We start from the raw sequence: 69,851 nt of genomic DNA on the forward strand, positions 1-69,851 counted from the left end.
TAAGTGTTGTCCGAGATTTTAGGTTTCCCCCTCCAACTCCCCCCAATGTCACCGGATCTGGTGGGGATTTAAAAAGGGCTCTGAGATACGAGATCCTTCTCAATATCGGATTTTATTCAGATCTGACAACCATTTTTTGAGTTGAAAAAACCTCATTTTTTTTTATTTTTTTGTTTTCTGATTTTTCCTTGGTAAATATCAAGTGCCATAAAAACCTTGTAAATTCTACTTTTGTTTGACTTTTGAGAAGAAAACAAAAAGGGAGGTAAAACTCAATGAAAAGAGAAAACAAGAGCTAAGAGCTCATATAGCATTTGTGACGAGGCGAGAAGAGCTAAGAGCCAAGAGATCATATGGTATGAGCTCTAACAAAATTTTATGAATCAATAGATTGATTTAAAAAGGAAAATAAGAGGCTTAATGCCGGTCAGGATTTAAAATAAGACCTCTGAGTCACGATAAATATTTACGATAAAAACAAATAATCACGATAAAGTTCATTAAGATCCGATTCGTAACTTATAAATACCTAATTTTTTCTAATTTTTCCTCTCCCTTTAGCCCCCCAGATGGTCGAATCTGGGAAAACGACTTTATCAAGTCAAATTGTGCAGCTCCCTGACACGCCTATCAATTTTCATCGTCCTATCACGTCCAGAAGCATCAAACTCGCCAAATAACTGAACCCCTCCGCCCAACTCCCCCAAAGAGAGTAAATCCAGTACGATTCTGTCAATCACGTATCAAGGACATTTGTTTATTCTATCCACCAAGCTTCATCCCGATTCCAAGTGTTTTTCCAAGATTTCTCCCTCCAACTAACCCAATGTCAAACGATCTGGTCGGGATTTGAAATAAGAGTTCTGAGACATGAATTCTTTCTAAAAACCAAATTTCATTAAGATCCGATCATCTATTCGTAAGATGAAAATACCCCAATTTTCACGTTTTCCAATAATTCTGGTTTCCCCCTCCAACTCCCCCCAACGTCAGAGGATCTGGTCGGAATTTAAATAAGAACTTTAAAGCACAAGATCCTTCTAAATATCAAATTTCATTAAGATCTGGTCACCCTTTCGTAAGTTACAAATACCTCAATTTTCAAAATTACCCCCCCTCCAATTCCACCAAAGAGAGCAGATCCGGTCCGGTTATGTCAGTCACGTATCTTAGACAAGTTTCTATTCTTCCCATCCAGTTTCATCCTGATCTCACCGCTTTAAGTATTTTCTAAGATTTCCAGTCCTCCCCCCAACTGCCCCCACCCCAATTACGCTTGATCCGGTTGAGATTTAAAATCAGAGATCTGAGTTACGAGGTCCTTCTAAATATTAAGTTTCATGAAGATCTGATCACTCCTTCGTAAGTAAAAAATACGTCATTTTTTCTTATTTTTCAGAATTAACCCCCCTCCCCCCAATAGATCGGATCCGTTCCAATTATGTAAATCACGTATGTAAGACTTCTGCTTATTTTTCCCACCAAGCTTCATCCCGAACCCTCCAATCTAAGCGTTTTCCACGATTTTAGGTTCCCCCACCCCAAACTTCCCCAAACGTCACCAGATCCAGTCAGGATTTAAAATAAGAGCTTTGAGACACGATATCCTTCTAAATATCAAATTTCATTGAGATCCGATAACCCGTTTGTAAGTTAAAAATACCTCATTTTTTCTAATTTTTCAGAATCAACCCCTCCCCCAAATACCCCAAAGAGAACAGATCCGTTCCGGTTATATCAATCATGTATCTAGGACTCGTGATTATTTTTCCACCAAGTTTAATCCCGATCCCTCCATTCTAAGTGTTTTTCAAGTTTTAGGTTTCCCCCTCCCAACTCCCCCCCCCCAATGTCACCAGATCTGGTCGGGTTTAAAATAAGAGCTCTGAGCCACGATATCCTTCTAAATATCAAATTTCATTGAGATCCGATCACCAGTTCGTAAGTTAAAAATACCTCATTTTTTCTAATTTTTCAGAAATAACCCCCCCCCCACTATCCCATAGAGAGCGGATCCGTTCCGTTTATGTCAATCATGTATCTAGCACTTGTGTTTATTTTTCCCACCAAGTTTCATCCCGATCCCTCCACTCTAAGTGTTTTCAAAGTTTTAGGTTTCCCCCCTCCCAACTCCCCCCCCCCTAATGTCATCAGATCCAGTAGGGATTTAAAATAAGAGCTCTAAGACACGATATCCTTCTAAACATCAAATTTCATTGAGATCCGATCACCCGCTCGTAAGTTAAAAATACCATACCTCATTTTTTCTAATTTTTCAGAATTACCCCCCCCCCCAACTACCCCAAAGAGAGCGTATCCGTTTCGATTATGTCAATCATGTATCTGGGACTTGTGCTTGTTTTTCCCATCAAGTTTCATCCCGATCCCTCCACTCTAAGTGCTTTCCAAGATTTTAGGTTTCCCCCCTCCAACTCCCCCCAATATCATCAAATCCGGTCGGGATTTAAAATAAAAGCTCTGGAACACAATATCATTCCAAACATCAAATTTCAATAAGATCCCATCACCAATTCATAAGTTAAAAATACTTCATATTTTCTATTTTTTCCGAATTAACCGGCCCCCTTCTCCCCCCCCCAGATGGTCAAATTGGGAAAGAGACTATTTCTAATTTAAGCTGGTCCTGTTCCTGATACGCCTGCCAAATTTCATCGTCCTGGCTTACCTGGAAGTGCCTAAAGTAGCAAAACCGGGACCGACAGACAGACAGACCGACAGACTGACAGAATTGGCGATCGCTATATGTCACTTGGTTAATACCAAGTGCCATAAAAACAGACTGCAACCAGTAAAGGAAAAAGATGTGACTAAAACAACGCGCATATTTTGCCTGTATGTGAATTAGGCTTCCTCGGCACAAGAGAAATAAAGATAAAAAGGCACTTAATGAAAAGCAAATAAAACCACCACCAATGTTAATAACTAAAATTGTTGCAACTAATATACGGAGGGAAAAGAAGCTTTTAGAGTTATTTCAATGCGAACATCAAAGCAACTGAGAAAAAAAATTAAAAAATTTAAACTAAGTTAATTATTATGTTGCGAAATAATCCTCTTGTTAGCTATTATTGAAGCTACTCTTTTTGGTCTAGTAGGTAATCTTGTCCTCTGGTGATTTTGTAAAATTTTAACTCCCCTTTTGAATATTGGTTTGTTTTTCAGAATACAATTATAAACTGGGTTAACATTTAAATTTCCCGTGTCGCTATTAATTGAAAGATTAGGAAACATATGTTTTTAAATTTATATAGCCTCCCTCACCCACTGGGAAAACCCCTATCATTAGAAATAGGCATGACACCATCAAATTGTATAAAATGTTCAGGATGAAAGAATGTATGTTTAGCCAGAGCCGAAACGAAAGTTTCAGGTGGCTTGCTTAATTGTAGGGTTATTTTTACTGAGTTGCAATGCTCAATAAATCTTTCAAATCCTCCCCGGGATTTAGGAAACTACCTATTGGTCTCACCGATTGGGAACATGTATTAATATTATGTTTACGCAAAATATGTTTAAATATCCCCCCCCCCCAAAAAAAAAATAGGTACAAAAGGCAAAGAAATTAAACTTTTAGACACATTTAATCCTCAAAACTGCGAAACTGCAATAACCCTATTGTTATGTTTAATAAGCCTATTTTCTATTAATTTATCAATGCATTTAATCGGGTAGCTATTACAAAATAAAATATCCCTCAATTACAACAATTCAGAATGTAACAACCCTGGGAACAAATTCTGAAAGCTTTATCCACCAGTGAAATCACAACCCCTTGTTTCACTGAAATAGGGTGGCACAAATCCAAATACCTATCACTACGTGAAATAGGGTGGCACAAATCCAAACACCTATCACTGCGTGTTCAGTGATAGGCTAGGGGGGCATCCCTCTCTTCTTCTAGGTGGGACATACTCTTTCTCGTCAGTGATAGCGTGTTCAGTTTTCTACATATTCAAAACAGTAAATGAAGATCAAATTTAATTAATAAGATATCAAGAAAAGATAATTCGTCATTTTCTTCAAGCTCAATTGTAAATTTAATTTTTATCAATACTATTTAAATATTTATGGAAAATGTCTAAGGAAATCTAACGTGTGTTTCCAAATGCAAACTAAACCGTCCATGAATCTGCTCCAGAAACAAGGGGAAAGTCTGAAACTATGTATAGCGGAGGTTTCAATAGAGTCAATAAAAAAATTTGCCAAAAAAGAAGAGAGGGATGCCCCCCTAGCCAAATGAAACACCTGTTTGTAAAATTCATCTCTAAAACCAAAATGAAGAGAATATTCATTTACAAGGATATCCAACTTCACAATGACTTAATTATCTAAACTAGCCATATTCACATCTTGCATCAAATCAAAGTACTTTTCGCACTTTTTCAAATTACAATTCAAGTACATTGGAAACCACATTAAAACTACAGAGAATAGAATTCTCCTCAAATGTGAAAATTTTTCAACTTTTTGTAAGTTCAGTTGAATTTCTTAAATATAATTTTTGTAGTCCTTAGAGAGGACACAATTCTACTTACAGGTGACGAGAAAGTTGTTATAATAGGACGGAGGGGGACTCCTGTCTTATGGATTTTAGGTAGACCCAAAGTCTTGGGCGTGGAACAATTTCTTGTAAAATATTTACTACAAAATTGTGGGGTAGTGTGTAAAATATCTTTCAGAGACTCCAATTCCTTTCTTTTCGACTTTAAATATTTATCTGTAGGATCAAAATCCTAGTTTTTTGTAAGTAGTGATATCAAAAGCAATTGTGTTCATTTTACGATCAAAATCATCAGTATCCATAATTACAATAATTTTGCCTTTATCTGTATTAGTGATAGTAGGCACCCTGGCATGTACACAAGGGGGGGGGGCCTTCGAAGGTTTCACCCACCCCCCAAAAAAAAATTCCTGCGTAGTGCCTGTAGGCACCTTGTCCTTTTTCAAATCAGAAAGTATTTTAATGTCATATTTGTGATTTTATTTTTTAATTTTGCTTAAATTAAAAGTGTTTAGTTTCCTTACGACTTTGACTCCAAGCTCCTGAGGAGCCTCGACATTATCGATACCAGCCATAATTCCTGACTCCACCTTTGAAATTATTTTTGAATAAGAAATTGGTGTTGGAAAAAAAAGTTTCAAACCCTTCAATAAAATTGCCTCTTGTTGACTACTAAGAGGTTTTGATGACAAATTCTTAATGGCAGGATCCAGACAAAAACAAAGATAAAAACATCCAAATCCTGGAACTTCTCAAACAAACGTCCATTGAACTTGTCGACCAAACGATCCTTTGACAAAATGGAAATCGTTGTGAAAAGATCTAACGGCCATTTCCCTAATTCTCCTTAAAAGCTTCTTTATTTTTGCTCAAATGTCACGTGATTTAAAGCCAAGAGGCTTAATTGGTTTTTGAATTTTGATTCATCTTCAATGCCACAATGGGAATGATTCTAAAATATTTAGCAATCACTGATTCCTTCTTGCAATTTTATAAGAAAATTTGTTGATTTAACAGATTTGTATGTTTTTTAACCAAAGACAAATAATAATTGACAGATGTGGTTAATTGTTGCCCGTACAATTGACCAATGAAAGTTTTTAAGCTGAACTGATTAGCCATGACAAAAAACAGCAAAGAGAGGTAAAACTCAATGAAAAACAAAAAACGAGATTATGGCCAGTCGTGAGGAAAAAGGAAAGACAACGTGGATATTTCGCCAGTATGCAAACTAGGCGTCCTCCGCACAAGAAAAACACAGATAAAACGAAAAGAACACTAAATTAAAAAAAAATAAAACCACCAAAAATAATAAATACAATTGTCTCAGCTGATCCACGTATATAACAGAAGCTATTGGAGTTACTTCAATGAGAATATCAAAGCAACTGAGGAAAAAATTCCACAAATTGAAACTAAGATGATTATTTTGTTACAAAATAATCCTCTTGTTAGATATTATTGAAGCAAAAGTATAACTGTTCAAAATAGGGATGAAACCTTTTAATTGACACTGAACAGATATAAAATTTTTAACTGGATATTTCGGACCCATGTACAGTGTTCATCATCAGCAGTAAAACTAAAAGACATCAATAAAAACAAACAAAATTTATACCCAATAAACTAATTACATATTGTTTATTGCTCTTTTTTTTCAATACAACAGCGGAAGCCAATCTCCTTGACCTTTTCGGTTGCGGTTCACTGACATATCAGGTGGACATAGGTCATAGCTCTTAGGTGACGTAATATTTACTTTATTTGACCTCAGTAAATTATCATAAATTGAGTTCAATCCAAATTCATCTCTATCTCTATTTATGAAATTATTCTTGAATTTTTTTTTAATTTCGATTGTTTCCCTGAAAATTCGTTTTAAACCTTGGTCCCTAGAAATCAAAGAAACATTTTCAAACAAAATAAAATGATTTAGATAATTATAAAAATGTTCCGGTAGAGCCGACGTGAAATCTTCAGGTTTGCAATTTTGCTTAAAAGACGATGAAATAGAATCATGATGTTGTAGTAGTCTCATTTTTGAATTCTGGTTAGTATATCCTACATAAGAGCTTCCACAAGTACATGGGATTTTATAAACTCGACTTTGTTGTTCTACGGAAGTTCGATCCTTTTCAGAATTTAAAAAAAAAACTAGCCAAATTATTACTACCTCTTAAAGCTACCTTTAAACCATTATTTTGTAAAATTCTTTTAAGTTTTTTACTCAGCCCTGGAACATATGATAAAGAACAAAAAATATCTTTCTTTTCTGTTGTTTCCAGAATATCGTTAGAAAATTCTAGAAATTGTTTTCTTCTTTACGAAAAAGTCTGGTCAATTAACCAATGTGGATAATGGTTACTTATTAAAATTTCTTTTGACAATAATAATTCTTTTTCAATGAATTTCGGTGAACAAATTCTAAGAATACGGTCAGTTAAGGATATGATCAAGCCAATTCTTACTTGGCGAGTATGACTGGAGAAGAACGGCAAAAATCTATTATTGTTAGTAGGTTTTATGTAAATTTTTAAATCCAGACTATTTCCATTTTTTAAAAGAAAAATATCTAAAAGGGAAGTTTCTTATCCTCTTCTAATTCTATTTTTAATTTTAAATCACCTCTCCAAAAATTAAGATGTTCTAAAAAACCTTTTAATTCCTTCTCCCCATAATTCCATACTGAAATTATGTCATCCATATATATCTCCCAAAATTTGTGTTTTAAAAAATATGAATCTAACGCTATTGTTTCAACATCTTCTACGAAACAATTTGCTAATAAAGGACTTAAAGGGACCCCATGGATAAACCATTTACTTTTATTTTTTGTTACAAGGTCTGAAGAATTCTTAATGTAAGAAATTTGTGTCGACATGAGTGGTTTACATAATGACACTAACTACTTACTCAGTGCACTTGTTGGCGACTTTGTACTTGCAACAATTGGTCGTAATGGCAGATTTGGTTTATGTTAAGAACCTTAACATCACAAGAGAAGTCCGTATTAGAAAAAGATCAAAATTTTCCTTTAAAACTAATAAAGTCCCAGTAGAAGAAATTATCTTTTCGATAGAAACATCTTTACATAGAAACCCCATCTTAATCAAAGATGTTAGCCCAGTAAGAGCCTCTACAGTTAAAACCCTGTAATATCTTGCTTTAAAACCAGAAATCCTTAACAATTCTTTCAAAGACATAAAGATTCCTAATAATTTGAGAAGGGATGAATCTATTATTATTACAAAAGCAAACAAGGGTAACACTTTAGTGGTAATGCACACTAAGGACTACGATTCAAAATTAAACACTTTATTGAAAGATGAAAAAACGTATAAAAAACTTTCTTTTGACACGACAGACTCGTACGTACACAAAGAAGTTTAAGAACGAGTTAAAGAGTTTGAAGGAAGAAGGGAAGATTACACCTCAACTTTACTACTAATTCTTACCAAGAAGTTCTTTGTGCCTTAAGATATATGTTCTCTGAGTAAGTGGTTAGTGTCATTATGTAAACCACTCATGTCGACATAGTATTAATGTATACGAGTATTGATGTAAAAGCCGCAGAAATTCTTCTTGAAAGTAATATATCAAGAAATTTGGACTTAATTAGTGGTGAAACAGTTTTGGAAGTCGGTGTGATTATGAATTTAGTTAGGTTGTCCAACATGTTCTCTTATTTTTTTCAATTCAGGATGGATTTTTTCGAACAAGTAAATGGTTTACTCATGGGGGCCCCTTTAAGTCCTTTATTAGCAAATTGTTTTGTAGAAAATATTGAAACACTAGCGTTAGATTCATACTTTTTAAAACATAAATTCCGGGGGAAATAAATGGATGGCATAATTTCAATATGGAATTATGGGGAGGAGGAATTAAAGGGTTTTTTAGAACATCTTAATTTTTGGGGAGGTACTTTAAAATTTACAATAGAATTAGAAGAGGATAAGAAAATTTCTTTTTTAGATGTTCCTCTTATAAAAAATGGAAATGGTCTGGATTTTAAAATTTACAGAAAACCTTCTAACAATAATATATTTTTGTCGTTCTTCTCTGGTCATGCTCGCCGAGTAAAAATTGGCTTAATAATATCCTAAACTGACCGCATTTTTAGGATCTGTTCTCCAAAATTCATTGAGGAGGAATTATTATTGTTAAAATAAATTTCAATAATTAGCCATGTTCCAGTTTGGTTAATTGACCAGACTTTTTCGAAAAGATGAAAAAATTTCTAGAATTTTCTAACGATATTCTGGAAATAACAGAAAAGAAAGATATTTTTTGTTCTTTATCATATGTTCCAGGACTGAGTAAAAAACTTAAAAGAATTTTACAAAATAATGGTTTAAAGGTAGCTTTAAGAGGTAGTAATACTTTGGCTGGTTTTTGAAAATCTGGAAAGGATCAAACTTCCGAAGAACAACAAAGTGGGGTTTATAAAATCCCATGTACTTGTGGAAGCTCTTATGTAGGACGTTCTAACCAGAATTTAAAAATGAGATTACTACAATATCATAATTCTATTTAATCGTCTTTTAAGCAAAATTCCAACCTGAAGATTTCATTTAGGCTCTATCAGAACATTTATAATTATCCAAATCATTTATTTTGTTTGAAAATGTTTCTTTGATTTCTAGGGACCAAGGTTTAAAAATTTTCAGGGAAAAAATCGAAATAAAAAAAATTTATTCAAGAATAATTCCATAAATAGAGATACAGGTAAATTTTGATTGAACTCAATTTGTGATAATTTACTGAGGTCAAATAAAGTAAATATTAATTCACCTAAGAGCTACGACCTATGTACGCCTGATTCGTCAGATAAATCTAATGAACCGGAACCGAAAAGTTCAAGGAGATTTGACCGAAAAGGTCAAGGAGATATTGGGTACAAATTTTGTTTGTTTTTATTGATGTCTTTTAGTTTTACTGCTGATGATGAACACTGAATATGTGTTCGAAATATCCATTTAAAAATTTTATATCTGTTCACTGTCTATTAAAAGATTTCATCCCTATTTTGTACTATTATACTTTTGTCATGGAAAGGCAGTGTGGTCTTCGAAGTTATTTATTATTGAAGCAACTTTTTTGGTCTAGTAGGTAATCCTTTCCCATGGTGATTATGTAAAATCTTAATTCCCTTATTGACTAATGGCTTATTTTTTAAAAGATAATCATAAATTGGTTCAATACTTAAATTTTCTGTGTCCCTACTTATTAAAAGATTAGAAAACATATGATTATTTCTAAGGATAGGGGTTTTTGCCAGTGGCCAAGGGAGGCTATAGAAATTGAAAAATATATGTTTGTAAATCTTTCAATAAATAGGGACATGGAAAATTTAAATATTGACACAGTTTTTAATATTGGTGGTGGTTTTATTTGTTTTTAATTTAGTGTTTTATTATTTTTATCTTTGTTTCTTTCGTGCTGAGGACGCCTAGTTTACATGTAAGCGAGGACACCTAGTTTACAGAAAAGCGAAATACCTAAGTTGTTTTAGTCTTTCATCTTCTTACTCTACATTCCGCAGTCTTGTTTGTTGTCTTTTCCTTGAGTTTTACTTTTCTTTGCTGTTTTTTTGTCATGGCTGGCCAGTTCGGCTTAAGAACTTTCACTTTAGAGAAAAAATTCACCTTCTTCTGAATCTTGATAAATACCAATTAACATCTCTCTAACTCTAAAAGGAATATGGTTTGCACTTTTCTGTCTTTTGAGAAATCCAATTCACGCGTGTTCGATTGTTGGAAAACTTTGTTGATGTGTCTCTAGCTTGTAAATATCCTATTGACATGTCATTGACTTTGAGTGTCCTGAAGAAATTCTGTTGTGTATATTTTTGACGTTTCGAAAAAAAAAGTTTGAATGTTTATCACTTTTGAAAAATGTTTTTCACGTGTTTCTGAATTTGGTAAAATAAACCCATTTTTATGGATTTTATAAGGGGGTAAAATACCCCCTTTTTATGTGTATGAAAGTTGAAAATAAAAACCATTCACCTGCCTCTTACTTGAAAGAATAAATCAAAATTCATAAGTCTCTAACTTTAAAATAATGGTTTGCAAATTTCCGACTTGGGAGCAAATTCAAGTAACGTGTATCTGATTGCTGAAAAATCTTGTTGATGTGTCTCTAGCTTTTGAAAATTTCATTCATATGTCTTTGAAATTTGAATGTCATAAAGAAATTCTTTCTGTATTTTTTAGACTCTTCGCAAAAATTCTGGTTTGAATGTTTCTGTTTTGGAAAAAATGTTGCTCACTTGTCTCTGAATTGAAAAATTGAAAATAGCATTCAGTTTCCTTTTGAAAAAATATCAATCTGTGAGTGTTGTTTCAACCTCTGAAACAAAGGTTCGCATCTTTCTTCTTTTGGAATAATTCCCATTCAAAATTTTCTGATTTTGGAAAAATTTCGTTCGCCTGTCTCTTACATTGAAAAAAAAACATCATTCATGTGCCTTTGACATTTGAAAACAAAATCTGTTTTATATGCTTCTTTTAAATTATAAATTAATTCCCGTTCTTTTTTCTCTGACATTGGTAAAACCCTAAATATTCTGTTTGTCTGTCCAATTTTTGAAAAATTCTTCTTTCATCGGCCTCAGAATCTTCATAAAACCAAATTCGTATGCTTCTAACTCCTAAAAAAAACAACATCAATCTATGAGTGTTGTTTTAACTTTTGAAACCAAGATCAGGTTCGCATCTTTCTTCTTTTGGAATAATTCCCATTCACAATTTTCCGGCTTTGGAAAAGTTTCGTTCACCTGTCTCTTACATTAAAAAAAAGCATCATTCATGTGTCTTTGACAATTGGAAACAAAATGTGTTTTATATGTTTCTTTTAAATTATGAATTAATTCCCGTTTTTTTCTCTGACATTGGTAAAATCCAAAATATTCTGTTTATCTGTCCGATTTTTGAAAAGATTTTCATTCACCGGCCTCTGAATCTTCATAAAACCAAATTTGTATGCCTCTAACTCCTAAAACACAAGAGCCAGGAGCTCATATGGCACTTGTGACGAGGACGGAAGATCCAAGAGCTTCTTCTAACCAAGTTTCACTACGATCTCTCCACTCTAAGTGTTTTCTGCTTAGAGAATAGGGGAAGTGACTATTATCAATTGAATCTGGTTGGGTTCCTGGTACGCCTGCCAACTGTCATTGATCGCTATATCGATGACGTATTTAGTTACGGATCTTCCTCTCGTTTTAGATTTTGGAGGGCGAAAATCATACCCATAGACCGCAAGCCATATTTAATAAGAACAATCATTTGTTTTATCGGCAAATAAAATTTTTCTCAACTATCTTGTTCGTTTGCTTCCCCCCCTCCCAGATGGTCAAATGGGGGAAGAAACTATTTAATATTTAATTTAGTCTAGTCCTTGATACGCCTACCATCTTTCATCTTCCTACCTTATCTGGAAGTGCAAAAACTAGCAAATCCCCCCAAACTCCCCCAAAGATACGTTATGTCAACAACCTTATGTGAATAACATATATAGGATATGTGCTTAATCTTCCCACAAAGTTTCAGCCCGATCTCTACACTCTAAACGTTTTCAAAGATATCCGGTTTCCCCTTCCAAATCCCCCCAAGGCCACCAAATCTGGGCGGAATTCTCCATTTTAAGCGTTTTCCAAGATTTCTGGTTTCCTCCTCCAGCTCCCCCTCAGCGTCATTGGATCCAGCCAGGATTTAAATAAGAGCTTTGAGACACGAGTTCTTTCTAAGTATCAAAAAGATTCAATCACCCGTTCATAAGTTTAAAACATCATTTTTACTAATTTTTCCAAATTACTGAATCACGTCCCCCCTACTCCCTCAAAGAGAGCGGATCCGGTCAAGGTATTTCAATCACGTATCTAGGACTTATGCTTATTCTTCCCACCAAAGTATCATCACGATCTCTCCACTCTAAGCGTTTTCGAAGATTTTAGGTTTCCTTCTCCATCCCCCCCCTTTGATACTGGTTCCAGACGGGATTTAAAATAAAAGGTCTGAGTTACAAGGTCCTCGTAAATATTAAATTTCATTAAGATTTAATCACTCGTTCGTAATTTTTATTTTTTCCGAATCAAGCCCCCTCCCAACTCCCCAAAGAGAGCAGATCCGTTCCAGTTATGTAAAAAACGTATCTACGACTTGTGCTTTTTTCCCCACTAGGTTTAATTCCGATCTCTCCAATCTAAGCGTTTTCTAAAATTTCAGGTCTCCCCTTCTAACTCCCGCCAATGTCACCGGATCCAGTCAGGATTCGAAATAAAAGTTTTGAGAAATAATATCCTTCTATATATCAAATTTTATTAAGATGGGATCACCCATTCGTAAGTTAAAAATACCTCATTTTTTCTGACTTTTCCGAATCAACCATCCTCTCACTCTCCCCCAGATGGTCGAATCAGGGCAACGACTCTTTCAAACTTAATTTGGTCGGGTTTCTGATACGCCTGTCAAATTTCATCGTCCTAACTTATCTGGAAGTGCTCAAACTAGCAAAAACGGGACCGGCAGACCGACAGAAATTGCGATCGCTATATGTCACTTGATAAATACCAAGTGCCATAAAATCTGGTTCGCATGTTTCTCTTTGGAGAAAATCCAAGTCATATTTTTCCGATTGTTAAAACAACTTGTGGATAGGTCTTTGTTATTGAAAATCTCATTGACATGTCATTAAGTTTTGAGATGCCTGAAGAAAATTCCGTTTTTGATTTTCAACTTTTGGAAAAAAATCTGGTACACCTGCCTATGATTTGAAAAAAAAAACTGAAAATAAATTCATCTGGCTTAAAAACAAGAGCTAAGAGCTCATATGGCACTTGTGACGGGGCCAGAAGAGCTAAGAGCCAAGAGCTCATAGGGTAAGAGCTCTAACAAAATTATAAGAATCAATCGATTGATTTAAAAGGAAAATCAGAGGCTTAATGCCGGTCGGGATTTAAAATAAAAGCTCTGAGTCACGATGTCCTTCTAAATATCAAAATTCATTAAGATCCGATCACCCACTCGTAAGTTATAAATACTTCATTTTTTTCAAATTTTTCCTCTCCCTGTAGCCCCCCAGATGGTCGAATCTGGGAAAACGACTTTATCAAGTCAATTTGGGCATCTCCCTGACACGCCTACCAATTTTCCTCGTCCTGGCACGTCCAGAAGCACCAAACTCACCAAAGCATTGAACCCCTCCCCCCAACTCCCCCAAAGAGAGCGAATGCAGTACGGTTACGTCAATCACGTATCTATGAAATTTGTTTATTCTATCCCCCAAGCTTCATCCCAATTCCTCCACTCTAAGCGTTTTCCAAAATTTCCAATGTCCCCTCCAACTCCCTCAATGTCAACAGATCTGGTCGGGATTTGAAATAAGAGCTCTGAGACCTGAATTTCTTCTAAATATCAAATTTCATTCAGATCCGGTCACTCATTCTTAAGTTAAAAATACCTCAATTTTTCCAAATTAACATCTCCAGCTCGTCCATGGAGATTGGATCCGTTCCAATTATATCAATCACGTATCTAGAACTTGCGCTTATTCTTCCCATCAAGTTTCATCCCGATCTCTCCACTCTAAGCGTTTTCCAAGATTTCTGTTTCCCTCCTTCAGAAATGAAGGAGGGAAACCTCCTTCCTCCATTTCTGTTTCCAACCCCCTACGTCCCCGGATCCAATTCGAGTCGAAAATCTAGCATCTGAGACATAAGATCCTTCTATATATCAAGTTTCATTAAGATCTGATCACCTATTCGTAAGATAAAAATATCCCAATTTTCACGTTTTCCAAGAATTCCGGTTTTCCCCTCCAACTCCCCCCAATGTCACAGGTTCTGCTCGGAATTTCAAATAAGAGCTTTAAAGCACAAGATCCTTCTAAATATCAAATTTCATTAAGATCTGATCACCCGTCCGTAAGCTACAAATACCTCAGTTTTCCTTTTCCGAATTACCCCCCCCCCCCCAAACTCCACCAGAGAGGGTGGATCCAGTCGGTTATGTCAGTCACGTATCTTAGACTTGTTTTTATTCTTCCCATCCAGTTTCATCCTGATCTCTCCGCTTTAAGTATTTTCTAAAATTCTCGATCCCTCCCCCAACTGCCCCCCGCCCAACGACGCTGGATCCGATTGAGATTTAAAATAAGAGATCTGAGTTACGAGATCCTTTAAATATGAAGGTTCATGAAGATTCGATCACTCTTTCGTAAGTTAGAAATACGTCATTTTTTCTAATTTTTCAGAATTAACCCTCCCCCCCAATTCCCCCAAATAGTATGGATCCGTTCCAATTATGCCAAGTTTCATCCCGATCCTTCGACTCTAAGCGTTTTCCATGATTTTAGGTCCCCCCAAACTCCCCCTAATGTCACCAGATCCGGTCTGGATTTAAAATAAGAGCTTTGAGATATAATACCCTTCTAAATATCAAATTTCATTGAGATCCGATCACCCATTCGTAAGTTAAAAATACCTAATTTTTCCTAATTTTTCAGAATTAGCCCTCCCCCCAACTAATTCACAGAGAGCGGATCCGATAAGTGTTTTACAAGATTTTAGGTTTCCCCCTCCCAACTCCCCCCAATGTCACCAGATCCGGTCGAGATTTAAAATAAGAGTTCTGAGACACGATATCCTTCTAAACATCAAATTTCAGTAAGATCCAACCGTTCGTAAGTTAAAAATACTTCATTTTTCTATTTTTCCCGAATTAACCGGCCCCCCACTCCCCCCAGATGGTCAAATCGGTAAAATGACTGTTTCTAATTTAATCTGGTCCGGTCCCTGATGCGCCTGCCAAATTTCGTCTTCCTAGCTTACCTGGAAGTGCCTAAAGTAGCAAAACCAGGACCGACAGACATGAAGACCGACAGACAGACCGACAGAATTTGTGATTGCTATATGTCACTTGGTTAATACCAAGTGCCATAACAACTTGAAAACACATAAAAAAATTGTTTATTTGTATTTTCGTTACGTTTTTCTGAATCAGAGAGAGAAATTAGGGGGAGCGGGTCAAACCCAGTAACCCATTTTCTGGATTCTGCCTTGTACACAAGTAATAAAAATAGGTTAGCAGAAAATAAATTCAAACTCCATGGCGAACATTTGGTACTTGACTCACACAGTCTGGAAATACCTGACCCAGCGTTCAATCCTGGCTGCAATAGGAAAGATACAACAATCTTCGCCATTCAAAGAATTCACGAAAAATGAAGGAATTGATGGATGAGAACATTCCCAGCTTTAAGGAAAAGTAGGGTGTACTCAAATGGTGTTTACCTTGAAAATATAGTGAATTCAAACCGTGACTTATCCAGGGGTGGAATTTCTTATGGGGCTAGGGGGCAACTGCCCCTCTCATACCTCAGTTGGCCTCAAAGACTCCAGTTCTTCCCCCTAGCTGAAATTTAGTTTCTTCAAAAACTTATCAAAACTAAGATAAGTCTGCATAATTCAAGCATCTAGAAAGGAACCTGTTTTTATGGCACTTGGTATTAACCAAGTAACATATAGCGATCGCTAATTCTGTCGGTCTGTATGTCTGTCTGTCCCGGTTTTGCTACTTTAGGCACTTCCAGGTAAGCTAGGACGATGAAATTCAGACCATTAAATTAAATTAACCACATTAAATTAGATCACATTAAATTAGAAATAGTCGCTATCCCGATTTGACCATAAGGGGGGGAGTGGGGGCCAATTAATTCGGAAAAAATAGAAAAAATAAAGTATTTTTGACTTACGAACGGGTGATGGAATCTTAATGAAATTTGATATTTGGAAGAATGTTGTGTCTCAGTGTATATCACTTAGTGTACATCCCAAGTACATCCCAAGTGTACATCATCGTTATATAACACCCACGTGTGTGTCCTCCTCAGTTAAAACAGGATATCCCCCACGGGGCTTGAAGAAACAAGTCACGTGTGAATGCGTCATCCTTAATATAAGTTAACATTCCCGTATTACGGAAGAACTAAAGAAACCATGGAGAAAAAAAGCCTTGAAGAAAAAATGTCTTGGAAAATTTCTTGGGATGTCTTGAAAAGCTTTGGAAAAACGTCTTGAAGAAAAATGTCTTAGAAAACGTCTTGGGATGCCTTGAGTTGTCTTGAAGAGAAATTTCGTGAAAAACGTCTTGGGGCGTCTTGAAGAGAAATATTTTAGAAAATGAGTTGGGATGTCTTGAAACCTCTTGAAGAGAAATGTCTTAAAAAACGTATCGGGATGTCTTTAAACGTCTTGAAGAAAAGTGTCTTTAAAAAACTTCCTGCTTCACAAGTGGAATCTAACATATCTTATTACGGAATAGCCAAGGCTTTATTATGTAACAACCAAAAGTAAACAAACCCTATTACATACAAACCAAAGTAAACCCTCCCTATTACGGAACATACGCCTGCATCTCCTGGAAAAATTCCCAATTACGTAACAAGCACCCGCGTCTTTTAAAAAATATTCCCTATGATGCAACAGGCCCCTGTGTCTCTTGAAAAACTTTCCATATGACGTAACATGCACCTGCTGGCTGTCGTGGAATCCGGGGATCGGGCTATCGTGGAAGGTATTATGGCAACACTACTGTCATGTTTCATACGAACATCGATAGATACTTCTAATGGAAATATTTCATTGTGTCTTTGCTTACCAGGCACAACATTGTGTCAGTTTTGTCAGATCGGTGCTTTGACACATTTTCGATGATTTTTCAAGGTGTTTCCTTTACCGTACATATTCTTCAAATGGTAAGTTTTTTCTGTCACGATTACAAATTCGGTGCATTTTCAATTGGAAAAATGTGCCTTTGGCGTTTTTACACTTATATGGTTGCGCTATCATATCCTAGGTATCTGGTTACCCTGGCCTGTATCGAATAGAATACTCAAAAAAGGAAGGATAGAACTTTATCATTTCATTTTCATGGCAGAATTATTGGCTATCAATGTTGAATTTGCCAACCTTTTTTTTGGAAGACAACCTTTTAAAGTACCATTTTGAAAAATGCTCTCGGTTACTTTTTACTTGTTCTTGAACAAAAACCCCATAGAAAAGCTTTATACAATTAACTTGCAATAAGGGGGGGGGGGGTAAGTAAATGCAATGTTAAGCGGACAAAGTTACATAGGGGTAAAGGTTTCAGAACAATACTATAACCATTCTTGTGGCTATTCGTTCTGTCTAATTTTAATCATAGAAAAAAAAGAAGAGAATAATAAAGTCACTTACCCTAATTTTGTCTGTCGCAGTATCATGTCGTCGAAATCTAGAAAATAAATTTATAAAAAAAAAGTCAGCTATAAAGATCAAATAAAAAAACAAACAAATTTAACCAGTCATGTGACAGCCATGAACCTTTTCTCAGAATAATATTTTAAATTCATAAAATGAATAAGAGGGATCTTTAATAATAAAAAAATTCAAAACGTAATTTACAAAATAGAAAATTCAAGCTCAATGACCCCATGAAATGTGTCCATGGATCCCTGGTCAAAAACCACTGTTTTTGAAGAATAAGTGAAATTTATGAACCCCAGAGATTATAGCAAGTGTTTGGATTTCGTGATCTCTCACTGAAATAAGGGAGAAATAGAATAAATTAAATCTAGTCGGAGACTCAGGCCAACAAGGCCGAACATTTCAACATTTCGTTTAAAATAAAAATAATCACTTTTCTTGAAGTAAATCCCAGAAAATGACAATAAAGCAATTCAATGTTGAGCTATGCCTGGAAACTTGCTCATAAGAACTATATATGGGAAACAGCTTTAGTGTGTTTCCAAATCTAGATATTACTTTCAACTGACGGTAAGAATAATACTAACATAAAACAAATGGAGCTCTTGAATATAGAGAATGCAGTCAAGTGTATTTGAAAAGTGAATTCCATTTGACAGGGAGTATTGCAACAACAATAAGATCAGGATGTATTCCCAAATTTGGATGAAAGGATTTTTTCTTTCTTTAGTATCTATGGGTGGTCTCTAGTATCCAACTGACACAAAACGAGATTTTCTATAGTGAATGGACGAAAATATACACAATTATTTGGATATTTCACAAATGATATATGAGGTTGTCTAAGAAGGTTTTTTTCGTGATTCTGTGACCTACAACTTAACATTATTCACTGGATTTTGATATAGCCTGATAATAAATATCAGAATCTACATTGGTCATACTGATATTTCAATCAATTATTTGTTAGGTCTTCTGACGACAGAGCAACAGCAACATAAAGTTTGACGCTTGAGGCCTAAATCGAAAGGACGTATCTTGTAAATTTTCTGAAAATGAATCACTCCCATTAGCCTCAATTAGGAGGAGGAGCATATGACCTCACATTTTATTCCTCCCTATATTTTTAAGGTCGCTCCCTCTCCTTCTAAAAAAGGAAACGTGGATTCGACGCCTCATGTACCAGCACTGGCTCTGGAGGACCTTTATCTCTTTTTTATTTGCAAAAACACCCTTGGAAGGGGCAGAATATTTTATTGTTTTTTTTTTTGTATTTTCATTGAAAAAATTAAAAAAAAAGGCTCAAAGGATCAAATGTAACCCCCCCCCTAAAATTTAATATGTAAATTTGAAATGTTTGGGAGGTACCCATAAAAGTTAGACTCTTCTGCCAATAATTTTTGACACTTCGACCCTGTGATTAGTAAATTTTTGACCTTCTGGGGAGGGAGCCTTGCTCCCGAGACTACCTTCGGGATCTGCCCCTGACTATAGGCTACACAAATATCTTATAGGCTTTTTTGGATCTATTAAAAACATTGCACCAAAAATATTTAGATCGTACTAAGAAAAAAGAAAATACTCTAACTATTGTACAGGTCTTGAGATTCTGAGGAGAGTCCTAAAGCTCCTCATGTGCGTAGTCTACACGCCAACTCAACAGAGTGATGCTATAGAACTGCTAAAGAAGTTACCATTACAACGAATCTCAATGACTTATAAAACATTGAAATGACAACTAAATGTAAATATAATGTTTTCGTGTGGTCCGTATACAGAATTTTTCAATGTCGTCCTAAAGGAAAACACAAAGGGGGAAATTTAAAAAGGGAATTCAGTTGCTGATTTTGATTCTAATTGCTTTAACAGATGGTAAAATGATACTACTATAAAATTAATGAAGATTTTAAAGCAGGGACGTATCCAGGGAGAGGGGGTTACAGAGTTTGATCCCCCTCCCCTAAATTTTTGTCCAAACCGTAAAAACATAAGAAAATGCATACAAACAATTTTTTACTCATTTTTAAAGTATTTGGCCCCCTTTGTTTTTTTTTCAGGGGTGATCATATCGATCGAGTGGTCCTAAAATATCGCAAGAAGGCTCATTATAACGGAAATTAAAGGTTTTAGTGCCCTTTTTAAGTGATCAAAAAAATTGGAGGGCACCTAGGCCCCCTCCCACGCCAATTGTTTCCTAAGGTCAACGGGTCAAAATTTTGAGATAGCCATTTTGTTCCACATAGTCGAAAAACATAATAACTATTTCTTTGGGGCTGACGTACTCCCCGACAGTCCACGAGGGAGGGACTGCAAGTTACAAACTTTGACCAGTGTTTACATACAGTAATGGTTACTGGGGAATGTACAAACTTTTTCAGGGGTATTTTTTGGTTGGGGTATAGGGGAGGGGGCTACGTGGGAGGATCTTCCCTTTGAGGAATTTGTCACGGGGGAAGATAAATTCCATGAAGGGGGCGCAGGGTTATTTTAAAACAAACAATGAAAAAATAATCATGAAAAAGTGTTTTCAACTGAAAGTAAGGAGCAGCATTGAAACTTAAAACGAACAGAGATTATTACGCATAAGAGGGGTTCATCTCCTCTAAATACCTCGCTCATCACGCTAAAGTATTTTTAGTAATTTCAACTATTTATTCTATGCCCTTTGTGATTCAGGGAGCATTCTTAAAGAATTGGGACAAAATTAAAGCTTTAGTGTAAATAGCGAGGCATTAACGAGGGGGCAAACCCCCTCATATACATAATAAAAGTATACGAATATAGAAGTTCGTTACGTAAAATATATCGTAAGTTAGGTATATTTTTTACTAATAAAAACGTTCGCTAAAAATTAAAAGTTCTAGGTGCCTTTTTAAGTAACCGAAAAATTGAGGGCAACTAGGCCTCCCCCCACCCCTTTTCTCAAAATCTTCCGATCAACTAAGAGAAAGCCATTTAGCAAGAAAAAATAAATATGCAAATTTCATTTTAATTATTCATGTGCGGAGAGCCAAAATCAAACATGCATTAATTAAAAAACGCTCAGAAATTAAATAAAAAAAAAACAAGTTTTTTTTAACTGGAAGTAAGAAGCGACATTAAACTTAAAACGAACAGAAATTACTCTGTGCACGAAAGGGACTATTCCTCCCTCAACGCCCCGGACTTTACGCTAAATTTGTTTAACGTTTTATAAAGTAGAATTGAGAGAATGAGTCAAACTTTAGCGTAAAGAGCGGGGGGAGGAAACATAAACCTTAACAGCAGTGTCAGAAGTACAAAACTAATATACACAAGGTTCAAAAAAAGATCATTAAACAATCTGTCAGAAAAGATGTATCGATAGACTAGAAAAAATTCTGACCATATCTTTATTTAGCTTTTTCTCATAATCACTAAACCGACTATCGGCTCTTAAAAAGTTCAAAACACTAGGTTATAATTTTTTACTTCTGAAGTGATGTCGAATGTTAAGTTCTGACTTCTGAGCCTAAAACTCACATATAAGGACTTATAATTCCAAACAAAAAGTCCAAAATGGCAATTGAAAAAGATTTAAAAAAAAAATATCACACGAGATAATTCAAAGTCATTAAAGCTAGTAATAGATCACTGGGAATGGCTACCTTGCATGTACACCTATGTCTGAGAGTCTCCTACAGCGCCTTTTATGTCAGCTTTACAACAACAAGAGCTAAGAGCTCATATGGCACTTGTGACGAGGTCGGAAGAGCCAAGAGCTCATTTGGACGAGGTCGGAAGAGCCGAGAGCTCATATGGTACGAGGTCGGAAGAGCCAAGAGCCAAGAGCTCATTTGGCACTTGTGAGAAGGTCAGAACCTAAAGTTAAACTTTATAGCACAAGATCCTTCTAAATATCAAATTTCATTAAGATCTGGTCACCCTTTCGTAAGTTACAAATACCTCAATTTTCAAAATTACCTCCCCCCTCCCAATTCCACCAAAGAGAGCAGATCCGGTCCAGTTATGTCAGTCACGTATCTTAGACAGGTTTCTATTCTTCCCATCCAGTTTCATCCTGATCTCACCGCTTTAAGTATTTTCTAAGATTTCCGGTCCCCCCAACTGCCCCCCCCCAATTACGTTTGATCCGGTTGAGATTTAAAATAAGATATCAGAGTTACGAGGTCCTTCTAAATATGAAGTTTCATGAAGATCCGATCACTCCTTCGTAAGTTAAAAATACGTTATTTTTCTTATTTTTCAGAATTACCCCCCCCCCCCGCAATTGAGCGGATCCGTTCCAATTATGTAAATTACGTATGCAAGACTTTTGCTTATTTTTCCAACCAAGTTTCATCCCAATCCCTCCAATCTAAGCGTTTCCCATCATTTTAGGTCTCCCCACCCCAAACTTCCCCCAATGTCACCAGATCCGGTCAGGATTTAAAATAAGAGCTTTGAGTCACGATATCCTTCTAAAAATCAAATTTCATGGAGATCCAATCACCCGTTCGTAAGTTAAAAATACCTCATTTTTTCTAATTTTTCAGAATTAACCCCCCCCCCCCAACTACCCAAAAGAGAGCGGATCCGTTCCGTTTATGTCAATCATCTATCTAGGACTTGTGTTTATTTTTCTCACCATGTTTCATCCCGATCCCTCCACTCTAAGTGTTTTCCAAGTTTTAGGTTCCCCCTCCCAACTCCCCGCCCCCATCACAAGATCTGGTCGGGATTTAAAATAAGAGCTCTAAGACACGATATCCTTCTAAACATCAAATTTAATTGAGATCCGATCACCCGTTCGCAAGTTGAAAATACCTCATTTTCCTAATTTTTAAGACTTACTCCCCCCCCCCGACTACCCCAAAGAGAACAAATAAGTTCCGATTATGTCAATCATGTATCTAGGACTTGCGCTTATTTTTCCCATCAAGTTTCATCCCGATCCCTCTACTCTAAGTGTTTTCCAAGATTTTAGGTTTCCCCCCTCCAACTCCCCCCAATGTCATCAGACCCAGTCGGGATTTAAAATAAGAGCTCTGAGACACAATATCATTCCAAACATCAAATTTCATTAAGATCCAATCACCCGCTCATAAGTTAAAAATACTTCATTTTTTCTATTTTTCCGAATTAACCGGCCCCTACTCTCCCCCCCCAGATGGTCAAATCGGGAAAACGACTATTTCTAATTTAATCTGGTCCGGTCTCTGATACGCTTGCCAAATTTCATCGTCCTAGCTTACCTGGAAGTGCCTAAAGTAGCAAAACCGGGACAGACAGACCGACAGACCGACAGACAGACAGACCGACAGAATTGGCGACTGCTATATGTCACATGGTTAATACCAAGTGCCATAAAAAATTACTGTCACATTTTCAAGATTGCTATGTTTCTTTTTTCTAAGACTAGGTGATAATCTCTTTTTCTCCAAAGTTTGTTTTCTGACAAACAAATGTTTCAATTTCGTATTAAGACCCAATCCTTAACTCGAATTTGAAAACTTTTTTCTATTTTATACACGTCTAGGGTCCGTTTTGAGTAAGGGCATCTTTTATTTTTCTATATTTTAAGATTTTATATTTTTAAGGAGAAATGTCTATACCCTTTCTGGAGTCCTTAGGGGTTTTGGGGGCGATATACACTTCGATTTCTGTAGTATATTGTCCGCTTTTTTAACAGTCCTAACCATATTTTTAACTTTGTTTATACTCCTACACGGACCGCTGGGCCTTCCCATTCATTTCAGAGATTTTACCTTTCGGGATATTTCCTTTGAAAGCCTACTTTCTTTTGGTATGGAGCCTAAGCATATGTCACTTTTTTTCGTAATTTTCGGTTAATTGTATGAAATTTAAGGACATTTCAGTATTTCTTGAAGGTTTTATTTATGCCCTAGGGCTACAAAAAACTTTCTATCTTATTAAATTCAATCTAACTTCTTTTGTCGCAGTGACATGAGTCTAGGGGATAGACGCTAGGGGTTCGTGGCACTAGTGTCGATATAAAGACAGGAATTTTACTTACCAAGACTACCTACTACTACTACTACTACTACTACTACTACTACTACTACTACTACTACTACTACTACTACTACTACTACTACTACTACTAACTCACTACAGCACCAAGCCGCCTAAGGCCAACGCAGCTATGCACACTTCTCCTCCAAACTAATCTATTCAAGGTCCCCCTCTTTAAACCTTTATTTACGACATCCTTCCAGCCCAGACGAGGACAACCTGCCTTCCGTGTAGCCCCAGACGGTTGGCTATAAAGGAAAATCTTCGGCAATCTGTCATTCTTCAGCCGCAGAACGTGGCCTAGCCATCTCCACCTATCGCTATGGATTTATGGTGCTAATATAGATATACTAGGCCGTTCCAAGGAGATTTCAGACTTTTAATTTCAACTTCCTTTAAATTAGGTCTTTTTGTTTATATTTTCCTTTACGGCACCTGCCAGGTAGAGAAATTCCCCAAAAAGCTACCAATTGAATTCTTTAACTCGCATATTGTATTCGTTATGAGAAAACATACAGACATTTTTCACAGAAGTTTTCTTTGAGGGGGGTGGGAAATGTCGGGGGAATTTTTCAGTGGAAAGGAAAATTTTTGGAAGGAATCACCATGGTTTTTCTTCAGAATTCCTTTAATTTTTTCTTCCTCTTTGAATGCACAATTTTGCATATGAAGATAATGTTATAGTGAAATAGTTCAGGAGAAATTTTCAGGTGGGATCAAATCGTCTGTAAAGATTTTTCGTGAAAAAATGTAGACAATGCCCACAAAAGTGCTGCAAGGTAACTCCTCTCTTCGTATTACGGAAAATATTCTTTTCATTTATTTTATTTCTTTATTTGGGAAGCGACACCTTACAGCACCCTTGACAACAATATCCATAATTTCTATGGAAAATTTTTGCTAGATAACTTGATCCCTGCTGAAAGAAAATTCTTATCAGGAAACTTTCTCTCCACTGAAAGAACCCTCTGGACCAACTCCCTCTCGTGTGTGGGCGATTACCATTAACAAATACTATTTGTAAGCAACTGAAAAATCGCAAAACTTACAGCCCTTACCTAGTGACTTTTTCTGACTTTTTCTTTGACTTATTAATTGTGATGAACCAAATGGCTATCTCAGGATTTCATTTGGATTACTTTGGGGAAAAAGGAAAAGGAGGAGGTGGTTAGTTTCCCTCAATTCTGTTTGGTCACTTTATAAGTCCCATCCGTGTCTACATGGGTCGATTTTTTTTCCTCTCTCACTCTCTCTCTCTCTCTCTCTCTCTCTCTCTCTCTCTCTCTCTCTCTCTCTCTCTCTCTCTCTCTCTCTTCTCTCCTTTTTATGTACTCTGTGTGAGTTATTGAGGTGTAATTCCTTTTTCTTTTTTCTCTCTATTGTTAAAGGAGACAAAACGAGTTGCATCCCTGTGTCCTTTGTATAAGATGTATGTATATCGTTTCTTGTTTAATAAAGTCAAGCCAAGTCAACTTGAAAAGCCACTTAAAATTGTTTTTTTTTTTTTTGAATAAGCCCTTTCCTGATCTTCTAGGATGCTTGGTTTGATACGACCATCCCTGGGGGAAACAAAATAACAACAACAGACAGCGCACACCCATGACCCTGACATGACGGTAAAGAAGTCCTTTTCATCATAAGAGTAGCACTGCTCGGACTTGGAACTGTATAACACTAGAACTTACGATCGTGTAATTTTTTCAATTTCAGTTTTTAAAATCTCATTATATTGTAAGTATCATTTATTATATATACTTATCTTGTCATTTTGGGCTCTTAGAGCCCTCCATAGAGCCGAAATATTTTCGAGGTCTAAACAAATATCACTGACTTAGGTAAATTCCCTGTTGCTTTAGAACTCTAAACATGTGACTAAAAGGGCTTTAAAACTCTACCACAGATTTTTCTGATTTTCTTGTGGTTATAGAGGGAGAAAGATGAATACAAGGGTGTTATTTAATGCCAAAATATCCCAATTCTCATTGAGGGTTAAGATAAATACGAAATTAGCTCTAAGGTAGAAACAAGGGGAGAGTGGAGCTATAATATAATATATACTCCCTAAGGCCTTATGGATTTCTTTTTCTTTTCTTGAGGGGAGGGGAATTGTGTTTTGAGAGGGTGCAGATGTTTTTTTTTTAATGTATCAAAATGTGTCACTGATTTATAATTTTTCTTGATTTTTGGGAATATATCTGGTCTGTGCGAATATTATATAAGTGAGAAACATCATACAAACTTAAAATGAACAAATTCAGTTTCGTAAGGGAGCGGTACTGCCTCTTTCTCATCCCTGCCTCAACCTCAAGGTCGCAAAACTTTGGGGGGGGGTGCTCACTATATCCGAAATTGAGATTTAGTCCTTTTTTCATAAGTCGACAGTGATTGGAGGCCAACCAGCTATGGGAGGATGTGTTTTCCGTTGGGGGGACTTTTTGGCAGAGTGGGGGGACATATACCGTCTCCCCTTTTTACTTAGGCAACTGCAATATTATTCATTTAATTATTCATTAGGAAACCGATATCAGTTACCCCATAAAACTAACGAGAGATATTTTGATTTTAATCTTTTTATTTGGAGTTTTATAGGTATCTATATTTTGTTAAACAAATTCGATCGTGAAGATTGTGAAAATTCCTGTTTTTAATCTCAAACTTTGACAGCAGTGTTTTCCGTCCACTCGTATCTGATTTAAGACATTTCATCGTTTTAGAAACGTTCCGCCTATGTTGTAAATATTGCTTAAAGATTATTTTTTAGATTTTACAAGGGGAATATATATGGAGCCGAACATACATTGTTGAATCTTGTGTGTAGTGAGATTAGAAGTTCTTTCCTTTTCTGTTTGTATATTTTTTTTTATATTTACTGTCTCTGTCATCTTTTATCAGAGGCTATATTGTAGTGTTGACTATAGCAGAGGCCATAAGACTCCGATGTTTTATTCTTTTTTTTCCCGAAGGCGCTTCTTATCGGAGGGGATGGTTTAGTAACTTCAGAGGGGGCTCGTTCGATTGGAAATCAAAGTTTTAGTGACCTTTTTAAGATTCAAAAGTTGTCAGAGGAGATCTATCCCTGGTAAAATTCTAGTTTATTGACTTTGGGCTATCTTGGAAAGGGGTTAAGTTAGGAAAATGAAACTTTCAAGGATGGGTCTACCGGCTAAAGTATATCCTGGGAAGGTTTTTTGAAGTACCCATCTCTACTCTTTCTCCCTCGAGAGGGCCCTGAAATTTGCCTACATGATAGGGCTATACCTATTGAAATTTTGACAAAACAATATTTTACCTCAATTTTCATTTACCAGTTGCTTTTTCTCTGCCTTTAGTTCTGAAAATGCAATTCCTGTTATTTGAATAGAATTCTGAGCCATATCAATGTTTTTTCTTCAAAATTTAGCAAATGTGTTTGCATATCTTTAAAACCTTATAAATTGGGATTGAGCAAAGTTGTGAAGCTGAAAATAATTTTGTTGTACTTCGTTCAAGCAGAAGACCTATTTTGCAAGGTTTCACTTTTATAACACATATTTTTAAAGGTCATCAAAGGTCAGGACCCTCTAGAGGGAGAGGGAGTGGAGGTAGATACTTCAAATACCTTCCCAGGACATACTTTAGCCTGTAGACCAATCCTTGAAAGTTTCATTGTCCTAACCTAACCCCTTTCTGAGATAGCAAGAATTAATAACATTAGAATTTTACCAAATTTTGAGATAGTGTTTTTGTTAAAAATAGTTAAAAAATCAGACCACAAAAACACCAGGGTCGACACGACCCAGCAGGGCCCGGGGCCATGCTTCATAAGTTATGGGGGCATATATCGCTATAGAGAAAGTGAACCTCATATAAACTTCACACGGGGGTCATTTGATTAGTAACTGAAAGTTGTTGTTCATTTCTTAAGAGTCAGAAGACATTAGAAGGCAACTAGATCCCCCTCCCCACGCCCTTTTTTCTCCAAACCCGTCAGACACAAATTCTGAGATAGCCATTTTATTAAAAATATTTCAAACATCATATAAAAAAAAAACACTAGGGTTTACACAATCTCCAGAGCCAAGGAGGAATGTTTAAGGATTATGCCCTGAGGGCATATATGGTTTTTTTGTTAGGAGCGGTCACATAAACTTCGGAAATGGCTAATTTGATTTACAATTGAAAGTTCTCGTTACCTTTTTATGAGTCAAAAGTGATCAGATGACATCTATGCCCCCCCCCTACACAAACACCCTTTTATCCCAAAATATATCCGATAAAAATTTTGAGATAGCCCGTCAGTTCGAAATAGCCTGATAATCAGATAATAAAACACTCATGATCAACATAACCCTGTCCCGACCCAGGGTAAGGGTTGTCAATTTCGGCCAAGGGGCATATAAGGTTTATACGGACAAGGTGGTTGTATCAACTGCAGAAGGGACTCAAGTGAATAGAAAATAAAAAGTCTTATTCTCTTTTCGTGGGCAGCGCAATACCACCTGCGTAAAGAGCGATGTTGACACAATGTGTTGTTTTTTTGTTTATTAAGCATTTAGAAACTTATTAGAAATTTCGTAGAAACTTCAAATAGAGCGCATTCAATTGGAAATTGAAAGAGTAAGTTCCCTTTTTTATACTTGAAAGCGATTGGCGGGCAAATAGCCATCCCACTCATCATTAGCCTAATTCATCCAATCAAAGTTTTGAAATAGCCATTTTGTTCAGCGTAGTTGAAAAATTTAGAAATCATTGCTTTGTGGGTGACACCCCCTTCATAGCCATTAGGGCTAGGGTTTTAAGTTATGCCCCGGGGCATTTAAGGTTTTTATAGAAAGGGTCGTCGTTTAAACTTCAAAGAGGGCCTATTTGATTGGTTATCAGAAGTTCTAGAACCATTTTTAAGAGTCAAATTGATCAGAGGGTAGATACCCCCCTCCCCTCACACATCGTGTTTTTCTTAAATGCATCCAATATAAACTTTGAGATATCCAGCCGTTTTAATGAAAATAGTCCAAAGATCATGTAAAAGGCTTTAGGAGTTGATACAAACCGGAAGAGCCTAGGGGTAAGGACTGTAAGCTATGCCCCGGGTAGTGTATGATTTTGATAACACTTGGACAGCTTATCAATTGAGAGATAACAGAATATTAGCTTCTTATGAGCAAAAGAAACATTTCGGTCATTCTATCTATTTTTTTCGATTTTATACAATGATTTCAAAGCGGGGGGGGGGGCAGCCACCCAAGTTCCTCTCCTAATTTCTGTACGAGGAGTACAGGAATTATTAAATTACATCCACCATGGATTGTAGAAAAACGTACAGAAATAATATGAAAAAAACTTCGTTTTCTTAAAGAGTTAAAGAGGCTGCGTCCCAAAGTCGAACCTTAAAACGTACAGGAATTAGAAGAGGCAGTTGGGGGGCTGCCGCCCCCCAAAACCCCAGCTTTTAAAGACTCTTTTGTACAGGGTTTTTGTTTTTTTTGCTAACCCCCCGCTCTTGGCTTCGGAAAGGCCCTCTTTTAATTAACAAAAAATTGAAATGAATGAATAATGGAATAACTTCGAAAAATGTTAAATACAAGAGGACGGGAGAACCATTGCGCCGAAACTAGTAATTAGTAACAATGAAGTCCCCCCACAAAAAAAAACTGTACAAAAGAGTCTTTAAAAGCTGGGGGTTTGGGGGGGCGGCAGCCCCCCAAATGGCTCTTCTAATTCCTGTACGTTTTAAGGTTCGACTTTGGGACGCAGCCTCTTTAACTCTTTAAGAAAACGAAATTTTTTTCATATTATCTCTTAAAGGAGCCAAATGTTCGTGACTGCCGGATCTCAGCGGGAACCAAGTTCCAAGCACGTCCCACAATCACAGCCAGGCCGAAGTCTGAACGAACCGAGGGACTAGCTGGAATCATCGCATCCTCCCGGTTACGAACGATATACAAATTTACTTCCCCTACTAGTTTAAGCAGTTTCGAAAAACAACATGGGAGATCTTCCTGGAAGTATTAATATGCCAACGAAGATAGAGATAAAACATAAATATGTTTAATTTTGAGGAGGTTAAGAGGAGTGTGTGTAGCCGACTGGAGAATTCTTGCCGCTTTCTCCTAAAGATTGTGAATAGGAGAAAGTACCGAGGGAAATGTGGACATCCACACAGATGAACAGTAACATATATAAGGGTAAATCAGAGAAAAGTATAAAAGACGGAGGATAGGGAAAGGGATTAAACGCTTTAATTTTCGGATGATCCCAAGTCCACGGGAAATTTTTACTCTTATTATTTGAACATGCCACTTAAATGATAAATTTTCATCCAAAAGAACTCCCAGGAATCGCACATATCGATCTGGGGGACGACTTATGGCGCCTCTTGGTGTATGAAGCTCAGTAACTGTAGGGCAGCTCACACCTTTACGAGAAAAAATAAGAAGGTAGGACTCTTTTACATTTTAAGTTAGTTGATTTATGTCAAACCAAAATAGTATTTTCTCAGTCATTGCTTGAAGCTTTAGAATAAGGGATGATTCATCCGGAGCTGCAGCACCTAAAGTAGTGTCATCTGCAAATGCTATTAATTCTTCTTGACTATCAGGTGTGAACACCAACGTACTCTGAGAGTAAGATTTTGACACAATCCACAGCAAACATTGTTAATTGGGGGGAATACAAATATGTCTCGAGGGAATACAAGGTTTATGTGGAAGACGTAGTAGTATAAACTACAGACGGGACTCAAATGATTAGAAATTGCAAGTTCTAATTCTCTCTTTTAGAGTAAAAAGTGGTCCTATGGCAACTAGCCCCCCCCCCCATCCCTTTTCCCCCATATGTATCTAATTAGATTTTGTTCAAAATAAACCAATCATCATATAGCAAAAATACCTGGCATAACAAAGCTTCCCAGAACTCGGGGGAAGTTAATTGAATTATACTGAGGGGGCACATAAAGTTCTTATTAAAGCAACAATCATGTAAACTTCGGAGAGAGCCCATTCGATAATAAACTGGAATATTTGGAGTTTTAGACCCCCTCTTCCTTGTGCCTTTTCCCCCTAAATGAATCTCATAATAAATTTTAAGTGACCATTTTGTTTAAAATAGTTTAAAGTTTAAATTGCTAGAAATTAGGGGTTGAGAAATCCTTCAAAACCCCAAGGGAAAGGACTGTAGCTTGTGTAAGTTACCAATTATTAGAACTTGAGTTTTTTTGTGGAAGGGGTGGTCGTATTAACTTTGAAGGGGGCTCATTTGATCGGAAGTTGAAACTTTTAGTTCGTAATCTTAAGAATCAAATGAGACCAATAGCAAATTAGCCTACGCCCCACTTTCCTAACGGGCATCCGGTCCAAATTTTGATATAGCTATTTTGTTCAAAAGAGTTCAAAGGCCAAGTAAATATATTTTCAGTATAAAAAGTATAAAGCGGGACTACTGTAATAGTTATGGTACAAAACCCTTAAATGAAGATTTGCAAGAACACCTCTCTTATACTTCCACTCAAAATCTTTAGTAGGTTATGCAATTATGGTCCAACAAATACCAATAGATTAATTCGGATCAATAAAGACGTGACAAATTATGTCTCAGGTCAGAATATCAAGCGTTCAATGACCTAATTGGGCATGATTTTTTTCAGTCATGGTTTTCTCCCTTCTATGTGATTATCATTCCGATAATTCACTATTTTTGCAAGTTGCTCATTAAGATAAGGATAAATTATTGTTATGTTTACCTATTCAAAATGTTTACCTATTTTTATTATTTAATAGACAAGGTAATGCGTTTTGTAACATATTGCATATGGTAAAATCATAGTAACAAAAACCTATATGTATTTTTTTTATGTCACTTAGTAATAACCAAGTGACATATAGCAATCACAAGTTCTGTCGGTCTGTCTGCCTGTCGGTCTGTCTGTCTGTCGGGCTGTCTGTCTGTCGGTCTGTCTGTCCCGGTTTTGCTACTTTAGGTACTTCCAGATAAGCTAGGACATTGAAATTTGGCGTGGGTATCAGGGACCAGATCAGATTAAATAAGAAATAGTCTTTTTCCCGATTTGACCATCTGGGTGGAAATGGGGGCCGATTAATTCGCAAAAACAGAAAAAATTAAGTATTTTTAACTTACGAATGGGTGATATGATCGTAATGAAATTTGATGTTTGGAAGGATATTGTGTCTCAGAGCTCTTATTTTAAATTCCGACTAGATCCGGTGACATTGGGGGGAGTTGGAAGGGGGAAACCTAAAATCTTGGAAAACGCTTAGAGTGGAGGGATCGGGATGACACTTGTTATGAAAAATAAGCAGAAGTCATAGGTACGTAATTGACATAACCGGAATGAATCTGCTCTGTTTGGAGGAGTTGGGAGGGGGGTTAATTCTGAAAAATTAGAAAAAATGAGGTACTTTTAACTTACAAGAAGTGATCGGATCTGAATGAAATTTGAAGTTTGGGAGGATATCATATCTCAGAGCTCTTATTTAAAATTCAAACTGGATCCGGTGACATTGGGGGGAATTGAGGGGGGAACCTAAAATCTTGGAAAACGCTTAGAGTGGAGGGATCGGGATGAAAATTGGTAGGGAAAATAAGTACAAGTCCTAGATACGTGATTGACATAACCGGAACGGATCTGCTCTCTTCGGGGGAGTTGGAGGGAGGGTAAATTCTGAAAAATTAGAAAAAATGAGATATTTTGTAACTTACGAAGGAGTGATCGGATCTTAATAAAATTTGATGTTTGGGAGGATATCATGTTTCAGAGCTCTTATTTTAAATTCTAACCGGATTCGGTGAAGGGGAAGTTAGGGGGGGGGGGGTGGAACCTAAAATCTTTGAAAACGCTTAGAGTGGAGGGATCGGGATTAAACTTGGTAAGAAAAAAAGTACAAGTCCTAGATACGGGAATGGCATAACTGGAACGGATCTGCTCTCTTTGGGGGAGTTGGGGGGAGGGTTAATTCTAAAAAATAGAAAAAATGAAGTATTTTTAACTTACGAAAGAGTGATCGTATCTTAATGAAATTTCATATTTAGAAGGAACTCGAAACTCAGATTTTTTGTTTTAAATCCCGACAGGATCTAGTGTCATTAGGGGGGGGGGAATCTTGGAAAACGCTTAAAGTACAGAGATCAGGATGAAACTTGGTGAAAAGAATTAGCACAAGTCCAAGATAAGTAACTGACATATCCAGACTGGATCCGCTCTCTTTGGTGGAGTTGGGGAGGGGAGTAATTAGGAAAATTAGAAAAAATCAGGTATTTGTAACTTAAGAACGGATGATCAGATCTTAATGAAATTTGATATTTAGAAGGATCTTGTGCTTTAAAGCTCCAATTTTAAATCCAGACCAGATCTTGTGACATATATGGGAGTTGGAGGGGGAAACCGGAATTCTTGGAAAACGTGAAAAATGAGATATCTTTTTTCGAGTGACGAATGATCGGATCTTAATGAATTTTGATATTTAGAAGGACCCCGTGACTCAGAGTTTTTATTTTAAATTCGACCGGCATTAAGCCTCTAATTGTGTTGCGGAGCAACACTACTGCTTTCGTAGTTTTTTTTTACCGTGATCAGCGACCTGTAGCTCCGAAGTGGTAAGAGTTAAAAATTCGAAATTTTTCAGAGGGAAGGGAAACGTGAAACAGAGTAAAAAAGTTCCAGAGAAGTTCCTAAAATTTCTAACAGTTTAACATAAAAAAAAATAAAACCGTTTTTTTCTTAGAAACTCTGCGTTCGATGTTTGGCGTCAAGTTAAGACGACCCTAGCTTCGGAAATAAACTTGTTAGAAATACAGTCATGCTGAACTCATGTAGAACTTTCATTTGTCTCTTCGAGAATCCCAGCACAAAATTCCGTAGCTCTTACAGATTTCCCGGAAATAATTCCGGAAAAGTCCATCTCGTTCCGATTTTTTTTTGGAATTTTCTCAAATTTTCGATTTTGATGTTTCTTATATTTTTATCGAGTAGTGCTATGAAAAGTATGCAAGAAGAAGTGAAGTGTTCTATATACCTAGTTGCTTCGTTCTCTAAGAAATAATTTCCGAAGTTTCGACGTTCTAGAGGTAACTTCTGTTCTGGACCAGCTAGAATTTTTTTTCCAACGCGGTTCGACAGGTCTCGATCTCCTAACAACTGGAGCTTACAATAATTTCTCCAAAATAAAATTCCTTCTGTGGGTTTTTCTATTTGGAAGTTTTGTCATGCCCTCGGGGCAATTTAAATTTTTTGGTGAATGTGGTTTGTTTTATATTTTCCTAGCTTAGACCACCAAAAGTTAAGCAGAAAACTAGAAGACGTTATTTCCGTATCTCTTTCAGATTTCCCGAAAATAATTCCCGAAATGTGCGTCTAGAAACATAATACTTCGAATTGGCATCGGCCCTAGTTAAGACGGCCCTAGTTTCTGAAGTAAACGTTTTAGAGATAAAATAATTATGAACTCATATAGAACTTTTATTGATGTTTCTCGTTTATTTCTGGACCAGCTAAACATTTTACCAAACACAGTTTAGTAGGAGCTCGAAATAAAACCATATCAAAGATGCTTCAAGATAACAATCGAAGCCGCATTAGAAAAATGTCCTCTGAAGGACATAATGAGGACTGTTGCTCCGCAACTGTGTCCCGTAGGGCACAGTTGCACGTGTTGCTCCGCAACTGTGCCCTAAGGAACAAGGCACAGTTGCTGCAACACTTCCCGTTGCACAGGCAACGGAGGTCTAGTTTTCCTTATAAAGCAATCTATTGATTCTTAGAATTTTGCTAGAGCTCATACCATATGAGTTCTTGGCTCTTGGCTCTTCCGACCTCGTCAAGAGTGCCATAAGAGCTCTCAGCTCTTGCTTTCAGTGATATTTTCTTAGTTGTCAGGTTATATTCCAACTTTTTTGGTTTATTGCTATTGCTCACCGGTGTGTCTAAAAATGTTTTCGTGTTTAGGAGGGGAGTTGAGGTTTATTGAAACAAATGTACGAAAATCTGCTTATGTTTTTAAAACCTTGAAAATTTTCTTTTGAAAAAAATAGTTACTTCTAGAATGCCAAGGAAATCGATGCGCAATAAAAATCTAAGAAATTGTTTCTTCGTATGCAGTTAATTTTTAATATAGAATAGTGTTAGTTTTCTTATATTTTCTGCATGGCATATAACTTAATTATAAGGTTAAATTCTAACCAATGTTGGTTTTAATTTTTGAAGACTCAACTAGTTCCATACTAAATTTGGTTCTCAGGGCCTAAATATTTATTGTTTTAAATTAATACTTTTTGTTGTAAATTTGATGTTTTGCAAGAATACTCCGCTAGTTCCATATAAATATGGCGGATATTTCTGTTACTACAAATACATTAAAAAAAATAAGCAGAATTTGTAATTGTTTATTGATTTTCCTATTAAAATGGATTTACAACATTCATTATTACAAAAGATTTTTTAACATAGCCTCACTCAATGTTAAATCACTTCTTCAAGTGATGTTTCTGTCCTTAGAATATTCTTAGGGAAATCGAGAAATCCCTTCAGCCGTCTAAAAAGTCCACAAGTACAACTTGTTTAGTCATATAAAACGATTACCATTACCTTATTGACAAAAGTTCACGTATTTTCGGAATGCCCCTAGTTTTATTGTATTTTGTGTTACTGGAGTATTGTATTTTGTGAAACAGCCAAAGCTATATTAGTAGCCCATTTACTCGACGTAAATAACATCGAAGACCACACTATCTTTCCGTGACGAAAGTATAACAGTTCAAAATAGGGATGAAACCTTTTAATTGACAGTGAACAAATATAAAAATTTATAACTGGATATTTCGAACACATATACAGTGTCCATCATCAACAGTAAAAGTTTTACTGCTGATGATGAACACTGTATATGTGTTCGACATATCCAGTAAAATTTTTAAATCTTTTCACTGTCAATTAAAAGCTTTCATCCCTATTTTGAACTGTTATACTTTTGTACGCCATTAAAAATAAATAATAGTAACTTATTTGTTTCAAAGTCAGGTTATAGGGTATGAGTTCACAAAACATTGTGATAGATACAAAATTTTGCTTAGGTTTTGAAAACCTTGAAAATATTCGTAAGAAAAATTGTTACTTCTTGAATACCACAGAAATCCATGCGCAATATCAATCTTAGAAGTTAATTATTAGTGCGCAGTTCCTTTATTATATAGAATAACTGCTGAGGATATTAATCTGAAAGCTTAAAGCCATGTTGAGGGAAATGTTGAAGGGCCGATAGAGGGGATACGATAGAGGTAGATACTCCTCAATATATTATTAGGTGAACCTAAAATGTTAATTAAGGGGAAACTGCTTTATGTGTTGCCAAACTCATTGCCATAACACACTGAAGTTTGAATTATGCCACAACACACAAAGAATTATGACAAAAAATCAACTTATTTTTGCCACAACACACAAAGAATTATGACAAAAAATCAACTTTGCTGTAAAGAGCGATGGCTGAGGAAGGGATCTCTTCATTTAGAAATTATTTTCTGTTTGTCTTGAGTTTTAGGATTGCTCCTTACTTTCATTTTAAAAAAACTTGTTTTTTTTATTTAACTCTGACAGTTTTTAAAATCATGCCGGGAAACCCCCTCCCTCCCCTTTCTAAATTTTCCAGTTGAAATTTTCCTCACAGAAAATTTTCCTGTTGAATTTCCTTAACCCCAATTTTTTTTAGAGTTCCCAATAAAATATATAATATGTATATCACAGGAAAATCGACTAGCCTACATCCCTTTTCCCAGGAGCTTTGGGGATCAAGTCAACCTAAGGGTAGAGTCACTAAATCTTTCAAGGCTTTTACATCAAGTGGTTGTCTGAAAATAGTAATCTGATGTCTTTGGGAAAGGGGGAAAACTCCATCTGTGATTTTTCTGTTGGCAAAAAATACAAAACTCCACATTTTTTAAAATAGGAGCTTAAAACTCCGACAATAGGGTGTTCAGGTATGTAGAATCTGATAGCCCTTTTTATATGTTTTGTTTTTTCATCACTGATCAAAAATTATTTTTTCCTTTTTTTTTCGAAAGAGCTAAAAGGTCTAGTACCTATGCTTCCAGGGATGCAGTGCTACTCACAGCACCAAAATCAAGGAAAGCAAATTATGCAATTTGCCACTTTTTTGTGCAGGATTTATTATTAGGAAAGGGGGGTATTTTTGACTTAAAGGTGTTGAAAAACACTAAAGGTATTAAGGCAAAACTTTGGGGAATGTTGAGAGGCTTGTTAAACTAAATCAAAACATATTATGCACTTCTAGTTGATGAAAAAGGAGTATCTGCATTATCACAAGAAAAGCATAGGGTATTAAATTCAAACTTCCAGGTCATGCTCAGGAGGGTGTTCAAAAGCTGCTGGAGGACAACCAATCCCCTTTCCACTCTCTGTTTTAGCTGCTCTTCCTCCAAGGATACCTTATTAAATTACTATACCTCTAGGGATGAAAACTCCCAAAAGCCCATTTGGCCAGTGCTGTAAGTTCTACAAGTTGTCTATTGTTTATATACAATTTTAAATATCAGAGTTGTTTAATATCAGGGTCGTCGCTTAAACTTCAAAAAAGGCTCTCTCTGGAAGTTCTAGTGCCCTTTTTAAGAGTCAAAAGTGATCGAAGGGTAACTAGCCCCACAAGCCCCCTTTTTCCCAAGTTCCTCGGATAAGAATTTTGAGATAGCCATTTTGGTAAAAATAGCTCAAAGATCATATAACAAAACCTTCGGTGTTGACAAAAACCCCCAGGGTTGGGAGAAGGCACTGTAAGTTATGCCCTGGGGGCACATATGGATCTTATTGAAGGGAAGCTCGAATAAACTTCAGAGAGGCCTCATTTGATTGGAAATTGAGACTTATAGTTCACTTTCAAAGAGTCAAAAGAGATCAGATGGCAACTTACCCTCCCCCTCCACGTCCTTTTTTCCTCAGACCTATCCAGTAAGAACTTTGAGATACTTTGTTTTTTAGTTCAAAGATCCTATAACAAAAACTCCAGGGTTGACACAACACCCCAGGGTCGGGGGTAGGTGCTGTAAGTTATGCCCTGGGGGTATATATGGATGTTATGGAAGCTATGCTCGTATAAACTTCAGAGAGGGCTCATTTGATTGGAAACTGAAAGCTGAAATCCCCTTCTTAAGAGTCAAAAGAGATCAGAGGGCAACACGCCCCCTCACTTACTTATTTCCTCAAACCCATCCGATAAAAATTTTGAGATAGCCATTTCTTTAAAAAATAGTTCAGAAATTAAATAACAAATCTCCGGTGTTGATACAACCCCCCAGAGGCCTGTGGGCAGGCGTTGTAAGTTGTGTCCTGGGGGCTTATATGGTTCTTATGAAAGGGGTGCTTGTATAAACTTAATATAGAGCTAATTTGATTAGTAATTAAGTTATAGTTAACTTTTTGAGAGTCAAAAGAAATAGGAGAGCAACTAACCCTCCCCCTCCATACCCTATTTTCCTCGAACCTATCCGATAAGAACTTTCAGATAGCCTTTTTTTTAATAGTTCAAAGGTCATATAACAAAAACTCCGGGATCCACAAAAACCCCCTAGGTCCCAGGGGCAGTCGTTGTAAGTTATGCCTAAGGGGTATTTATGGTTCTAATGGAAGTGATGCTCGTGTAAACTTCATAGAGTGCTCACTTGATTGGAAATTGAAAGTTTTAATTCAGTTTTAAAGAGTCAAAAGATATCGAAGGGCAATACCCCCTCCCTCTTGTTCTTTTTTCCCCATAACCCATCCGATACCAATTTTTAGATAGCCATTTGTTTTGACAAACTGTTCAAAAATTAAATAAAAAAATTCCTGGTGTTGATACACACCCCCTCCCCAGGGGCCTCTGGTTAGGCGTTGTAAATTATGTCCTGGGGGCGTTTGTGTTTCTTATGAAAGGGATGCTCGTATAAACTTGAGATAGGGCCCATTTGATTGGAAATTGAAAATTTTTGTTCAGTTTCTAAGAGTCAAAAGAGATCAGGGGATAACAAGCCCTCCCCACGCCCCTTTTCCCCGAATATATCCAATACAAATTTTGCAATAGCCATTTGGCTAAAAATAGTTAAAAGGTCAAATAATAAAAACTCCGATGTCAACACAACTCCCTAGGTCCCGGGGCAGGCGTTGCAAGGAAGGTTTTTATTTAAGGGGTGGTCGTATAAACTTCGGAGGTGGCTCAATTGATTAGAAATTAAAAGTTCTAGTTCACCTTTTAAGATCAAAAGACATTCAAGCGTAACTAGGCCCCCCACCAGCCCTTTTCCCCACATCCATCTGATACAAATTTTGATAGCCATTTTTTAAAAATATTTTAAACATCAGGTAACACATATTCTGGGATTGAAACAACCCCTCAGAGCCAGGAGCAAATGTTTTAAGTTATGCCCAGGAGGCATATAAGGTTATGCAAGGGGTGGTCACATAAACTCTGGTGGCTCATTTGATCGGAAATTGAAAGTTCCTGTTACCTTACAAGAGTCATAAGTGATGGCGATGGCGACTATCCCCCTTCCTCCCAACCTTTTTTTCCCGAAATTTGTTCAATCGAATTTTTCATATAGCCATTTTGTTCAAAATAGATCGAAGATAATACTACAAAAATCCAGAAATAAGATAGCCCCCGTCACCGAATGTGGGGGTAAGTGCTGTAAAATATGCCATGAGGAAATAAGGTTTTTATTTAACACCTCAACCTGAACTTTAAGCTGTAGAACATGCTAGTCGAAGCAATTCACACTATCGTGGCAATATGCAGCTGCCCCGTGACAGCTCTATGATACGAATTATCATTGCTAAGACATTTCTAGACATTTCTGGATACAATATTATACTTACGAGTCTATTGATTAGTGTTTTCGTAAGCCAACCCTTTCACAGTGACCCAAAACACTTCACACAACCAGGGTATTAAAAAGCTGCCCCCTGGCATCTTTCATCATATCTAATGCATTTTTAAGCCTTCACAACAAAAATCAAGGAGGCAAACTCGTGCCTCTATAAAGAGGCCACCCACGACAATGTTAAGCGATCTTCGGTTCGTCCCTCTGCGACCAGTGGTCGCAGAGGGATGGGGAGGGATGCATTTCGTAGCCCGAGCTTCAACTAAGAAACCTGTCAAATTTCATTCCCATCCAACTTTTCCTTCATGGGGAAAATCTGGCCGAAAGTTTCGACCCGTCAACCCCAGCCCCCCTTTAACGTTGTCCGATCGGGATGAAATTGACAAGTTAAGGTCCCCTAGGGCCCAGGGGCTTATCCACGAAATGTCAGCTCGATCCGATAACTCTTTCCAGAAACCAGGCATAGCCACTTAAAATTCATTTTCTTTTTTTTTCCTCGACGCCTACAGGTCACAGCCGACATCGGATCTGGGTGTACGAAGACTCATTCGATTCGGAATTCTCCGAGTAATTTTCCTTGTAAGTTTCGTAGGAAAATCTTAACCCCCCGAAAGTTTCGACCCCCCAACCCACCCCCCTTGTAACGTTGTCGAATCGGGCTGAAATTCACAAGTTAAGGTCCCCTACGGCCCAGGAGCTTATCCGCGAAATTTCAGCTCGATCCGATAACTCCTTCCCTGTTTTCCAGAAACCACGCATTACCTACTTAATTAACGCATTTCTCTCCATAAGAGCCCATGTTACTTTGAAATTTTTAAAAGTTATTGAAAAGTTATATTTACACACATGCAAGTGATTAGCTCAGTCGGTAGAGCGTGGGACTTCTAATCCTCGGGTCAAGGGTTCAAGTCCCTTACGGGCGGTTTTTTTTCACAACATCAAAAAAATTTTGATAACACCTGGACAGCTTATCATTTGAGAGATAACAGAATATTAGCTTCTTATGAGCAAAAGAAACATTTCGGTCATTCTATCTATTTTTTTTCTATTTTATACAATGATTTAAAAGCGGGGGGGACAGCCACCCAAGTTCCTCTCCTAATTCCTGTACGAGGAGTACAGGAATTATTAAATTACATCCACCATGGATTGTAGAAAAAGGTACAGAAATAATATGAAAAAAACTTCGTTTTCTTAAAGAGTTAAAGAGGCTGCGTCCCAAAGTCGAACCTTAAAACGTACAGGAATTAGAAGAGGCAGTTGGGGGGCTGCCGCCTCCCAAACCCCCAGCTTTCTTTTGTACAGGTTTTTTGTTATTTTGCTAACCCCCCGCTCTTGGCTTCGGAAAGGCCCTCTTTTAATTAACAAAAAGTTGAAATGAGTGAATAATGGAATAACTTCGAAAAATGTTAAACACAAGAGGACAGGAGAACCATTGCGCCAAAACTAGTAATTAGTAACAATGAAGTCCCCCACAAAAAAACCTGTACAAAAGAGTCTTTAAAAGCTGGGGGTTTGGGGGGCCGCAGCCCCCCAACTGCCTCTTCTAATTCCTGTACGTTTTAAGGTTCGACTTTGGGACGCAGCCTCTTTAACTCTTTAAGAAAACGAAGTTTTTTTCATATTATTAGTTTATAAATCTAAGATTGAACACTCTTTTTATATGAACAGCAGGAATTAGCATTTCATTGTTAGAACGTGATAGTCCAAGGCAATTCGCTGCATTTAAATTTGAAACATTTCTTGAGCGAGTCTTCTCCTCGTGTCCAAGGGTTTTAGAATAATTTGTTGCATGGTAGCACCCTGGGGCACCGTTATAATCATTTTAACGTTTTCTGACGCTTCAAACCCCCGATAGACACATTTTCTTTATTGCTATTGCTTTCAATTCACAATTCACAACCCGTGTCAGAGTATGGATGGTGCATGGCACACTCCGCACCACTCCTCAATGCTATTGCTCCACACGGCAATTCATGCCACCGTGGTAATATGCAGTTGCCCCATGATAACCCTGTGATAGGCACTATATTCCTAAGACATTTAAAGACATTTCTTGAACACAAATTATGCTTAGAGTCCATTGATTCGTCTTTTCATAAGTAAACCCTTTCAGAATGTCCTCAAAACACTTCACATCACCATGGCATTATGCGGCTGCCCCCTGGCACCCACTTGGCATCCGTCATCACCCCTAGGGCATACAACTTTTTTTCACAAAAATAATCTAATAAATCTGAAACTGAATGTTGTTTTTATTTGAACAGCAGGACTTAGCATTTTATTGTTAGAATATGATAGTACAAAGCAATTCACAACAATAAGAACTTTAAACGCTACTTGTATAAGTCTACTCCTTATTTCCAATGGTTTTATAGATATTGGTCACATGGTAACACTCTACGGAGCCCGTCATTATCTTTTAGGCGTTTTCTGAAGCTTGAATACCCCTATATATATACATATATATATATATATATATATATATATATATATATATATATATATATATATATATATATATATATATATATATATATATGTATATATATATATATATATATATATATATATATAGCTTTTTTGTTGCTATTATTTTTCGAAAATTCCCAGCCCCCGTCACAGTATGGAAGGCACCCCCCCCCCCTCAATGTAACATTGTCTTGGATATTCAGACCATCAAGCCATTCTATTATTACTATGATTTGAGAAATACTTTTTAGCAGAAAACTCTCCAAAGATTTACGATTCACACATTTCCTAACCATTAACTCCAAGCCGTATAACTATCCATCAAATCACACTTGAATAGACCTCAAGTATTACGCTTTATGCACCAGAAGGCTCCATTTTTCGTGTTAGAAACAATTAAGTTTCTCAGAATTGTCAAGAAAAAACACACTAGGGGAATTTGAATATACTAGATTTAAGCGAACAATCTGGAAAAAAAGTGGTCAAAAGTGAATAACAAGAAGGTTTTTGCAGACTCTAGTGGATAAAAATTGTTTTGGAAGGGAGGGGGTCATAGAATCAACAGGGTCTATGTTTAATAGAGACCCTTTCGAAAAGCATGATAATAAGAAGTTGAACTTGTACGTGGATGTTTTTCCTCGTGAAACTGATTTTGCTCATGTGTGTTCATTATTCGTTCCTTGAACTTGTCTTCTACTGATTTTTGTTCTGATGCATCTTTTGCATCTCGATTTTTCTCTTCGTGAAACTTATACATTAATTTTTCCCCTAGTGAAACTGATTTTGTTTATAACTTGTTTCGAACTGGTTTTTGTTCATGGTAATTGTCGTTTGCTGATTTTCGTTCCTGAAACTTGTTGCATCTTCGTTTTTGTCTTCGTGCAACTTGTATATTGATTTTCACCTCATGAAAAATTAATCATGGAACGTGTTGCTTGCGGAATTTTTGTTCATGGAGCTTGCTGCATACTGATAGAATCTTGTTGCACGAGGATTTTTCACTTCATTGCGCGCTCATGGTTTTTGTTCGTGAAACCTTTTGAGCGTTGAAAATTTTTGAAACTTTTTGAACGTCCTCATTTTTTCCTCTGAGACTTGGAGCATGTTGATTTTCCTCTTTGTGGAACTTGTATATTGATGTTTCTCCAAGTGAAACCGATTTTGTTCATGGAACTTCTTTCATCCGGATTTTTTGTTCATGGAATTTGTTGCGTGCCGATTTTTGTTCTTGAAACTTCTTGCATGTTAATTTTTTCTTTTCGTAAAGCTAGTACGTTGAATTTTCTTCTCATGAAACTAATTTTGTTCATAGAACTTGTGTGTTGATTTTGTTCATGAAACTTGTTACTTGCCAATTTTTGTTTGTGAAACTTGTTGCATATTGATTTATCTCCTCGTGAAACTTGTACATTGATTTTTCAGTGCGGTAAACCAATTTTGTCATGGAACTTGTTGCGTGCCTTTTTTATTCACGGAGCTTGTAGCAAGAGGTTTTTTTGTCCGCGAAATTTGTTGCATATCGATTTTTGCTTTTCGTGAGAGTTTTCCATTTTATTTTCACCTCGTAAAACTGATTTCGCTCAGGAAACTGGTTAAGAACTGATTTTGGTTTGTGGACCTTATTGTGGGCTGTTTTTTGTTCGTAAAAATTGTTTCATGTTTATTTTTCTTTTCATAAAAAACTTGTACATTGATTTTTCTTCTCGTGACTCAGATTTTTATGAATGGAAATTCTTGCATGCTGATTGTTGTTCTTGGAACTTGTTGCGTGCTGATGTTTTTTTTTCATGAAACTTGTTACACATTGATTTTTCTCTTCGTGAAGCTTTTACATTGATTTTATTCCTCGTGAAACTGATTTTGTTCATGGAACTTTTTAGGTTAGGTTAGATTTTGGGTACTGTACAAAGCGAGTTGGAACCTACAACTAACCCTCACATTGTAGTGTAGGTCAAGTTAGGTTAGATGCCATGACATCTAACCTCAATGAAGCTAATCTACCATGTGTAAGTTAGGAGTAGGTTTCATACCGCTTTGCACAGTCCCCCAAATATAAGCTAGTGCGAGTCCCATAAAAAAAATCACTTTCACGGGGACAAAATCAACAGAAAATTTTCACAAAAGGACAAATCTACATGTAACAAGTTTTACAAAAGAAATCAGCAAGCAATAAGTTCCAAGAAGGAAAATCAGCATGGACCAAGTTCCATGAGCCAAAATCAGTGTCTCGAGCAGAAAAATCCGTGTGGAAGTTTCAAAAAGAGAAAAATCAGCATTTAAAAAATTTCACAAACAAAAATCAGCATGCAATAAGTTTCATGAACAAAATCAGTTCCACGAGGTGCAAAAACCAATGTACAATTTTCAGGAAGAGAAAAAATCGATATGCAACAAGTTTAACGAACAAAAAAATAAGCAATCAGTATGTTCCACGAATTAAAAATCAGAACGGAACGAGTTCCATTAACAAAATCGGTTTCATTATGTGAAAAATCAATGTTAAAGTTTCACGAGGAGAAAAAGCAACATGCATCAAATTTCACAAATAAAAATTAGCACGTATTAAGTTCCATCAACCAAAAATTATTATGCAACAAGTATCATGAAAAATCAGCTTCATGAGGAGAAAAATCAATTTAAAATTTTCATGAAAAGAAAAATCAACATTTAACAAGTTTCAAAAGCGAAAATCAGTGCGCAACAAGTTTAATGAACAAAATAAACATGCAACAAGTTCCAGGAATAGAGTCAGTTTCATGAGGAGAAAATCAATGCACAAGTTTTACGAAGAGAAAAAATTAGCATGCAACAAGTTCCACGAAAAACAATCAGCACACAGCAAGTTCCACGAACGAAAATCAACACGCAAAAGGTTCCATGAACAAAATAAGTTTCACAAGGAGAAAAATTAAATGTACAATTTTCACGAACAGAGAAAATCGATATGCAACCAGTTTGACGAACGAAAAAATCAGTACGCAGCAAGCTCCACGAATAAAAAATTAACACACAACAAACCGATTTTTGATTTTTCACGATGTTAAAAAACAATTTACGAGTTTCACGAAGATAAAAATCCACATACAACAAGCTCCATGAACAAAACCAACACACAACAAGCTTTGTGAACAAAATTAGTTTCATGAGGAGAAAAATCAACGTACAAGTGTCAAGAAGAGAAAAATTGAACGTGCAACCAGTTTCACGAACAAAAATCACCATACAACAAGTTCCATGACTAAAATCAGCTTTATGAGGAGAAAATCAATGTATAAGTCCATGAAAGAGAAAAATCAACATGCAATAACTTTCTCAAACAAAAATCACTACACAACAAGTTCCGTGAACAAAACCAGTACGCAACTAGCTCCGTGAACAAGATCAGTCTTATGAGGAAAAAATCCATTTCTGAACACGAAGATAAATAATTGACCCGAATAATTTTACGAAGAGAAATAATTAACACGCTACAATTTTTGCGAGCCAACATGAGTATGCAACAAGTTCCAGGAACAAAAATCAGCATGCAACAAGATTCTTGAACAAAATAAATTTTATCAGGAGTAAAAACCAATGTATGAGTGTCAAGAAGAATAAAAGCAACATGCAGCAAGTTTTTCGAACAAAAATAAGCAGACAACAAGTTTAGTTAACAACAATCAATATGTAACAAGGTCCATGAACAAAATCAGTTACACAAGAAGAGAATTTAATGTACAACTTTAACAAAGAGAAAAATCAACATGCAAGAAGTTTCACGAATAAAAAAATCAACACGTGAGGAGTTTCATGGGCAAAATTTGTTGCATGAAGAATACATCAATGTACAGGTGTCGTGAAGAGAAAAATCAATATGCAAAAAGTTTCACGAATCATTAAGCACGTTCCAGGAACAGAAAAAATAACTACGTATTGGGTTCCATCATGAAAATAAGTTTCACAGAGAGAAATCTTTGTACGAGTTTCACGAAGAGAAAAGTCAACGTGCAGCAACATTCACGAACAAAAATCAGGACGCAGCAAATTCCACAAATAAGAAGAAATCAGCACGCAAAGACTTTCACGAAGAAAATCAATTTGACGAGGCGAAGAAATCAATGTACAAGTTCACTATATAAGAAATGAACGTATAAGAAGTTTCACAAACCCAAAAAAATCGACGCACAATATGCTCCGCGAAGAAAAACCAGCACGGAACAAGTTCCATGAACGAAGTCAGATTCGTGAAAGGAAAAATCCCAAGAACTAGAAAAAACCAGCATACAAAGAGCTCCACGAACAAAATTAGTTTCACGAGGAGAAAAAATCAGTACACAAGTTTCACGAGGTGAAAAATCAACGTGCAATAAGTTTTACGAACAAAAATCAGCACACAAAAAGTTTCACGCGCAAAAATAAGCACGCAAAGAGTTTCATGAATAAAATAAGTTACACAAGGAGATAAAACCAATGTACAAGTTTTACGAAGAGAAAAATTCACATGCAACAAGTTTCACGAACAAAAAATTAGGACACAACAAGTTCCATGAGCAATTTTTCACGAGGTGAAATATGAATATACATGTTTCACGAAGAGAAAAATAAAAGTGCAACAAGTTTCACGACCAAAAATCATCACACGATCAGTTTCACGAGTAGAAAAACTAATGCATAAGTTTCACAAAGAGAAAAGTCAAGATGCAACAAAATTCATTAACAAAAACCAGCGAACGACAAGTTCCAGGAACAAAAAAATCAACACGCGAGAAGTTCCATAAACAAAATTAGTTTTGGCAGAAAAAAATACCAATGTACAAGTTAAACTTCTTATCATCATTCTTTTCGAGAGGGTATCCTTTTATTGATTTTTGTTCTTAGATATAGTACATGTTGATTTACATACAGCCCCCACAAATCCATTTCTATCCACCATAGTATGCAAAAACCTTCTTATTATTCACTTTAGACCACTTTTTGTTTTACAGATTGCACGCCTAATTCTAGTATGTTTTAATTTTCTTAGTGTGTTTTTTCTTCATAATTCTGGGTTTTTTTCTAGCGCAAAGAATCAAACCAGGCCACCATGGTAATAAATGGCTGCCCCGTGAAAATACTATGATACACATAATTATTCCCGTGACACTTCGAGATATTTCTTGATAAAAAACTAAGCTTAGGGTTCATTTATTCATGTTTTCGAAATTAAACCGTTTTGTGATGCCCCCAAAACCGTTCATACGACCTTGGCATTACGTGGCTACCCCCTGTGGCATTCATGTGGCATCCTTCACCACCCTGTGACAATTTCAACCTTTTACCACAAATGCTAGCTTATAAATCTGAAATTGAACACTAATTTTATTTGAACAGCGGGACTTAGAATTTTATTGTTAGATTGTTATAATCCATGGACTAAAATCTATAAGTTTTAAATATATGCGGCAGTTACCCGGCCCCACAGCCAATATATCTTCTTTGAGTGATAAATAGAAAAATTTACAGAAGCAAAAATGTGGCATTTCCCCACGGGTCGGAAAGTGCTGCCATCTATTGTTTCTACCCATTTCTGTTCGTGATTTCAGCTGATTTTATCATTCAGATTTTCGGACTTGGATTGCGGTAGAAAAATAGTATCAGATGTGGCTAGTAAACTTTAAAAGTTCTCTCATTGTTAAAGAAATTCGAGCCTCCTTTTTAAGTGGTGACGTTAGAAAGTTGGCCTACAGTAAAATAAAATGAACTTTTGAACTAAGACAGATATAATTTTATTTTCGACGGCAATCGATAGCTCTTGATGAGCTGATCAAAGTATATTCCATCCCTGTTTTGGTACAAAAATTCCTTCGTGAGGTATACCAGTTTGAAAGTTTCAAGGGGTTGTTTCAGTAGTAAGGTATACACTGAAACGAAATCTAGGCCTATGCAAATTGTGAGACATATAGAGATCTTGTAAGCAGCAGTCGGCTGTTAGGTAATAATCACCTTCGGCAATGAAGGGTTAGCGACTTTCGCCAGTTGGTGTGTCTATTATTTGTTTCCAGTGTATTTGATGGTAAAACCAATTTGGTTCCAGCGGTAAGACTTGTAGAGGATTTGTAAGTAATGATCTGCTTTTAGGCTAGTCAACTTGAGCGATGAGGGGTTTGTAACTATGCTAGTTGGTGTACCCATTTTTATGTTTTCGGTGAACTTGATGCCTATCATGGGAGAGGGACTTATAAGTAAGAATCAGTTTACTTTGGGCGAGAAATGGCTGTTAGCTCATAATGATCTTGGGCAATGAGGGGCTTCCCACTTTTACTAGTTGGTGTACCTATTATTTGTTTCCGGTGTATTTGATGGTTAAACCAATTTGGTTCCAGCTGTAAGACATGTGGGGGACTTGTAAGTAATAATCAGCTGTTGGGCTACAATCATCTTCAGATATGAGGGGTTTGCAACTTTTGCTAGTTGGTGTACTCATTGATTCGTTTCCGGTGAACTTGATGTTTATCATGGGAGAGGGACTTGTAAGTAAGAATCTGTTCACTTTGGGCTACAAATTTGTGCAAATTGGTGCACATTGTATTCGATCTCTTCGAATCTGACACAATTAAGTGTTAACGCAACGGGTACAAACGATAACGAAAAACAATAAGGTAGTTTCGTAATAATTTTTGTTACCTATGGTAATTTAATCCTGAAAAATTACGGATGACTTTATAATACCAACTAGATCATATAAGATATTGTTCCAAGTTTTCATCTGTGACGATGTCTACGATTGAAAAGGATAAAGTTCAACTGGCTGCGAAGTCAATTTAGTCCCTTCTTTCGATATTATTTTGTAGTTGTTGTTTTTTCAACGCTTTTTCAATAGCCTTCGGTCATGTGATAACTGATTGCGTTCTTGTTTGAACATACCGTTTTAAAAACTTTGATAGGCTGACAACTTCATCATCTAACCGATAGTCAAGAAACAAGCACAAACGAGAATGTAAAACAATGAGATAGTTTCGTAATAATTAATAGAATGTCATCTATGGTATTTTGATCCTGAAAAGTTAGGGAAAGCTTTATAATACCAACTAGATTATATAAGATATAGTTCCAAGTTTTCATCCGTCCCAATGCCTACAATTGAAAAGGATAAAGTTCAGCTGGCTACAAAGTCAATTTAGTCCCTTCTTTCTATACTATTTGGTTGTAGTTTCTTCAACGCTGAGGAATAGCCTTTGATCTTGTGATTACTGATCGATAGCGAAGAAACAAAACCAAAGTCTCGCAACCCTTTTTCGGTAGAGCCGGACAAACGTTGCCGCAACACTTCACGCTACCCGGGCAATGTAGGTCTAGTTATGTGCATAATCTAATCCCAGAAACTATTAGTGAGTTTTATTGTTTTAGAAGTTCTGTTCATGAGCATGATACAAGAAATGGCCCTTCTGTTTGGAATTAACTTCCTGCGAGTTTTAGCGAGGCTGAGCACCTGCCACAGTTTCAATAAGATTAAACAAGCATTTCTTTGGGAAGTAGTTTTTTTGGTGGGTTAGAGTGGGTTATAGGGCTGGAGGACAAAACGGATTGAAGGGGTAGGGGTGGAGGGAGTTGTATTTGGATGAGGGTTGTTACCCTTGGGGTGTTTGAGAAAAGGTAGTTGTATTTTTTCATTTTCCTTTCATTATTTTAACTAGTGTAGGATGCTTCTAGAAACATTTATGTAGGTTTTTTTATTACTATTTTTAATTTAGGATGTCTTTGGGAATGTTTATGTACTTAATCACTACGCGTTAGCAAAATGAAACTTTTCCCTAGCGAAGTGATTTATATCTGTAATAATTTATATTTTTGCTTGTTATGTAAATGAAAAATAAAAATAATAAAAAATGGTCTTGAACAATCTTTAGGGGTCATGCATTCTTTGTGATACAGGTAAAACAATTTAGTGTGTCGCCTAACTTTGTGGAATCGCTTAGTAATTTTCATAGTAGTAAAGAGTAGGAAACGAGGATTAAGATACAACTTTTATCTTCATAAAAATTGTATTAAACATTAAATATCAATTCTTTTAGGGATGTAACAAGAAAAAGAGAACAAAGAGACAGAAATACATAGATAGTTAACCCTTAGGTTAAAGTATTATACTTAAACCTTAGGGTTTAGGTATTATAAATACTTAAAACCTTTAAAACTAGGGTTTTAAGTACATGTAATAAAGCAGTTCCTGACCGAACTTTCTCTTTTCGTAACAACGTAGTGTATCTCCACTTTTTAAAGTTCAGTATATTTTGCTTAGGTTACAGAATTCACAGTTAAAAAAGAGTATTTCTTAATTTCTACTCCCGCCATATCTATTTATTACACGGTCAATTTCTAATTAATTATTTTGGTGAACGTTTATAATGGCTAGTACTGTCAGTCTAGAGTCTTGTCAGTTTAGAGCTCTTCATTAGTATTTCCTCTTCTACTCATCCTAAAATATTCGAATAAAAACCAAAATCGTCAGAAAAATATGAACTCCAATAAAAATGCATGTATGTATGTGCTGCAAACTAGGTATATGAGTCAAAATACTTCTTTAAAAATAAATAATTACGTTTTTTTTGTATTTGATAGGTATAGATTGGTGATTTAAATTCTCAGGGTTTAAAGCTGAGGTAGATTTCTAATTTTTTTTTTTAATCTAGAGATTTCCAGATATTCATTGTGAACGTTTAAATCTTGAAATTTCCTGGTGAGCACAAAAATAAAATTTTAAACATCGACTTGGATTTAGTATTAAGTAAGAGAATTGTCCTGTAAAAATTATGATTTATAAACAACCAATCATGGAAATATGATTAGATGGCATGTATCAAAATAAGTATAAATCCTCAGCGGTATATATAGCAGTTTATACAGTTTTATGGACAATTATATGCATCCTCTATACAAAAACATAACTATATTTTGTGACTGGTTGGTATTGAGAAGTTGAGAAACTCTGAAATAATATTGTAGTTTCATTCCATTTCCATGGTCAACTCAAGTAGAGTGAATTTTCACTTTTTTTCAACATTTCATTAATGAACGTTTGAAAAAATCGATGCCATTTCACTGTTTCAAACTGAGAAGTCAGAGACCCATCTATACCGGTTAGAAAAAAAAAACACATTTATTTGCCTTCTTTTATAAGCAGTTTTTCGAAAATATATTTTTCTTACATGAATATTACGACCTTTGAAGGAGTATTTCGTCTCTTATACTTAGTTTTAAGTGTATACTTATGCAAACCTTTATTAAAGCTCAGGTATTCCTAAAGAGTTTGGCCATTCTTTTAATTTCTTAGGATGAACAGAGGAGGTTATATGCCATATTATGCAAAGTCTTAACTAGATGAAAATGAGCTGCGAAGTGGCCACCATTTGCTCAGAAAAATCCAAAACATAAATTAATACTATGTTGACACTTCTCATATATTTACTTTCTGTTACACAAATCCCATTTAAAACAAGAATGTTGTAAAAACCACCCCGCTTCGAAAAAAAGCCAAATCGAATTTTATGACCGCCAAAAAAAGTAATGATATCAATTGCTTTGTCTCTCTGCCATAGTAAGACTCGAAAACAAGTTTTTAACAGTAAAAATAAATTTAAATATCAAGTTTTTCAGCCCTGTTGTAATGGCACAACCCTGAAATAAAATTTCGACAGCCTAAAGAAGTTGGCCTTTTTAAATTTCCCCTCCTTGTTATTACGAAATGTGAAACTCTTATCCAGCCCCTCCCCCTACAAACTTGTCATTACACAATTTTTAACTCTTAAGTCGTGTTTGCTCCAAATTCAAAAACCTAATGGCATCTAATCAGTGGCGCCATTTGGGCCAAATTTTGAGGCGGGTATGAACTCCATCTTGCCTCCCCCCCCCCCGACTTACTTCATGTCACGTAAGAAAAAATGCGGGTTTTAGCAGCACATAAATCGAATATTCCAAGTAAAAGCGCATTTTCAGTACCCGTGTGTTGCTTGGAAATGTACTGTAACCGAATTTGGAACTCAGCCAAACTGACCTCTAAGATTAATTATAACATCAAAGATCACAATCAACAAGGTTAAGTGATTAAACTGAAAGTGGAAAATTCAACCAGACTACAGGCTGGCCTTCCTCAGCGAGAAACTTATACGTCGGTGAAAGTAATCTTCATTAACATGCTGAGGCTTGTAGCAAAAATCTCGGGTTTCCTTCAGCAGAAATCTTTCAGATCAAATATAGTTACAAAAGGAAAAACATAACAAGAGAAAAAAATATTACACCACTCAAGGTAACAAGGGGAACTACCAAGGTTTCATATTTGCAAAATCGTCAACAAGCTGGTTGTAGTCCAATTTTTTACTAAGTCATTCTCTGCAAACATCAAAATGAGGTGACTGAGAGGACTGTCTCCCGTTGTAGACCGCAGGTAGTTTTTCTCTATTTCTAGGCTAGAAAACAAACGCTCATTCCTCGTTGTTGTCACAGGAAGTGTGGCAGCAATACGAAGTACTTTATTACTTCTGAGTAAGCCACTGGTAATGCCTGAAGATGGTCGATAGTTTCTAGGAAGTTTTCTGGCTTTTTCTCCTCATCGAGCAAGAAACGCTTGGCATTATCAGCTTGAGATTCGAGAAGAATGTCGTCAATATCCAGCTCGCTGTAAAGAGCAGAGAGACGCTTGAGCAACTCTGTGTCCATTAACTTGGTCGAGCTTGGATCCAAGGCTTCGAGTGTGCTCAGCGCTGGCAGGTTATCTGTAAACCTTCTGTAAAATTTGGCTAGTAGACGGTCGAAAGTCTGGGAGTACTCTCGCTTCATTTCATCCGCCAAAGTAGTAGTCCGATTTCCAGATTGGATGAAGTTCTTTCCTAGCGTCGAAGTTGTCACAAATTGTTTCAGATGCTTGGTGATCTCTTAAGTTCTAATGCTAATGGCTATTAATACCTTTATATTTACCTAACTAAAAAGTTAATAGGCTTAATGATGTAAAGTCTTCTACTTCTCTCTGTGCTATTGTCTTTAGAGTCTTATGGTAGCGTTGGCCTAAAATCTGGGGTTCGACCGGTAGAGGATGTCAAGCGTCTCTAACTTTCATAAGGTTTATGTGTCGAGCATAAAAATGTTTATTTACACATATGATACAGTTAATGTACATAAAACGAGGACAGAAACAGAATAAGAACTAACTCAAGTAATCTAAAACGGTGGCTTATGTTCACTAAAACAAGGAAATAAGCATCGAAACATTTTACAGGAACTGATCTATTTTAATCTGTCAACTTAGAGGAATTACTGGAAATATTCAGAATTTATAATATTAATATAATCATCCATCCAAGAAACGGGCATTTGACAGAACTTGAGACTTTTATTATGTATCTAACCTACTTTAAAAGTTTACAATGATTAATAGCAAATAGCGTAAATACCCCAAGGATCGTCAGGTAATTACGCTCTTTGGTTAATAGGCGTGCAGTAATTTCAAATCATTTGGACATAATGGATTGTGTTTGACATAAAGGATTAATATGGCCGGCAAAGGGCCCTTTGTGGTGGAAGCTTGGGCTCCCATGGAAAATCTGGGGTGGGCATTTGCAGTGGGCAATTTTAAACATTTAAAATATGAACACTAATTAAGCATTGAAATTAACTTCAACAAAAAAGCCCTAGGATAATATATTACTAAAATATAAAAAAATAAGAATTCATAACGGTTAATAGAGAATTTGGGAGCAATATTTGTGACTAGAATAATGCATGAAATTTGCTCAAAACAAAAATACAAAACAAAAAATTAAATAAGCAGGAGCTGATTAGAGTGTTGCAGGGTATATGAACCAAATTGACTTGTGAAATTTATTGAGATTCTTTTCTTTCTTAGTTTCTTTCTTAGTTTTTCTGGTTGTGCCTTGGTATGACAAATACAATAGTTAGCGTTATTGTTACAATTCCAAAGATGAAAAACAGACCTCAAAGAAGATTAAATAAGAAAACAGGTTTTTTCAACTGAAAGTATAGAGCAACATTCAAACTTAAATTGAACAAAAATTATTGCGTATATGAGGTGTTTACCCCTCAAGAACACCTCACTCTTTACACTAAAAATTTCCAGTACCTTAAAAAAAACTTCTTGCTGTTGTAATTAAACTAACATAGTTATCAAGAGTCCTTTTTAAAAGATTGAGACACAATAATAAAATTTAGCGTAAAGAGCGAGAAGTTTTAGAGGAGTTGCCTCCTCAGATTCGTAATAATTTCTTAGGGTTTTAAGTTTTAATGTTGCTCCTTACTTTCAGTCGAAAAATCTTGTTTTTTATTCAATTTCTGATCGTTTTCTAAATAGTGCCAGGAAATCCGGCTACTCTTCCACTGTAAAATCTCTCCTCCACTAGGATTTATTCCCTAGACAATTCAATCTTGTTGAAAATTTACCCCAGACAATTACCCTTAACATCTCCACGCGCAAAATTGAGACAGAAAAGAGAAAGCAAGACATAAAATAATTTCGTGTGCTAAGTCTGTCAAATTCACCCAGTGTAAAACTTCTGAAAAATTTACCCCCTGGAAACTTCCCTCCCCATGGAAAATTATCTCCGACGAAAATACCACCAGGAGAAGACCCCCCCCCCTCGAAGGATGTTTGCATACTTCCCAAGAACAAATGCTATAAGTAAGAAATATGCGAATTTTGTAACTTAAATACCTATCCTAAGGGGATGTGGGAGGGTCATGATATCCCCAAAGGCATAATTATTCGGCCTTTAAACTATGCTTCACAAAATGGCTATCTCAAAATTTTGATCAGACGATTTTGAGAAAAAAGGGGATTTGGAGTGGGCCTAATTGTCCTCCAATTTTTTCGTCTTTAAAAAAGGGCAATATAACTTTTATTTTCCCTTCGAATGATCCCCCTCACGATATTCTAGAACAATTTGGTCGATACGACTACCCTTGGGGAAAAAAAAACAGGGATCGGTGATCTTTCTTTTGATAGAAAATTCGAAATTTCACATTTTCACAAATTTCACACCTGTAACTCCTACAGTAGGGTTACCTGATCCACTGAGCCTGATCGTGAGATTTTCATTAAGGTTTTATGGCTTTTAGGGGATGTTTCGCCCTTTTCCAAAAATCAGGCAAATTTTCTCAGGCTCCTAACCTTTGATGGGTAAACTTATTGAAACTTGTATATTTGAAACCAGCATAAAACACCGATTCTTTGGACATATCTGTTGGTATCATAATTCAATTGTTTTTTATTTTCAGTTACTATCCAGCCGGGTCCCTCCTTGCTTGCAGTTCGTTACCACGAACGTTTTGATATAAAATCCATAGGAGTGAATGACGCAACCAAAATATCCGCAGATATTTAACCATTGTTGATGGTTAAATATCTGAATGGTTAAATCACTTCTTATTATGATTTGAAAGTGAGAGAAATATATATTTAAAATAAATTCTCAAGTGTAGAGTTTATTAAGGATTTTACTGTACGATGCAGAATTATTATTTCAAATTTCGCTCAAAAGTAACAATTGACCTTTTTTGAGGGGAAGGGTGTCTGCTCATTTTGTCAGCCTGTTAAAAGTAAGAAGGATGAATACTATTTAACATTTGGGAAAACTGAGATAGAGGATGGTGCATCTTCATACTAGGAGTACTAATTAAGATGTTTTAATGTCATTGTTTTATCTATTGGTATTATTTTAAAATGGAGTTGAAAAAAAATCAAGGTACTAATAGAAGAGATGAAACGTTTATAGAGGCTATTTCTCAGGTTCTTAGATCATGTAAATTATGAACCACACTTTCTGTCAGAATCAGTGAGTGTAATGAAATAATTCTCTTCTAGAAAGTTCAAAAGAACATAAAAACAAAAATATTATAAAATTAGCGTGTAAAAAAGATAATCACTTTCCTCTAATTAGATCAATTTGAAGCATTTATTTTCTGATTAAAAGGGTTAGGTCTATAGTGACTCATTTTGGACATATTTAGGTGTACTGTTTCCTGTATGACCCTTCATATGTCTGAATAAGTTAAAATCAATGTATCGCAATTATATAGTTTTCCTCCCATGTGAAATTCCTTATGGGTAGATAAATAAAAACGGCAAGAAATCATTTTTTTTCTGTAGCATATACTTACGAGCGTTTCTTCTGAATGAAGTTTAACACCCCTGGTTAAATTTGCAAAGGAGATTAGTTGCTTTCTGCATATCTGCACTTATCAGGTTGTTACCCTGTTTGAATTTTCATATGGCTTGACAAAGAAGGAAAGACCTTGCGAGCAAAACATTTGTTGTATATGGTGGACTTGTGGGGTTTTCCTCTCTAAGTTATCATATGCCTGGATACCAATACTTTAAACTAGATAGTTTGAAGCATATTCAATATGCATTAAAAAACAGACATCTAGTAATTCCAAGCTGACTTATAGTCATAACTGTGAATAGAACCAAAATCATAGGAATGATAAGTTCACTGATGTTTTAAATAGACGATTTTGTTTTGTTTCGAGTAATAACCGGCTTCTAGGTGTAAAATTTACCTTTGATCAATAAAAATGAAGATTTACTACATACTGTCTTGAAATTTAATAGCACGGATCTTTGCAATCCGGACGATTATTTTAGTACTTTTACTGCCACTCTGCTACAGGTGTCAATAAGAGAATCGAAGAGTTAGAACATAAGTGAATTGGCTCCCTATATTTCATTATCTTCAATAATTAGATTTTAATATTATTTTGTGTGTTTTCATTGAAAAAAAATAAGAAAATAAAACATATTCCCCCTCTCCAATGAAAAGAAACACTTTCATTACTTTGTCAAAATTTGTGACAAAAATGAAAGACCTTAATCTAAGTATTTTTTTAAGACGATAACATAGAAGTGTAATTTTTCTTTTTCTTTTCTCTTAGGTCTACGTAAAACGCTGGAATCGAAGAACAAATCATTCATAGATATTGACTTTTATATTACATTGGTATAACCATGGAAATGTACAAACCCTCGGCATTTATGAGAGTTTTGTCCGTTCTGAATGAACAGGACAGCCCGGTAATGACAATTCGGTGCAACGGTGGTTATGTTGAAGCAAAGAAGATCCACTTAGCAGCAATCAGTGAGGTATTCAAGAAAATGCTCGACTCCAAAAAGCTGGGAAAAGAAACAAATCTAATTGAGGCAGATGATGTAGATTTTGATACAATGAAAAGTATTATGGATTTTTATAAAGAAGGAAATGTTTCCAACTATGAAGGATTAAATAGAGATAAGTTTTCATACATAATTGAGAAATACAAGTTTATTGGCATTAAGGAAGAGATTGCGGAAAATGTGCTGGACAAATATTTTGAAAAACAAGATATTGAAATTCTTGAATCTATTTTTTTTACTTACACTGGCCATAATCAAAAAGCCAAAGCTATACAAGAGCTTGCTCTTTTGATAATAAAAGGGAAGGAAGGACCTGACTTTGTTGGTGATTTTTGTATCATAGATTTCTTTGAACTATCCCGAATATGCTGCCAAGCCTTAAATGGATGGGACATATCTAGATTTAAAGGATTTTTGGATACACTCTTCAAGTGGCAAAACAGAGATTCTGAGAACAGATCAATTCCAGGATTAGAAATAGCTGGAATGATTGATATAAATGGATTTTCATGCTATGATGTGAAATCTGTGCTAAAAGGATTGAAGCTTCCTCAAAAATTACAAGGATTCAAAAAGATTATAGAAAAAACTTGTGGTTGTGGATGCACTTAAGGGTAATTGGCACTTGAAAAGTTTGTTTTTTTTTGGAAAAATTAGAGGTGATTTTTTTGGTGTACTATAAAAGATTATTATTAGAATTAGACATTTGTGACAGAAATAGCAAGAAATATAAATAATTGAGGTATAAGGCTTTGAAGTTAAAGAAAATGTCTCACCAAATGAATGAATAGTGCACTAAATATATGAATCAAGTTGCTTTGGGGCTAAGAACTTCTACTGAGACTGTACCACTAACAGAAATTAATGTATTCAAATCGAAATTGATATTACTTTATTAGAATTTTTGTTTAAAAAATAGTCTTTAAGATTCAGCCGTATTTTCTCTAAAATTATTTGAAGTATACAATTTGAAAAAATATACAAATATATTCAAAGACTCTTACTTTTTCGTTGCAAATTCAAGGGGGCGAAGTATAAACTAAGATGCTGTCTGTGTTTTCTCAAAGACTATAAATAAGTTTCCTTTCTGTCATCAGTTAACTATAATCTTTACTAGTGAGACGGAGAATTGAGGATTGTTGATTTATGAAATGCAGGGTGCCTACTAATTTCAGTATATGTTATAGAGGATTTGCATTTTAAACAGTTATTGTTAGACAGGATTTGTATTTCTATACAAAATTCCTAGTAGTAAAATAGTTAAGCATGATCTTCCACTATCAAACAAGTCTTTTTGTACATCAAAAATTTCTGACAAAACAAAATGCTCCCTTACTGGACATATTTTTTTTTTAACATACCACTTTTCGCCAAAGTGACTGCCTATCTAACAAATTACTTATCTAGAACCAAATCTACTTAACTACGTACTTTCTACTAACTTTTTACATTTTAAACTGTATTTTTCAATGTTGGTTGCTATTTTCCGAAGACGACTATCTGGAAAGTTTCTTGAAATTCTCTGCAAGTTCGTATTCTTTTATCTATAAACGATTTTCATCTTTCCTTACTTTTTCGCTAAAAAAAGTAATTTTCGCTAAAAGATATATTGGCTGTGGAGCCGGGTAACTGCCGCATATATTTAACACTTATAGTTTTTAGCCCATCTTCAATTTGAAAGTGGTGCCTACCTGCTTGCCTGCTAAAACGGAGCTTTCCACTCGAAAGCAGAAACATGGTTTGATGAAACAAAAGCTTGGCTGCACAACTTCAGATACTCCTTTCTGACATAGGCTATATAACTCCACTTCACTTCGCACACCATAGGCTCTGGCTCGTGGATAAGCAAAAACCATTGTTTTTGGCCCCAAGTAAGAGTTCTGCGGAGCTTTCCAGAATGTAATGTCTTACTCATCCATCCGGCCTGAGGTCCACACTTTCCGTAAAAACCGCACAGGTTAGACCATTACCAGTTTCCAGGAATAAGCTGAGATCGTCGGCATAAGAAAAAAAAATAGAAACGGGACGAAACCAAAGTGTTGCTCTCGCAACACAATAGCGTGGATTTTTGCAATCTGAATGATTATTTTAGTACTGCCACTCTGCTACAGTTAGATCAGAGAATGGATGAGTTAGAATATGGGTGAATTGGCTTCCTACATTTAATTTTTTTTCAATAATTAGATTTTTACAAGTGTTTTTGTGTTTTTTCATTGAAAAGAATAACAGAATCAGAATATCAAAATAAAACATATTTTACCTCCCAATTAAAAGAAAAACTATCATTGCCTTGTCAAAATATGACACAAGAATGAAACAATTGAGTCTAAGGAGTATTTTAACTAAAGTATAGAAGTACAATTCTTCTTTTTCTCTTTTCTTAGGTCTGCATAAAACGCTGGAATGAAGGAAAAACGCATTCATAGTTATTGGCTTTTATATCATATTGTCATGACAATTCGTAATGACAATTTGGTGCAAGAGTGGCTATATTGAAGCCAAAAAGATCCATTTAGCAGCAATCAGTGAGGTATTCAAAAAAATACTAAACTCCAAAAAGCTAGGAAAACATAAAATCTCATTGAGAAAGATGATGTAGATTTTCATACAATAAAAAGTATTAAGGATTATCATAATGAAGGATATATTTCCAACTATAAAGCTTTAAATAGAGATCTTTTTGTACAAATAGTTGAGAAATATATGTTTATTGGCATTAAGAAAGAGATTGCGGAAAATATGCTTGATAATTATTTTGAATAGCAAGTTATTGAAATTCTTCAATCTATTTTTGTCAAATGTATAAAAAAACTCCAATTCCGTTACTTAGTCTTTGGCCCCGTTAAAAGTAAAATAAAAGACAAACTATTTGTTTCATATATATATATATATATATATGTATATATATTATTTATATATATATATATATATATATATATATATATATATATATATATATATATATATATAATAGTTATATTAATAGTTATTGTTTTATAAAATGATATAAAACTTTCTGCTGAATAAAAAAAAAATGTTGTGAGGTACTAATTCTCTAAGAGATAGATGAGAGTTATATTTTGAGAGATTAAGCATGACAATAGGGATAGATTTAGGAGATCTAAAGTCTTATTACATTATGCAGGAGTTAATCCCCGTATATTACCAGTCATTTGATCGTGATGTAAAAAAAAAATATTATCTACTATTACCTTTTCACAAATATGACAGCTTTTAATAGCTTTATTATTCCAATTTTCTCGTACTTGTTCATGATCTCTCTGTCTATTTTTATCCTCATTGGCTATATCTGTACACACCTCTATTATGGTAGTTACAAAATGTCCGCTAGCATCTCCACCGAAATATTCGTAATATTTATTTTGTGTTATATCTAAAGAACAACCTACTTGGAATCTATAAGCAAATAGCTTGTGCTTTTCTGCTTTAATCGCCTTTTTACCTTTCTTTTGATTAAATTCTTCATTATGCGATTTAAAATCAGCTATGATACAGTAAGGTACTTTCATTTGTTTAAATATATTTTTAAATTCAATTTTAGGTCCTATTTTTGTCATAATGATGTCAGGATCTTCACAGTTATCCCTTTTAGAATCATTTTAAATATTTTAGTCTTCTGTGAATTATTTTCCATGGTAGGTGCAAACAAAGATTTTCCGTGTATATTTAGTAATTTGATTTCTCAATAATCTACTTAAATCTTTAATTTAAACATAATGATTATCAAAATAAAGTAAATATATCACAAATGTAGCTGTTTTTCCATTGATCTTGGTTTTAAGAATATGAGCTCTAACCTGTCTTGATTTCGAAGCCGAACGCCTCTACCGAGTCCATTGAGTTTTGAATTAAAATGGAATAGTTGTGGGCACCAAGCCATGACTAATTGTAGAAAAAGCCAAGACAGGTTAGGTTCTCACTTAAACAAATTTTAATGTTATGTTTGTTTCCGAATTTACAAATTTTTCGAAAATCCATTGGAAAATAAGCAATCAAACAGTTCGTGGTAACGAACTGTAGTAAGGAGCGACCCGGCTCAATAGTAAACGAAACTCTAAAAAACGGAATTTCGATGCTAAAAGATAAATCAAAAGAATCGGATTTTTATGCTGATTTTAAATATATAAGTTTCATAAAATTTAGTCTTTGTCATCAAAAGTTACGAGCCTGAGAAAATTTGCCTTATTTTGGAAAATAGGGGGTAACACCCCTTAAAAGTCATAGGATCTTAACGAAAATTACACCATCGCATTCAGCGTATCAGAGAACCCTACAGAAAAAATTTCAAGGTCCAATCTACAAAAATGTGGAATTTCGTATTTTTTGCCAGAAGACAAATCACGGGTGCGTGTTTATTTATTTATTTTTTTTTCCCAGGGGTCATCGTATCGACCAATTGGTCCTAGAGTGTTGCAAAAGGGCTCATTCTAACTGAAATGCAAAGTTCTAGTGCCCTTTTTAAGTGACCAAAAAAATTGGAGGGCACCTAGGCCCCCTCCCACGCTCATTTTTTCCCCAAAGTCAACGGATCAAAATTTTGAGATAGCCATTTTGTTCCGCATAGTCGACAACCATAATAACTATGTCTTTGGGGATGACTTACCCCCCACAGTCCCTGGGGGAGGGGCTGCAAGTTACAAACTTTGACCAATGTTTACATACAGTAATGGTTACTGGGAAGTGTACCGACGTTATTAGGGGGATTTTTTTGGCTTGGGTGTGGAGTTCAGGGGAGGGGGCTATATGGGAGGATCTCTCCTTGGAGGAATATTTCATGGGAGAAGAGAAATTCAATGAAAAGGGCGTAGGACTTTCTAGCATTACTATAAAAAAAAAAACAATGAAAATGTAAACATGAAAAAGTTTTTTCAATTGAAAGTAAGGAGAAGCATTAAAACTTAAAACGAACAGAGATTATTACGCATATGAGGGGTTCTAAAAATACTCTAGCATAAAGAGCGAGGTATTTAGGAGGAGATAAATACTTCGCTCCTTATGCTTATTTTTTTTTTAATAATTTCAACTATTTGTTCTACGGCCTTTTTGATTCAGGGGTCATTCTTAAAGAATTGGGATAAAACAAGATTTAGTGTGAAGAGTGAGGTATTAACGAGGGGACCAACCCCCTCATATATATAATCAAAAATATAAGAATATAAAAGTTTGTTATGTAAGTTAATTCTTAAGTTACGTATTTTTTTTTTACTAATATAAACATTCGTTAAAAATAAAAGATCTAGTTGCCTTTTTAAGTAACCGAAAAATTGGAGGGCAACTAGACCTCCTTCCCCACCCCTTATTTCTCAGAATCGTCTGATCAAAACTAAGAGAAAGCCATTTAGCCAAAAAAAGAATTAATATGCAAATTTCATTTTTATAATTTATGTATGGAGAGCCAAAATCAGACATGCATTAATTCAAAAACTTTCAGAAATTAAATAAAAAAAAAGTTTTTTTAAATGAAAGTAAGGAGCGACATTAAAACTTAAAACGAACAGAAATTACTCCGTATATGAAAGGGGCTTTTCCTCCTCGACACCCTGCTCCTTACGCTACAGTTTGATTCTTTCTTGCAACTCTACTTTTTAAAACAATAAAAAACTTTAGCGTAAGGAGCGGGGTGTCGAGGAGGAAAAGCCCCTTTCATATACGGAGTAATTTCTGTTCGTTTTAAGTTTTAATGTCGCTCCTTACTTTCATTTAAAAAAAACTTGTTTTTTTATTTAATTCCTTTAAAGTCGAATTTATTTTCATAGGGTTTACAATTTTGATTGTCTATAAACATGTTCGTCATTTTCTGGGTGAAGATAAGTGAGCATTGACAAAAGAAAGCATTTATTATCATTATTTTTATATTGATGCAGCCTTCATTATTATTTTTTTAATTCAGGCTATTCTTTACAGGTACCTCCCACATAATTTGGTAGTCTTGTCGTTCTATAATCAATTCCATCGACTATTTCAAATTGTAACCCTGATCTGTATGACTAATGTGTATATATTCCCGTGGTTACTATTTAGATGGCTTTGTTCGATGTCACTATTTTTTTCAAAAATCCAGGAGTAGCTATAATAATGAATAGGTTCGAGTTATTCCTTATCCTTCTGAGAATAAATTATTATACGTGTTGTAAATTGAAATCTGTATCGATCATTCACTCTATGTTTAAATCTCTAAGAACAGTAAAAAAAGTGGTCCAAAATCAGTTCCATTTAAATTCGCTAAAATATTAACAGTAAGAGAATTTTCTCTAATTCATTAAATAATTGGATTATTATCTCGCTATTTTTCTTTTTACATATACTCTGTGATATCTGGAACCTCTTTTGTTTTTTTCTTATTATAGATGAATTCGAAATATCAATATTTCGTCCTTTTTTAACACTGTCTACCAGATGCATCTCGAATAAATTGTCAATTCCTTACAACATCCTTTTTATTAAATTCTATTTGATTATTAAATAACTTTTTACTTTATTCTTCACTTCATAATAGTTTCCAGCACTTGAAATCTGTTTTGTTTAAAAAAAAAATTCAAGTACAGTAATATCCTCATTTCGTACACTATTTATTTGAAGTTTTAAATCTGAAATAGTTTTATTATTTTCTTTGATTTCGTTTTCTAATTTTACTTTTAATTCAGGTTCAATACTATTGCAATACTGCTTTTTGTCTTTTTCTCTTTTTACATTTCGTGACCGTTGAATATCATGATCGTATGTTGAAATTTCATTATTAAGATGATTATTGATAGTATTGGATATTTTAAATTTTTGGCCAATAGTCTTGAAATTATTGTGTTTGGCAAATGACCGCAACTCATTCATTCTATAATATACCAATTGATTTTTTACCTTGAAAAGTTTGGATTTTCACTGTAACAACTGTAAACAACTTTTAATTACTTCTACAATGTTTTTCATTTATTAAGAACTGATTTTATTAAACAAAATTCATAACCTGAAAAAATAGTCAGGCTTGAGGAATTTTATTGCTTTCTATTTAATACTCTCGAGACTTTCTTGAGAATGTAGAACACAGTAAGTGTTTATTAGTATGTTTTATAATTTAAACTTTTTAAACATTTTAATTGTGTAATAAATTAAGATTTATTGTCTGCAATGTAGTAAGATTACTGCAACCGATTCTTTAGCTCGGACAATTTCAAAAAGATTTGAAGTGACAATAATTAAAGGTATTTGCACATTTTATGGTTCCATGAAAAATAGTTAAAAAAAAAGGAAGCAATGACAAAAACCCTGGATAACAGGAAGTGGTATTTGTACTGGCAAGAGTAGGATATAAAAAAAACTTGTAGAACTCTATTATTCAAACTTTTCAGGAATTTATGATTTATATAGAAAATTTAAAGAACATGGTTTTACTTTATCAAAAACTAAAATCAAAGAAGTGTTACAAAATCAAAAAAGTTATTCTTTACACCATCCATCTTATTATACATTTAAAAAAAGACGTGTTTATATTCAAAGTATCGATTACCATTGGCAAGCAGATTTGGTTGATATGCAGCAGTGGAACAGTGGAAATAATAATTTTAAGTATATTCTCACAGTCATCGATTGTCTTAGTAAATATGCTTGGTGTATTCCTTCAAAGGATAAATGGGTAAGAAGGAGGCAGCATATATACGGAATAATATCTGTTCTCTTAAAGTTTTAATATTACTCCTTACTTTCTGTTGACAAAAATTGTAACTTTTAAATTTAATTATCATAAAGATTGATAGCTTACAACTTCTTGAAAATATATTTCTAAACTCCTTCTGAAATCCCAAGGGTATAATAAAATTCTCCAATTAATAGTTTATGACATATGTTAAAGTATACTAAACATTTCTGATTTTCAGCGCAAGTTTATTCAAATTTCCAAATAAGAACTAGGGTTTAACTCACCCTCTAGATTAAGAAAAATACCGTTTGCATGTATTTTTATGGAGACATCACCTGTTTTGGTATTTTACAGAAAAAAAGACAGTCAGTGAAAAATACCCCCCCACCCGAACTTTCATAAATTAGATCTACCGTCCATTGATTTCAACTGCAAAGGACGTATATTAAAACCCGGTATATGGGATAATCTGCAGTCCCTGCAACTATTTATCTAGACCTGTTAATGTTTGACACATTAGACTTCAAAATACCACTTAAACATCATTTATCTCTCATACGCCATGGCCGCAAGAAACTTGTTTTCTAACAAGCCATGAGTGGCTGTGCCCGTTTTCGACCGACTCTTTTCGGTTCATAATTAGTTATTTTTCTAAGCATACTGAAATAATATATAAATTTCCTAATAAATCCACTTTACAGCATTTGTTAACTTTGTTAAAAAGATAATTATATTAATATTTGTTATTTTCGTTATTTAATTATTTTATTATTTATTTATCATATTATTGACTATTAATCTATTCGATTGTTGGTTTATTTTCCATATGCAATGTACGTCATAATAATCATAAATATTTAAGCATTCTATTTGTATTTACTCAAGCCCTTTACCTTTTGCTGAGGGATAAGGCATAATTAGCATGATAGACAAGGAAGTATCCGAACTTAATCTTAATATTAAAATCTATTGATGCTATTGCAAAGCTATTAATGAGAAAGTTTACTTTGTGCTGCTTCTGAAGGTGGTTGAGCATAGGCCCTTGAAAACCTAGAGAATGAGTCCAAAATCCATATTGGGTGACATGAGGACTCTAAAAAGGTAAATCATCCTATTACTGTACGAAGAATGGCAAACTTTTGAGATAATTCATATACTTAAAGATTTTTTAGGCATAGGTCACCTGCCAGAAATCACTTTTTTCATCTATAATTAAAAAAAACTTTTTCGTATTCTGACCAATGGTATACGTTGTGCAGGTACCGATACCGATCTTCTTATTCAATGCCTTCTGCCAGGAGTGTAATGCGTGTTTGGGCGCAAATCATCAGACACTATCCATACCCCCAGATATAACCATGGTACCCAATGGGTATAATGGGTATAATTTAGGTACCCATTGGAAGGAATTCACTGGGTAGAAGCCAGCTGATCTTACAGATGCCATCATTAACCCCCGTTCCAAATAAAATAAAAATCTACCCTTTTATAATTCCAAGACCATTCTGAAATATGTTTGATCCATTTTGTGATGAAATATGAGTTACTGGACGTAACAAAGAAATTAACTTATTGCTAAAAAACAGATTCTGAGATAAATTAAATTAGTGAATTTGGATGCTCCATTTCATACCTTCCATAGCCTAGAGGCCTTTTCCTTGGAATTGATAAATGTAGTCAAAACTATTACGTCAATAACGCTGGAAAAGAAGACTGTTGACTTGAATTGTTGAATTTATCCAACTATCTACTCTTCCCCCGTCTGTTTCCAACATCTTCCCCCGTCTAGTTTTTGGCCCTGGTTTAAATTTTGAAATTACACATTTGGAGTCTTTTTATTGGAAAAGGTTGTTTTTGCATTCCGATTGAATAAAATGGAAAAACATCCCAAAATACACTTTTAACTCCATGATAGTGTTATCAAATTTATCAAAGCGGAATAATCCTAATTTCTCCCAAATCAATCATAAAAAAATTATTTTTATGCCTTTTAAACTTTCGGTTATCTTGGACCTTGGCCTGCTCTTTAGAGCGTTGCAGCTCTTGCTAAAACCAAAATTAAAGTTCAAATAATTGCGCGTTAAAACACCTTGAAAACCCTGTTTGCTACAAAAACATAGTGGAACATACGGGGACAAAATAAAGTTTGCTAAAAATGTCATCTGATTTAACACATTTCAACGTTTTTATACTATCTAAGCTGTTTAATTTTCTATTTTGCTTGTAATTAATCATACATAGCTTATAAAGACAAAACATCAAATTGAACAAAGTGCTGATTTTGTAGTTCAGTGAGGTTAAAATTTTCTACGTTTCTAGTTTGTAATCAGTTATTTCTATTCATATAAATATAATACTGTTTAAGGCTAGTTTAGTTTTACAAGATAACAAAATTGTGATTGAGGTCATCTTAATTATTGGAATTCAGGCCATCTGTTAGGATGTTAGGAGTGGTACTTTATTAAGGACTTTCGCCTTATTATCTTTAGGCTTATTGCTATTTTATTAATTTAATAATTTAATAAATTTTATAAAAAAAAAATCAATCAAAATTTTCCATCAGAACTCTAGGTTTTGTGACCTCCAGGTACTAAAATGGGCTTAAGAAATAAAGTTAAATGATGAAGTCACTTAGGCTAGATATAAGTGAAGATAAAAGGTAATGTTGGGTAAAAAAAAACAAAAAAACAATAACTTGAACGTCGTCACTTACCTAGGCAGTACTATTAGTACAGACTGTGGGTGGAGAAGAGATATTAAAAGTAGAATTGTGAAAGACCAGGGTATTTTTTTACGGTTAATAAAAGTTTGGAAGAATAGGAGGATAAGTCTGGGAAACAAGGTTAGAATATTAGAAGCTAGAGTCCCGACAGTGGTCAAGTATGCTTCTGAGGCATGGGTGCTCCCAAAAACGGAGGAATATTTGGCAGATATATTTACAAAGAAATTAGCGACAGATTTTTTGAGTACCCAAGTAATTGAGCATATTTTAAACAGCAGGGTGTGCAGAAAGTTTGGTTTAGTCCGGCTTTCTAGGGCTATAATGAGAGAAAGTTTGAAATAATTAGGGTACATTCTTTGGATGAAGAATGATGGATTAATATAGAATAAAGTCAGGCCCTTTCTTCCCTTTTATTATCACAAGAGCAATCTCTTGTATAACTTTAGCTTTTTGATTGTGACCATTGTAAGTACAAAATATAGATTCAAGAATTTCAATTTCTTGTTTTTCAAGATTGCGGAAAATGTGCTGGACAAATATTTTGAAAAACAAGATATTGAAATTCTTGAATCTATATTTTGTACGTACAATGGTCACAATCAAAAAGCTAAAGTTATACAAGAGATTGCTCTTGTGATAATAAAAGGGAAGAAAGGGCCTGACTTTGTTCAGGATTTTAGTATCCCAGATTTCTTTGAACTATCCCGATTATGCTGCCAAGCCTTAAATGGATTTGACATATCCAGATTTAAAGGATTTTTGGACACACTCTGCAAGTGGCTAAACAAAGATTCTGAGAAGAGATCAATTCCAGGATTAGCTCGAATCATTGAAGTGAACAGGTTTTCTTGCCTAGATGTGAAAGCTCTGCTAAAGGGATTGAAACCTCCTCAACAATTACAAAGATTTAAAAAAATTATAGAAAAACTGTGCTAAACAAATTGAAACTTCCACAACAATTACAAGGATTTGAAATGATTATAGACTAAGTCATGGCCTGTGGATGCACTTAAGGGTGATAGTTACTTGAAAAGTTTATTTTTTATTTCTTGGAAAATTGAGTGGTGACTTTAGTGGTGTGCTAAAAAAAATTCCCTTTAGAATTAGACATTTGTGAAAGAAATAGCAAGAAATATAAATACCGTTGAGGTATTATTCCATGAAGTTAAAGGAAAATTCTCACAAAAATCAAACAGTTAGGAGCATATGTAACTTCTATTTGTGCCTTGAAACTCTGTTGAAACTACAAACCTATGGCTTCTTGAAGAAATTGTTTTCTGCTTAACTTTTTCTTTATTTATATTTATAAGTTGCTAAAATAACTGTGAAATAAGTGAATTGTTGAAATACACTAAATTTATAAATAAATAGTTGAAAAAAAAATTGGTTGGAGGCCAGAAGACATGAAGAATGGTGCCACGAAAATGAGAAGTAATGAAACCAAAGAGAACGAGAAACTTAAGAAGAAAAACTTCAAAACTTTAGATCAAGTGGTTTTGGAGCTCAAATCTTCTACTGAAAATGCATCATTAACCCACAAAAATTAACGTATTCATATCCAAATCGATATTACTGTATCAGAATACATGTTTTAAAAAATAATTTCTTTCATAAACAGTCGTATTTTCTAATGTGAAGATACACCATCTTCTACCAACTCTATCTCAGTTTTCCCAAATTTTAAATAATATTTATGCTTCTTACTTTTAATAGACTGAAAAATGACCTTCCACCTCAAAAATACTAATTATGCTCAATTTTTGTTTTCGAGCAAAATTTTAAATAATAATCCTACTTTGTAATATAAAATCCCTAATAAACTATACGCTCGAGCATTGATTTTAAATATATATTTTTGTTTTTTTTTTCTCTCTTTCAAATCCTAATAAGAAGTAATCACACCAGTAATGGTGAACTAAGTGTGGAAATTTCGGTTGCCTAATTCACTCCTATGGATTTTATATCACAGTTCGTGGTAACAAACTGTAAGTAAGGAGCGACCTGACTAAATAGTAACTAAAACTCTAACAAATGGAATTTTGATACCAATAGATATATCAAAAGAATTGGGGGTCTATGCTGGTTCCAAATATATAAGTTTCAATAAGGTTAATCTTACCCATCAATGGTTACGAGCCTGAGAAAATTTGCACCTATCTGAAAAAATATGAAATTTTGAATTTTCTGCCAGAAGAAAGATCACGTATGCGTTTTTATTTGTTTATTTTTTCCAGGGGTCATTGTATTGACCAAATGGCTCTA

The 69,851-nt window shown here is 35.2% G+C and overlaps 1 protein-coding gene across 2 annotated transcripts; it reads left to right on the forward strand.

The window, feature by feature from the left end:
- Positions 1–26,504: 26,504 nt before the first annotated feature.
- LOC136026241 (uncharacterized) lies at positions 26,505–60,069 on the forward strand. Of its 2 annotated transcripts, none has more exons than XM_065702599.1 (2): positions 26,505–26,572; positions 56,979–60,069. In XM_065702599.1, the coding sequence occupies exon 2, from the start codon at positions 57,052–57,054 to the stop codon at positions 57,826–57,828; it is 777 nt and encodes a 258-aa protein (XP_065558671.1). In that variant the 5' UTR covers positions 26,505–26,572; positions 56,979–57,051; the 3' UTR covers positions 57,829–60,069. The 2 variants fall into 2 exon arrangements, with proteins under 2 accessions (XP_065558671.1, XP_065558670.1); XM_065702598.1 differs by having other exon boundaries at positions 26,531–26,606.
- Positions 60,070–69,851: the final 9,782 nt, after the last annotated feature.

The sequence above is a fragment of the Artemia franciscana genome, chromosome 4, assembly GCF_032884065.1.
Source record: "Artemia franciscana chromosome 4, ASM3288406v1, whole genome shotgun sequence".
NCBI lineage: Eukaryota > Metazoa > Arthropoda > Branchiopoda > Anostraca > Artemiidae > Artemia > Artemia franciscana.

Bases quoted from the DNA above. Each gene is read 5' to 3' on its own strand.
- LOC136026241 (XM_065702599.1), top strand. From the start codon at position 57,052: ATGGAAATGTACAAACCCTCGGCATTTATGAGAGTTTTGTCCGTTCTG.